General features: G+C 40.9%; 2 long non-coding RNA genes across 2 annotated transcripts; both read left to right on the forward strand.

The window, feature by feature from the left end:
* Positions 1–26,394: 26,394 nt before the first annotated feature.
* LOC149179794 (uncharacterized) lies at positions 26,395–27,555 on the forward strand. The gene is made up of 3 exons (XR_016257408.1): positions 26,395–26,769; positions 26,861–26,926; positions 27,051–27,555. It is a non-coding gene; the product is annotated as an uncharacterized LOC149179794 (long non-coding RNA).
* Positions 27,556–34,607: 7,052 nt separating this feature from the next.
* LOC149179795 (uncharacterized) lies at positions 34,608–35,358 on the forward strand. The gene is made up of 2 exons (XR_016257409.1): positions 34,608–34,733; positions 34,858–35,358. It is a non-coding gene; the product is annotated as an uncharacterized LOC149179795 (long non-coding RNA).
* The last annotated feature ends 36,731 nt before the right edge of the window (positions 35,359–72,089 follow it).

The following is a 72,089-nucleotide window of genomic DNA, read 5'->3' on the forward strand; positions in this document are numbered from 1 at the left end:
TCGTTACTCCACTCAATATTGTGGGCTAATACCATGGTATTGACCCCTGGTATTCTTTGCTCTTGAATTTCCTTGATTTTCCAACATATACGTGCTTTTCTTCTTGTGAAAGTGTGTGTATACGTATACACTCTTTTTGTTCTATGAACCAGTGTGTATACGTTGTTTTGACTAAGTGGACTAGTGTACACATCTTAAACTACTTTACACCATCCTTTTCCTTCAACTTCTTTATTCTGATCAGTAGACCTTAGTTCCATCTACCTGTTCTTCTGTACCAATGCCCTGTTACATCTGAATAGACTTATTACACTGTGAGTTTCCTTTCATCAAAACTGAACTGACTTGTGAGTGAGTTGCCATCAAGGACAACACTTGTATCATAATGCCAACACCATATACTTGTTCTACTACAAGTGAGTTTCCATCAAGGACAACACATGCATCATAATGCCAACATCAGTATGTACTCATCATATCTACATCAAAGAGGGATGCAAGCCTATGCACCAACCCTAGAGGAGGATGAACCCAACTCTTAAGGACATTGTGAAAGAGGAATTACAAAATCTACTTGATGTAGGGTTCATGATACCCCATCTTAGATAGTGAGTGGGTTCCCCCTCTCATTTTAGTCCCCAATAAAAATGGGAAGTTGAGGATCTATGTTGAGTACTGAGATCTTAACAAGGCTACAAAGAAGGAGCACTTCCCTTCGCCCTTCATTCATCAAGTCCTAGATGGCCTTGTAGGGAAGGATTCTTCTCCTTCCTAGATAGATTTAGTGGGTACAACCAAATATAGATCAGCCCCGAGGAGCAAGATAGGATCACATTCACATGTCCTTGGGGTACATTTTCCTATAGGGTCCTTCCATTCAGTCTATGCAATGCCCCTGCTACCTTCTAGAGGGAAGTTCTAAGTATATTTGCTAACCTTGTTCATGACAGTGTTGAGATATACACGGATGACTTCACTCCTTGGCCATTCCATATTCAAGGAAGGGATAAAGGTTGACCCAACAAAATTTGCATCAATCAAAGGGTCCCTATCCCTCAAAAGCAAAAAGATGTCAAGAGTTTACTTGGATTGGCTGGGTATTATAGAAGGTTCATTAAATACTTCAATAAATTATATTCACACTTGTTTGGACTATTGGCTAAAGATTCAGACTTCTGTTGGACAAACAACTATCAAGAGGCATTTGAAGTGCTAAAAGCAAAGATGACCACTTTACTCATCCTTAGAGGTCCCAACTAGGAATTACCTTTCCATATACACACAAATGCATCAGATAAAGTTAAAGGGGAAGCCTTAGGAAAAGTGGAAGACAAATTTACTTATGATATCTATTTCATCAAGAAGAACCTTTCTAAAGTTGAGCTAAATTATACAGTCACTGAAAAGGAACTACTGGCTATGGTGCACTCTTTGAACATGTTTAGGAATTACATCACTGGTTATCAAACATTTTTCCACAATGATCATGCAACCATTATGTATTTATTGAATAAACATGATGCCAATGCTAGGATAATTAGATGGTTTTTATTATTGCAACAATTTGATTTGACTATTATTGACAAACTAGGGAAAGAGAATGTGGTTGAAAATTCCTTGTCAAGACTTACCTTGCTTACATAAAATGAATAAATGGTGGATGATCAACTCCCATATGAACACATATTTTCCATCTCGGTGCTCTCTCCTTGGTTTGTTGATATATCCAACTACTTGGTTGCTGGAAGGTTCCCTCCTAATCTATCCTCCAAGGAGAAAACAAAGATTATTAGGAAGAGTGTCCCATTCACTTGGATTGGGGGAAATATTTTTAAATTGGGTCCAGATCAGATCTTGAGTAGATGTGTGATGAGAGAGGAGGTTTTAAAATCCTGTCATCATGCCATGAAGGACCTTGTGGAGGCCACTTTGATGCTAAGAGAACAACCTTCAAATTTCTACAAGCAGGTTACTACTGGGCCACTCTACATCAATATGCAGGAAGGTACACCACCAGGTGTAATCAGTGCCAAAGGATGGGTAAGCCCACACCTAAGGATGAAATTCCCTTACAACCTCAAGTGACTCTATAGCCATTTGAGAAATGGGACATGGACTTGATTGGGCCTATTGATCCCCCATCATGATAGAAGAAGTATATCATTATGTGCACTGATTATCTAACTAAATGAGATGAAACAAAGGTAGTTAAGGAAACATCTGAGTAGAAGGTGGTTGATTTTATGAGGGAGAACATATTCTACAAGTTTGGTTTTCCAAGAGAGTTGGTTACTAGTCAAGGGACACAATTCACCTCAAATATGATCAAAGATGTCATGAAGTAGTACCACGTTAAGCACAAGACATCCATTTCCTATCACCCTCAAGAAAATGGGAAAATGGAGGTCACAAACAGAACATTGGAGAACATTCTAAACGAGGTTTTTAGTAGTAGAAGAAAGGATTTGGTAGATAGATTTGTAGAATCCACTTGGGCCTACAACACCCCTTGGAAGACTACCACTAGATTTCCTCAATTTGAACTAGTCTATGGGAAGAATGCCTTGTTCTCCATTCAATTTGAATACAATAACTTAAGGATGGAAGCCCAGTTAGACTTGGACCACACTGCAACACAATAAGAGAGGCTACTCCAACTTAATGGTTTAGATGAATTCAGGCTGCAATCTCTCCTACACATTGAGGTAATCTAGCTACAAAGGAATATTTTTGCATGACAAACACATTAGGTATAGGAATTTTCAAGAAGGCGATTGGGCCTCGATGTATGATTATAGATTCAAGGATTTGAAAAGGAAAATTAATGATAAGATGGTTGGGTCCCTATCTAGTGGAAATATGTCATGAGAATGGTTATGTCCAAATCAAAACAATTGATGAAGAACATATTCCCTTGCTTGTTAATGGTTACAGGTTGAAAACCTCTCCAGAGGAGTTTTCATGTCTCAAAAAAAAGAGAAATAAAAAACAATAAGACCCTTGGAGGAGTCCTTACATTAATTCTAATAACATTTCTCTTTTTCATGACTCCAAACAGTCAAAGAAACAATGGTTATAGAACAGGGTTTACAGTCCATTTCTCTAGTTTTCCTAGCCATACATTTTCATCATCATTCATCCACCTCCCTACCTCTCTCCATCATATAGCAAGAAATTGAACCATATTTTGCCTCATTCTTGCAATGCTACAGGAGCAACTTGAAATGCTAAAGGAGGAAGATCCACTTGGAAAAAGGGGAAGAAAGGTCATATTTTTCCTTGGGAAACATTAGGAGAGGTCCAACCAAATTCCTTAACCCCTCATCCACTCCATTTAGCCAATTTCATCCTCAAGATTCCACTTCTGCCCACATATATAAAAAAAGCACATAAAACAAGACTTTGCCTTCACCTTTTTATTTTCCAAAAACATTCGACACCTTCTGAAGATTTTGTTCCTGTCCCTAGACCCACCATGATTTTTCGAAGTCCCGGAATGTAATATGAGGTTTTGAGGAGGAAGTGAGTAACTGCTACAAGAAGGAGATCAATCCTATAGAAACTTGCACAAATCCAACAATACCATGGAACAATTTTTTTTGGCAGCTCCAGAATGAATATTTGGCCACCATGAGGCATGAAGAGGCCATTCCTAAGGTCTAGAGAAGTCACACCATCTCTGAGGAGTAGTTGTAAGGTCATCTATCCACTCCGGAAGTAGTAGATCAAACACTAGAAAGAGGCCTGCATGGAAGAAAGATTCCATTAGTCGACTACATCATTATGTTGTGAAGACCTATGCATAAACAAACAAAGGAAGTTAGCACCTCTAGAGGACATTTGATCGATGATAACCTCAGTAGCAACATGCATGCATCTCTAGCAATTCAACATCACATGTAGGCTCAGTTATGAAACCCTTCACCTCTTCCCTATGCACATAATGGTAAAATATGTGTTTAATGACTGAGAATGGAGTTTTTATGGGCTTGAGGTGGCCACTAAACTTGGCCACCTTCGATTAGTAAACTGTAGTCCACTCATCCACCCATGAAACATGGAAAATTCAAATTGGGGGGCTGATAATTATGACAAGTGGAGACAACAGTTAAAAGAGGAAATTCGTGCAAGAGCCAAGTCACCAAAGTACTCCAAGCCATTACCACAAAAAGGAAATAAAAGTACAAGGCTCGATCCACTTGCACAATTTCACATTCCCACAAAATAGTTGGAGAGACCCACCAAGGTACCAAAGGACAAGATAGATGCTACCAGAGTCTACCTAGGGTGCCACTGAATTTCTACAGGCTGAGTTTTGAAGGTGCTATAGGAGGCGCGACATGACTAGATATCACTACTACAGGAGGACCTGAAGTGCTACAAGAGCACAAAAGAGAAGCTACAAGGATGAATTAAGGGGAGAAAAGGAGCCAAAACCACCAAAAAATTTCCTCAAACCCCCATGAACATGAGAGAGTCATCCTGAAAAGGGTAAGTGGCCTCCTCCCTCTATAATTTTTAGACTATTGCATGAAGAATTTTCTTACTATGGGTACCCTGTAGCAAACCGTTGTGCAAGTACTTTTCCCTTGAAGATTTATCTCATAAGAAGGTAAGAAATGAGAAGAGGAAATTTTTTACCATAGTCAAAGGTATCATCCTTCTCCTCATCTGACACAAAAAGAAAAAAACATTATCCACTAGCTCTGCACCCAAGACTGCTCAGAGACAAATATTTAAAATTCCACTCAGATAACTTAGAGAAGGAGTAGTAGGAGCAATGGGAGGAGGTTTCAATTGAGGAGAACCCACAGAAAATAAAATAATTCATCTTCATCCTCATGTTTTGGACATTTTTTGAGACATCAATGGATGGGATTCTTTGAGTAATTAAAGGGGTCTGATGGTGAGGTAACCCATGAATCTTCCATGGCCCTCAATTCTGAGGGATAAAATGGTGTGACCACTATTGTTAGAGGACTTGAAATCCATTTGAACACAGAACTCATAAGAAGAGTAACCACCGTATCCTTATGAGTTATATGGGGCAAGGAAGATAAGGCAGTAGGTGTTACAGCCAATAAAAAATTCTTTCTCCATAAAGAGAAGCCTATGGAAGAAAAAAATGGAGCAAGAAGAGAGAGCCTCCCTTACCCTTGGGATGAAGTGGCCTATAATATCCTCAAGTACATATCCTATGAGGGGAGGTTGAGCATTTTGTATGCCTATCAATTTATGCTACTCTATGAGCTTAGGTTCGAGACATAGTTCTTTGTGCTCTTCTTCATTCTTAGAATACACTAAAATATCATCTATAAACACTAGTACAAATTTATCAAGGTACTTATGAAGTAACTTGTTAATTAAACAAATAAATATTGTCGGTGCATTAGTAAGACCAAAGGGTAACACTACAAACTCATAGTGACCATATCTGTTTCTAAAAGTTTTCTTATGAATATATTCATCTTTTATTTGCAACTCGTGATAGTCGGTCCTTAGATCAATCTTTGAAAATATAGTTGCTCCCCTCACCTGATCAAACAGATCATTAATATGGGAAACGAGTATTTATTTTTTATGGTTATATTATTCAATTGGCGATATTTGATGCACATTCTAAATGTGCCATCTTTTCTCTTGACAAATAGTATGCCCCCCCCCATGGTGAGACACTAGGTCTAATCTAACCCATATCTAGTAGTTCATGTAACTTCATTTTTAGTTATAATAGCTTCAATATACTCATTCAATAAGGAGATATAGACACTGGGGTGGCACCTGGTACTAGATCGATGGAGAAATCTATGTCTTTGTGGGGAGGTAAACCTAGGATTTCCTCTAGAAAAACATCTTGAAATTCACTAATGATTGGCAGTGTCTCTAAATTTTCCTTTTATGTTTGTTGTTTATTTGTTTCCACCTACACCATGTATAACTGACATCCTTTTCTTGCACTCCTTTTCAGTTGTAAAGCTAATATTTTTCTGATTGATATTAATTTTGGTATCCCTTTAATTAACTTGGTTTTCCCATCTTGACTCACACAACTTACTGTTTTCTCCAAACAGTTTATAATTGCTCCATGTTTCTCCAACTAGTCCATGCCTATTAACACATCATAGGACCCTAAAGGAATATATTTAAATTTACTTCTGTGGAATATCCATTTAAGTTAATAGGAAACTGTCTTACTTGACTGGTTACCTTTCTTTTTGTGCCAGTTTCTAACTGCACCAACCATGCAATCTTGAAATTTTCATATTTTAATTCACATTTTTCCACAATTTTGGGACTAATGTAACTTAAAATAGTCCCTAGATCAATTAAAACATAAACATATTGGTTTAAAATGGTACCTTCAATCTCAATCATGGTATATTGATGCTCAACCTATCTATTGTCTAATGCAACGCTGATCCTAGGAATGTTTTTGGCAATGTTATTCACAGTTGTTAATTTGTGGAAAAATTGAATATTTTGAATGGATCGTGAATTATGTGGGCAGTCCCTCAATAGGTGTGGTTCACCACACCCCCAACACTTCAACAGTTCTCACTCCTTGACCCCACTGATATTTTTGTTGTTCAACTCCATGGGTTTTGACCCAGTGACTGTGCTGGTTAATTTAATTTTCCCTTGCTGAATTTCTTCCGCTCATGGTTCTTCCAAAAATTCTTAAGATAAGAAGGTTTTTATATTTTTGTACTCATCACAATGTTGTTTCTGTTTCTACTTTGCGAATATTTTAAGCATTCACCTCTTTTCTTGAACTGTTGGTAACACAATCTTGCTTTTTTCACTGCCTCATCCATTGTCTTAGGATTGTCAAACATGATTCTTTCTTTATAAGGAGATGGTAAGTAGTTCAAAAATCAATGTACCTTGGATTTCTCCTCTTTAATATAAGTGACATATTGTAGTAAATTGGCAAATTTTTCGACAAACTCATCCATTGTTAACTACCCCAGCCTTAACTCATGAAATTCCTTAGCTCGATCATCATAGTATCTTTCATTCAAATATCGAGATTTAAAATGTTTATGGAATTCCTCCCAGGAAAACGATTTTCCCTCCATGGTATGCACACTTTTGGCCTCTTCCCACTAGAGAGAAGATCTGCCTTGCAACTGATAAACGACCAATTTGGCCTTTAGATTACTAACATGAAATTACTTGGTCATGTTTAGGAACCAAGCCTCTGTATCCTCCTCCTTTTCCCCATCAAAAGTAGGAGGTTTAATTTTTTGGAACTCCCCTTGTAGCTCCATCCTCCTCTTTCTCTTCTGTGATTTTGGGTAAGTTCTATCGAAATCACCTCCTCTTTCAAAATTTTCTGACTCCATCTTAACATTTTTTCTTTTTGGTACCTCAAGTTCAATTACTCTGTGGCTATACTTTTCCATCAATTCTCTTATCATTCTTTCCTTCTCTTCAATAGATTTTAGCAGGCATTTATTACTACTCCTGAGATGAGCCAAATTGTGTTGCATATTTATCATAACATCCATAAATTGAGAGGTTGGTGGGGTACTTCCATTCTCCAACTCAATGTATAATTCTTCACCAACTGTAATGGTTGAAGGGGAATTCTCCGCCATTCTATTGTGGCCTGTTGCACACAAGTAACTTATAAACAATACAAATTGTTATCAACATCTCATTTTTACACTTCTACATATATTTCATTTTTAATATGATGGTTTATTTCAAGCCCAATGTTGAAGCTGAGGCTCTGATACCATTTTTCATAGACCTGGGTTCAAGCCTCCAAATTTGTTTTTTTCTTTCTTTTTTGAAAAGGTTCTTGGTTGAAAAAAACATCATTCTGAAAGGAGGTAAACTCATCAATTTCAGTTCTCCAGTAATATTTCCAAAAAAAATCTCTATAGTCTTGGTAGTAGGCTCAATAGGTTGAGACTGAAGGAAATCCTAAAGTTAATCATTTGTTGTACAATGAAGTGTTTGCAAGTTGACAAAATGTTTTTGCACAAAAAGAAACAGATCTTGGTGTACTCATTTGGTAACATGTGACGTCTCTTCAATTTATTGAATATGAGCATCCAAAGCATCAACTTTCACGAGAAGGTCCTTCTATTGTTCCGGGTGAGGAGTTTTCATGGCTTGATCAAATTGTTTCTTAACATTCTCTCTGAGAAGGTAAATTGGTTGTGTTTTTCTTAACAAGAACACCCATCCAATTAGAGACATGGAGAAAAATAGTCTGGGAGGCATCCATGAATTCCTTAAATGCGTATTTCATTGAGGATGTTGCAACAATTTCTTGGGAAATTTGTTCTTGGTATTGAAGAGAAGTATCTGGAAATGCTTGATGAAGGGAAGTAATAGTACCCTACAACTCTTGATTCCTCGTAGCTAATTTGAGATAGGTCAATTCAACATATTCACAAAATTTGGCAGGGGAGCATGCAGCCAAGTCTTCTAGTGGATCTGAAACATATTGAACAATTGAGGGTCACATCTTTTGAAATTTTGAGCCCAATTCTGAAATATGCTTCTCCAAATTTCTTTTATCTTCACGTAGTTGATCTTGCTCAGTTGTAACTAATGGGAGTTGTTGTTGTTGGTTTTGAAAAGTAGTGAAGAGCTCAATATACCAAGAGTCTGCTAGGGTGAGGTAGCCTTCCAATTGAGTGGAAAAGGCCCTGATAAATTGAAATAAATGGGAAGTTGACCACGTTTGGAGGTTATCAATAGAAAAAATATCAAATGGTGGGAATGTCACTTGTAGAGGTTGCCCACTGCCAATCGACTTCTCCGATTGGCCCCGAGGTGAGGATTATCATTCATGTGTCTATTCCTTTTGAATTTTTGTGCAGATCATATCAAGAACATGATCTGGTAGTAAGGGAACAATATTTTGTCATTGAGAAACCAATGAAAATACCCCACAACACCTGGTGGGGTCATTTTCAAGAGTGGCTACTTGCTCGACAGAAAACACAGAAGTGGATTCTTGTGGAGGAGTACTAGACAAGGGAATTGGTGGTGGGGTGATTTCTTCCATCTGAGCATGCAGAGGGGTATGAGTTTGAGGAAAAAAAATGGGATTCATCAAGTTGGATTGAATTTTCATGTAACAACCCTAGTTAAAAACTCATGCAAAATACATAAGGTCACACATGATGGGACACGTATACCAAGATGAATGGTGGGGGGAAACATCCTAATGGGTGTTGATTTAGTTTATTATGGCTTAGGAAATTGGAAAAGGTAATGACTATGGCTTTGGAAAGGAAAAATGGAATTTTTGGCACATTTTATTTATGAAAATAAAGGAAATTAGGAGAAAAGGGAGGTGAAAGGTCACAAGTTGCATGTGAGGAGGAAAATGAACGAAAATAATGGAAAATGAAGAAAATAGAGGCCTCAGTAATAAAAAGGTTTCTGAGGATCAGTTGGCAAGCTCTTGTCTCACGGTTTTGACAGGTTTTGGTAGAGCACTTTTCAATTCTCTCTCTCTCATACTCTTGGATACTTAGAGTTTTCTTGGAGCACTCTTGGAGGGTGTGGCATACTTGGTTTTTTGGAGCAATAATGAAAGGAAGAGTAGGAAAGTGCAAGAGGGCATCAAGATCAACATCTACAACAATTTTGCTTGCAGGTACCGAGTTGCATGTATGTTTCCTTCACTAGTGTTGACATGCATGGCATATACATGTGGCTTGTTGGTTGTGATCTGTCATTGACATGGAGGATGACTGAGATTGATAATGGATTGCCTATCCTTGCCATTTCCTATATAGCCATGGTGACTGTGGATTTATTTTCATTGTTGTATTTTTGGTTGGTTCGCTTGGGTTGAGTTACTAGTCCCGTAGCCTTGGTTGGACAAACACTCTGGAGCCCTTGGAGGGTTGAGTTACTAGTCCTAGAGCCTTGGTTGGACAAACGCTTTGGAGCCTGGTAAAAGTTGTGTGTTGAGTTACTAGTCCTGGAGCCTTGGTTAGACAAACACTCTGGAGCCCTGGAAGGCTTAGATAGGGACCAATATTATGATGGTTTTGTGATGTCCGACCATGAGGTAGAATCACACTTTGATGGTTTGAGGTGGATGAGTTTTGATTGATGTGTTTTACGAGATCCCACATTCATGCTTGAAATATGGCACGAGGGTGAATGGATGAAGAAAGGTTTGGCTAAGCCATTCTACGGTTGGGTGGAACATGGAAGTCCCATCTCGGGTTTGGATTTTTCGCCATTAATGAAAGGTTATTTATCCTTGTATTTCTCTGATCATTTTGATGGATTATATGTGGTCTATAAGGTTGTACTTTCATGAGTATTTCCGCTACTATTATGTTGGTTATGTATATGTTTTATGACAACAACTATGTATGGCTCTCATCATGTTTTTACTTGTATATGAATGAACAATGTATCTATGGTCTAATGGATAGAATCGAAGTTAATATGTTGAGGCATCAATGCTTCATGGTGAATCTTAGATAAGTATGAGACCCCTATTCTCAAATTTGTTATTTACACTCGTAGTTTACATATTCGTGAAATGTTTGACAAAATGTCTATCATGGCTAGTAGGGATCCAATCAAGGTCTCATTCAAGTGATTTCTTTTTCATTGTTATTTCCTTGTTATTTTACTATTCTCAAGGTATCATGAAGTTCTAGGCAATGACCTGGGCTCTGGGCCTGAAAATATGGCTTAATTCCTAGGGATACTAGCACATAATTGAAAATAAGAGTCTCTAAATGTTGGCATGGTTACCAGGGGTCCTGAAGCTGATGTTGAATGTTTGTATGGTGTGATGCCATCGGTTCCAATTCCTTAACATGAATTAGGAGGTTGAATCATATCATAGATGCCTCTTGTCGCTTGTTTACCCGGCTAGCTGGTTGCTTGGGTAGATGTGGGAGGAGGGTGTTACAGAGTCATATCAAAGCATGGTTCACTCCTCAGACTGGATGAGCTATATGTTGGTCATCATGCATGTCAGTTTCTTGTGTGTCTCTTACACTTGCATTCCATGTGCTTGTTGCATTTGCATAATGTTGATCATGATTGTAGTGATGTCTCCATGTGAAGGTTGCAGGCATTGTCATGGAGTATGTCTTCATGTGTGTATGGTCGATTGTGTATTGATATGCATGTCAGTGTTCACATATTCTCAAGTGCACGTGATGTGATGGTTTTTTTCATGCATGAGATCATGGTTTCTGTAGTCGATATGGTCATGCATTGATGACTGGACTCTAGCTAGAACGATGTGTATATGGTTTGGTGCTCATGTGTTATATGTCTATATGCAGCTGTCATGCATGTATGGTATTGGTTATAGTTATGCATGAATAATAAGTCAAACATGCCTTGTGAAGTCATGGTATGCAATTTAGGTCTTCATGGTGCTATTGGTTGTTATGATGCTAATGTGTTGGCTGAGATAGAGCAAGAGACGTAGATCATCATAATGAGGTTACAACATTGGACTTTGTGGTAAGAGAAGATTGTCATACATGTATTGTATGTTTGGCATGTAAGTAAGTAAGTTAAGGATTGTTATGTGGATTAGGTTTATGTACATGTATTTTTATGTTATGGTTACATTCATAATGGATGCTAGTTGATTAGTGTAGTTATATGCACATGTGTCAAATATTCAAGAATGATAGTAAAATGTGGTTATATGCATTGCTATTGATGTTTTATGATAGTTAGATTGATGATTAGGTTATATTTTTTGATAAGTATGTTATAGGTTAACTTGTTGTTGCTATATGCTAGTAACTTGATAATTAGGGTTATTACATTAATAGCTTGATGTTATATATATTGTGTTAACCTGAATTGGCCTATGCAGATGGTTATGGTTACAATATTCAGGTATGAATCGACTTATTGTGACATTGTGTTGTACTAGTCTAGACTGATTGTACATATGTGATTGTTATGCATGAACGACAAATGTTTATAAGCTTATGATGTGAACATGCTAGTTAGTGACTATTATGGATATCATGATCTTATTTATGTTTGGGTTGATATGTTGTGAAGTTATATCATGCTAACTAGATTGATTGTGCAGACAAGATATCCTCCCCTGTGACACATTAAGGTATGAGCTTGATTATGTCATCTACTTTGTGCTTGACTGTTTGATTATGTCATCTATTTGGTGTTTGAGTGTTTGGTGTCTATTATTTCATTTAGTTGATTTATCTAACATGGTATGTTTGCGAGTTGTTTGAATGTTATATTAATTGCATGATATGAGTATGTGTTGCATGAAGAAATGATCTTGTTTTAAGATGGTTGTACTAATACGTATGTGTTGAGTTAGTTGATATGTACATGAGTGTAGTGGGTGATAGTTGTAGCACTATGTCTAGTGACTATGAGTTGAATTTTAGATTAGGACATGATTGCTAGTCCTGGTAAAGATTTATTCCAAATTGATAGATATGATTGTCTTGATATTTGGAGCAAGTGGTTGACATGTTTGAGCAGTTGCATGAAACAAGCTTGGTATTAATATGACAAGGTAATAGTTGATATGTTTCTATAACTAATAGTTGGGTGATGTGGCAGTACATAATAAGCCTCGATTGCAACAAGGTAAAAAGGGTAAAATAAAGGAATTGGAAAAGAATTTCTTTGGAAACCCTAATTCCAAATGAATGAGTTCCTTGCATACAGGAAGCCTTCTTAACCTTGATTTTGTCTAACATTATGTGGATATGTGCTATAGTCATTAACATGTACTTGATAGGTATATTAGCTAGCCTCTAGTTACGGGTGGATTTGTCAAGGGAATTGGAGTCCTTTGAGAGATGGCGTGAATGTGTTCAGTTGCAAGAAAAGTTCTTGGCACAACAAGGTAAGGTAACTGGTGTATTTTTATATTGATTTATTCATTGAAAATTATGTGTTTATGGCAGTATGAGGCAGGAGATTGCATGCCAAAGAAAATTCCATGAAATCTTGAAGAAGGCTCGGGTTGAGCTTTCCTTGGAAGCACTAGGAACCATGGGGATTAAGTCATGGTGTTTGTTGTCAGTATTGCGCTTTTGGTCTTTCGTGATTTGTTGTGCTTGATTGGAGGATTTGTTTATGTCTAGCATATGGTCATACCACTTTGTTTGCAGAATCATGTTGTTATTGGTTTTCATGGTTTCCTTCTTGTTTGTTTCTTGTGCTTGCATTTTAAGTTTTGAGTCTTGGGAATTGGTTGAGAAAGAAGAAATTTAACTGAGTTCGGGGAGAGCTACGTGGTACCCGAAATGTAATGTAAGATTTAGATGAAGCTTGGTGCATGCGTAAGTGCAATGAAAGGTAAGACTATGACATTCGGTAGGACTAGTTGGGTCCATTGTGATAAATGGACAGTGGCAGTATAGACATGAGAAGGGTAACAAAAAAAGGTAAAGTAAATGGACCTGAGGTGTCAGATGGTTTGACCAAGTTGGGAACGGTGGTTCTCAATGTTATGCATGCTGTGCACAAATAAGGAAGTTCTCTTAACCTAGACCTTATGTTATCTCATAATTATGTTATGATCATGATTATGTTGATGTTTATATATGTATACATGTATATATGTATGTCATTGTTTGATAGAATGATGATTGTTTTATGCTAATGATTATATATGTATGTATTTATGTATATATGTCACTATTTGATAGGGTTTTTAGGGATCGTTCATGTGGAGGAATGATTTCTTATGCAGGTGAATGACATGAAGAGATTTCTGGTTCATGAGGAATCAACTGGGAAGAGTAGCGTGACACACCTACGAGGTAAGTATCATGTGGTTATGAGTTGATATTATGTGATTATATTATGTTTAGGATATGGATAGGTTATACCAAGGGATGCATCAGTAGAGTGAAAGTTGTGTGGCCTGTGGCATGCTAGGATAAGAAAGGATGGAAGAGAGACACTAGAAGCAAGGTTACCTAGTAGAGACATTGTGGTTTGGATGTGTGGTACTATTGTAGCGGCTACAACCACCCTTCAAATTTTTTCCTTAGCTTTGTTTTGGAGCCTCCCTACCAACCATCCTCAGCAGCATGTCTTGCACTATCAAGTACATGAGCTTCATTGATTTTTCAGCAGCTTTCCAGCCTGTGCATGATAGCTTGCTTCACTCCCCTCATAGGATGCCACTTTGGACTTGGGCTAGCTACTGGATGAGTAGATCCCTCAAGAAATTGCACAATTCTGGAGGGGAACCAGCCTTCCCTCAAAGAAGTGTGCAAATCTAACTGACATCCTGTTGGGCCCAGAAACTGTGCAATCCTGTTAAACAGTCTTCCCAGTGAAAATTATGCAATTTGGACTAGCAGTGTAGCTCAGCCCAGAAATTACGCAATTTTGGGCAGTAGTCAGTTGCTCATCCTTGAAATTTCACAATCCCTCTGGACACCCAACCCAGCTTCCTCCCAAAAATTGTGCAAAAATCCTTCTCAGTCAAGCAGGCTGTTGCATGTGCCTTCAAGTTGACCAGTCCCCTACAGGATAGAGAAAACTTAATTTGCATGCATGGGATGTTTTTTCCCGAAATAGCAAAAAGATACATGCAAAAAGCATCCCTAGATTTTAGGGAGCTATTTTTAGCAACTGAAGGTTACATGCAAAGATCATTTTAGAAACTTTTCTCCAAGTGTCACTTTTTCCTATATTTGTGGCATGCATGTCATGAGCCTCAAACTTATTTATTCAATGCGTCAAAGCTCATTCTTCACATTGATCTTGAAGCTCTGACATCCCACAGTACATCCAGGAGCCTTTGACACATTCAACTCAGCTATTTCCAGGTAAGTCTGCTTTACTTGTCGTACATTTCTGTTGCTTTTTATGTTTTGGCTTGTGTGAATGTTGTCTGCTTGATTTCTGTGAACGCTTGCTATCATTTGCAAGCATGTTAGCTTGTACAAGCACCGTTTCATTTTTCGTTTGCATCTCACTACTTCGCATGCATGACACTGTTTTGCATGAATGGTTGCCGATTCGGCAACTCATTTCACACACATGAATGTTGTTCCATTTTCTGAATCTTGCATTCGTTGTTTGCATGCACGATCATTCACTCTTGATTAGATGCAACATCGCCTTGCATTCACATATTCATATGCTTTCAGTTGCCCGTCGGCAAGTATGGGCAACCTTGGCCCGGACTTTGCCTCACTCGGACAACATTGCGTAATTTTGAGAGGGAAGGCTTTGCCTTCCTCCCAGAAAATGTGAAAATATGGCTAGTCAGTGCCCTCTAGTCTTTCCTTGCACAATTCTGAGAGGAAATGACTGCTGGCCCAGAAAATTGTGTAATGCAGCCCTTGGGCTTGCATCCCTTGCCACTTGAAATTGCACATTGCACAATCTCAACACCCAGCAGGCTAGTCTGGATTGTGCATTACACAATTCCAATAGTCAAACAACCTCCCAACAGTCTGAACTGCCTCTTTCACAGTTTCGACAGCCAGTCTCCCGAACTCGAAGTGAAAATTGCACAATCCTTTCCAGTAGTGCCCCAGGTATGTTGCATGTCAGTCCTCAAGTTTTCTTTGGTTTTAACTGACATATTTCTTGCCATGCATGTCACGATGTCTCTAAATATAATAGGTGTCCGTTCATCTCTCAGCAGTTCAGGATCAATGGCCTCCAAGAGAGAAGGGTCAAAGGACACCAACGGAAGAGCAACAATTGAGCGAGTGTCTATGAGTTTGCCGATATATGAAGACACCAAGCTCATCATAGAAAAAGACATCAAGCTAAAATGGCAAGAGGTCAATGATGCATTCTTATGCACATTTGGGGAAAATCTTGAAGACCACCAAGTCTATGTGAAAATTCACAAGTCTGGCTTGTACCAGATTACATGCAAATACCCCGCATTCCCATGCGCGAACATGATACATTGGATCATCTCGCACACTGATCCTGAGACAATGACATTGAGCAGTGTTAGTAGGATGGAGATTTCTACCTTCAGGGCACATGATTATCAACAGATGTACCACTTTCCAAAGCCAGTGATCACCATGGAGACACCCTTCAACATACCCAACAGCAATACCAACTCCAGGGATATCTTGAAGAACTGGGTGAAGGAGCTAGCCAAATTCAGGATGACACCCAACCATATTTACAAGACGAAGATATTACAGAAGGCGTATCAGTACTTGGTCATCTTTACATGTCACTTGTATGCCCAAGAGAGAATGGAGACCTTCTCGCAGAGTTGGGTGATCGCGTTGGACCAACTGGCCAGTGAAGGCAAAGTATGCAACTGGTCCAACATGTTGGCTCATAGGCTGAAGGAACAGGTAACAGGAGCTCGACAATTGCCTAAAGGTTAGCATGTAGAAATCTACATGTCTGCTTACATCTTGGATGGAATCCGTGCCTGTCAGGAGTTCTCGGGCTTGCAATGGGCATGGAAATCAGTGGAAACCTCCGTCAATACTTATTGTAAACTGTTTTCCCAATGTAGCTTCTGAGGGGTCATCACACATCTGTCAGATCATTTTATCACCCTGGTGTACAAGATGATATTTGAGTAGGATCCACCTTGCATGTCGAAGGAAGCAATGGAGGCATTGATCGATATAGCCGATTGGTATGCCTCACCATCTGGCACCTTCATACGGATGTACAGCACGGAGAAGCCTCCGCATGTTTTGCCGAAGTTTTCCACAGACAAGCTCGTCATGCAAGATGTATCATACCACATATCAGGAGGACTATCAGCCAGGCTGCACTGGAAGAGGAAGGCACCTTAGCCCACTCTTCCATTGCGGATCAGGTTGTACGAGATACAGAACCTCAAACATGAAGATGCCGAGGCAGAAGAGTGCAAGAAATATCCTTTCGACACCTGAAGCTACAATCCGTATGACACATATTGTTTGGTGAAGGATCACTGCACGAGAGTACGATTTCTATGGATCCACAGGGTGTGTCATTGGGAGGAGGAAGGCCCATGGAGATATTGTCACAGCTTCTCCAGGACCAATGAACCAATCAACATCATTGTGGAATGGTTAGCAAAGCAGTAGGAAGCAACATCCAGGAGAGAACCAGCAGCAACAACAACAGAGGTAAACATACCGGTGCGTGACAAAGGCAAGAGAAAGATTGTTGACACTGTGGAGGCAAAACAAAGCTGCAAGTTTAGAGTAGACCCAGTTGTGCAGAAAGAAGCTTTGGTAATTGAGGCAATAATGTGACAGAAAGAACACGTAAAGGCAGAGAGAAAAACAAAGGATGGAGGATATAGTGAAGGAGTTGCATGAGTTGAAGGAGAAACTCTGGAAGGAATAGGAGCTGCGTAGACAGGAGAGCGAAGCACAACAAAGATAGATACAACAAGGGGCGCAACATGTACAGACACATGAAACTTCACCCGTACAGATAGTTGACTCATCCGAACAGCGAGCACCAAATAGGCAGGGTGAGCAATCGCAGGGGAAGGACTTTGCTCAAGAGATTGATCAAGCACTTGAGCAGATGGACATAGAGATAGAGCAACCAGGGTTAGAGCAAGACATTGACCTCATGCCTTACCACCAAGAGGTCGACCCACCAGCTTCACCAGATCTGGAAGTAGAGCAAGTCCCAAGTGACCAAGGAGACACTGAGATCCTTGGAGACAATCCAGAAGAAGAGATGCACAACATATCATTCGACGAGTCATAGCATAGAGTTGTGCAATTGCATAGAGTGTCTACTCCAGATGACCACACATCTCTTGCACAGTTTAAGGAATGAGTGATCGTGTCTGACGTGCACAAGCATCCAACAACATTGGCCGATGCTACCAGAGCATATGCCGAAGCCACTAGCTTGAGTGTTTACTTCTTGATAACAGAGAACGAGTGAATGGATAAGGAGTTACATACGGCCAAGCAAGTGGGATAATTAGTTCAAGCATCCGCCTGAGCTAAGTTGAAGAAGGAGATACTAGATGAAGTATCGTCCCTTGAGATAGTCATGCAAGCGTTGTATTCCAAGTTTGGTACCATGCATAAGGAAGTTGTCCATCTTAACGGTTAGCAACAACGATGTGCTAGGAGAACACATATATTGTCAAACTTGTATACTGTTGTTGACTACATGCAAACATGGACAATGAGATATAAGGGATCCCCATTACACTTGCCCAAGATGATGAATCCCAGAGCAGTCGAGCTAAAGGCACGTATCCAAAGACAGATCTAGAACTATGAAGAGCTCCCGCAGCTCATCACTAGTTTGCAGGCTTCCCATGCATGGGTATTCAGAAGCATGGATGTTGTTGTGTGTGCACATGCGATTCCATCTATCGGGACACTCATCGAAGTAAAGACAAAGGCACAAGTCCGACTGAAGCTTGACTCGTACTTTGACGAGTTGATGTGCATAACCATGAGCATAGACTTGGTGATTAGTGCAGACACCATGCATCAACATGTTGTTGGTCCGGCCGCACTCAAAACAATGATGCATGTATTATAAGACGAGTTGGACAGAGGAACTAGAGCAGTGTACCCGGATGCAACAAAGGCAAGAGTTCATTTCCAGAAGGATGTCACCACAGAGTACACAGACACCATCGTGGACTACTGAGCTTGGCATCAGTGCGCTATTGTCAACCATCGTGAGGATGTCGAAGAGCTGGTCTTCCCATAGTTGTTGAGTCATATTGATGTCTTGCATGCCCTACATAAGCCTATTTTGTCTTACATGGGTACATGTGCAGATTGTATGTAACGTCTTATCAAGTGGAAGTTCAAGTGTCAATAGCTGAATGTAACAGTCATAGAGTAGTTGAAGAGTCATGAGGGGAGATGAACAATCACAAAGGAGAATGTCAAGGTTACCCAACCCTTTTCTATATATAGTCCCTCATAACTCATTGTATAGGCTTTTGGTCAGCCAAGCTTCCAATGGGAATATCTTAGAGAAAGCTTGGAGAGTATTGTAATGAGCCTTGTCTTCTCCATGGTACAAAGCTAGTACATCTCTTTGGAGGAGTAGGTGGCAGTGAACAGGGTCATACCTTCTATCCATTTTATATCCTTAATTGCTTCTTTGAAATGAACAGGGTCATCAACATGACAATATAAAGCAAACAAAGAGTTCATACCTTCATTTGCTGCCTCTTGTTCATAAATGTCACTTAAATTTCTGAACTTCTTACCTCTTTCATTTGGTGTACAAGTGCTTGACGAAGCACTTGAATTTCCTCCTTGTGGTGTGCTTGGAGAAGCACTTTCATTTCTCCTCAAGGGTGTCTCTTGCTGCCCTTGTGTTGGTGCTGCTGTTTGGGGATGTATTTCAGCCATGTCCTTATCATCTTCATCATGAGACAAAGAGTTTTTAACATTCACTGTTTTCTCTATGCTTCCATCCTAAGCTTCCTCCTCAATGAACTGAACATCTCTTCTCACAATAATCTTCTTGGTGGATGGGTTATACAACCTATAAGCTTTGGATTCCTCACTGTATCCAATGAAAATACATTTCTCCCCTTTGCTATCCAACTTCTTCCTTAGTTGATCTGGAATGTGTGCATAAGCCACACATCCAAAAACTTTCATGTGGGTGACTCATTGCTTTGTCCCACTCCATGCTTCTTCCGGCACTCTGTTCATGACTGCTTTTGTAGGGCATCTATTCAAAATGTATGCTACACAGTGTACAGCTTCAACCCAATAATCATTTGGCAAATGCTTTGCCTTTAACATACTCCTCGCCATATCCATGATTGTCTTATTCTTCCTTTCGGCAACTCCATTTTGTTGCGGAGTGTACCTAGTGGTAAACTGCTTATGAATTCCATTTTCTCTACAAAAACGTAGAAATTCCTTGGAGATATACTCACCTCCTCTATCAGTTCTTAGAACTTTGATATGCAGCCCACTTTGGTTTTCTACAAGTGCTTTGAAATTGCAAAATCTTTCTCTTTTGTTCGTCAAGAAATAAACCCAAGTTTTTCTAGTAAAATCATCAATATATGTTAGTATATAGTGGCTACTTGCAAGTGATGGAGTTTGCATCGGTCCACATAAATCTGAGTGGACAATCTCTAAGGGTGCTTTTGCCCTTATGCTTTTCCCAAATGGAAAACTTTCTGTGTTGTTTTCCCAAGATACAACCTTCATAAAGGCTGTCTGGTTTCTCTATCAATGGTAATCCTCTTACCATTCCTTTTCTATTCAACAAGTTAAGACCTCCAAAATTGAGATGTCCAAATCTCAAGTGCCACAACCAATTTTCATCTTTGGTTCGCTTTGGAAAGCCTCTTGTGTCACTACTGCTATTTCTTCTCCATTTTTTAAATCTGCTTTCATTCTGAGAGGGAACATCCTGTTCCTTGTCATCTTCACTTCAGCAATACATTGTTTGTTGGGTGTTTTATCCATGATGGTGCATACATCATTCACAAAGAAAACATTATACCCCTTTTCAATAAGCTGTCCAATACTTATGAGATTACATTTCATTCCAGGAAAATAATAAACATCTGATATGGTTGTCTTTTCACCTTTCTTTGTTAAGACATTTACTTCTCCTTTTCCCATAACAGAAACTTTATTATCAGTCCCTAGTGTGACTTGTGACTTCACACTCTGATCTAACATAGAAAACAGGGCTATGTTTCCTATCATATGGTTACTACAACCGGAGTCTAGAAACCATACATCTTCACTCTTTGCTTCAGTCATATTATAGGCTAAAAACAAATTATCTTGACTAATATTTTCTCTAGTGAAATTTGCACTAGTTCTATTACTCATATCATGTTGCTTCTTCCTACATTCATTTGCATAATGCCTATATTTTTTACAATAGTGACATTGGACATTGGATTTATCATACCTTTGTCCTTAAGCATGATGTTGTCCACTTTGTTGGTTGCTGCCTTGGATTTGGTTCTGATTTGGATTGCTGCCTCTTCCTTGAGCATTTGCTGGATTGTTTCTTCCACCTCTGTTTTGGCTTCTGTCTCTTCCTCTCTTGTTTCCTCTACCTTGACCTCTTCCTCTTCCAAAGAACATCTGGGTCTTAAAGGTATATTCTAGAGATGAGTTTTCATTTCTACTCAATCTTTGCTCATGTGTTATCAGTGATGCATGTAGTTCATCAACTGAGAAGTTTGTGGTGGTGACAATCACATCGAACCTTGAGGGTAAGTTCCTCAATAGTTTCTCCACAATCCTCCTTTCTTCAAGAATCTCTCCATGAGACCTTATCTGTGTGACCAGACCAATCACATGTGTGAAGAATGAGTCAATATTATTTGACTCCTTCATGCAGAGAATCTCAAAATCTCTCCTTAGCAACTGTAGTTTTGCTGTCTTCACTTTCTCCATGCCTTGATAGGCTATCTTGAGAGTTTTTCATGTTTCTTTGGATCTCTTGGCTACTACTATCTTTGGAAACACACTCTCATGCACTGCTTGATACAAGAAGTAGAGGGCTTTAGAATCCTTCTTTTTATTGTTCTTCAACAGATCTTTCTCTGCCTGAGTTAAATTATTAAACTCATTTTCATGTGCTGGTTCTTCAAAACCATCCTCAACAAATTCCCATAAGTCTTGGGAAACAAGCAAAGCTCTCATAGTTATTGCCCAATAGTCATAGTTTTTCCAATAAATTGTGGGAGCTGAGTATTACAGATATCCATGCTAGTGCTGGCTCCAGCCATTCTTGCACTCTTAACTATGCTTCAAAATACTTTACTGTGTATTTAAAATAACTGACTGTCCTCAACAGTAACACAGAAAACTAACTTGAGAAATACCTTGGATTCTCTCTTCACTGAGTCTTCACTTTGCTGGAGAAGCTGCTGCAGCAAGAAATCTTTCCTTCAGCTTCTTTGACACCTTCAAAAAGCCTGGACAAGCTCTGATACCATGTTGGAAATTTCTGATAATTCCAAACAAAAATGAATAGAGAATAGTGCTATGTTTTTAACACAGGAAACACAGTTTTTCACACATCAAAAAAAACTTTGTATTCATTATCAATACTGATCGTTACAAAAAAAACAGACTTCCTCTAACAGAGGGATTACACCAAGAACGCTTCAGATGCCTTAATTTCTTCACTCTGTCTTTGCACTGCTGTGCATTACAAAAAAAACTATGTCTCTTCCTGAAAAATAACACTACTGTGTTTGCTTGCAAATTTACAATGTTGTGTGTAAAAAAAATTTCTTACATCTCTTACTTTTGCGTTGCAGCCTATTTCATTACATTCCAACAACAAAAAAAACATATATAATATCACATGTTACTCGTGCCGTAAAAAAAACTCCCGTGAATAAAAAAAACAATAAAAGTAAAATATCTCCACCTACATTTACCAACCGTAATTACTTCACATTAATTTTTTTTGGAATGAGGGTATTTCACATTAATTAATTTCCAGAACTAGGGTACTTCACATTAATTAATTTCTAATTTCTGGAACTAGAGTTCAATCTGCCCCCACATTAATCGGACCACTATTTGCAATATGGCACGGCCAAACCATAGGAGCTTTACGCCCCGGGGAAAGTAGTTTTGGAAAACTGCTCAGACTCGTGTACGCTGATGGATGTAAATACCACTATTCAGTAAAAGACGGTGCGGGGAAAGTAGTTTTGGAAAACTGCTCAGACTCGTGTACGCTGATGGATGTAAATACCACTATTCAGTAAAAGACGGTGCGGGGCAACGGACGGTTTTCGAAAAAAAAAAGAGAAAAAGAAAAAGAAAAAAAAAAAAGAAGAAAAGAGAAAATGAAAAAACGCTGCAGTGGCAGTTGGGCACTCCGCATGTGTAAACTCATCCAAGAATAACAACATTTATCATACAAGAACTCTCTAAAATCTATTGCCAATTTTCATTGATGGATAATAGTGAATGTGAAATTTCTTACTACGTTATTCAACCCACAATATGGTTATCACTGTTACTTCACTTAAAATCTCGAAAGTAAAAGCACGGTTAATCACCTGTACATTGTGCAGATAAGAGTTTTCTGACCTCTCAATGGCAGTCACATCCCAATCGTTTCAGCTTGCTTTCCTGTTGCACTCCTTACAGGTGGGGGCTCATATCTATAAAAAAAACTTAACCATTCCCCTCATCATAACCGTAAACAAAAATCTTGTCATGCCACGCTATACAAAACGAAATCCTTTCAAGGGATTTAGGAAGAGAAACCAGTGCCCTCCAAACGTTTTCATCGGAAAAGTATTCCATCACTTCCTGCTACTTCTCAAACGAATGCAACCGCTCGAAAGAAGAAACAACCAGATGTGCCCATGAGACTTTCCAATCTCCCAATATCCCCCATCTTCTCTAGTGTTGTCCATGCCCCTATTTCTATCCACCACTATCCCCATATTCTCGAGTGTTGTCTATGCCCCTATTTCTGGATCATAAACTTGTGCACTCTACCCAATTAGATCACTGTTAATAACGAAAAATTTGCCATACAGCTTTACTAGAGGCGCGGAAGGAGCATCCCGTACGTCCCAAAATTTTCCTGAGCTTGCTGCTACGGGCACATCAACACTCCATGATTGGTCTAGTGCCAGTGCTTGGCCACCACCGACTGGAATCCCTGCGGCCCATACTGTGTATGTACTATGAACACTAGTTCTTGATGACAAACGTGGCTCCCGTAGTTTCTGTACTTACCAAAGCAAACAAATATTTCTTTGTGATATGTTAATATAGACTAATCATTCATTTAAGTACATAAAATACAGTCGAGGAATTACCACCTTACCTTGAAGATAAAAATTAAATACTAATGCTAGTGTCGCTGTAACATAAACCGAAGCTGCTAATATTCTTTCCCCCATTGCAACAAACACAACTGGAGGTAGGAGCGATTACCCTTAACCGTCTTGACTGGACCGTCCGATAGAAACCCTAACTTTGGACAATGGAGATCGAAACAGATGTAACGTTTTGCCTTAATGACAAGACGTGTGATAGTAAGAACCCTAGAGAGTTATGGAAATAAATAACGAGCCTGCTGTAAGGCATTTAATGTACCCTATAGCAGCCATTTAAACATGGTATGCATCAGGAGGTCTCATCTGAGATGTGACGAGCGGAGGGACAACCACCAATGAGAATCGGCGCCTGCTTGATCTCTAAACGACGGCGGCTTACTGCGTACTTCTGAAACTCAATACTCTCCCGCCATCCGAGCGCCCATGGTACACTCATTTGAATTCATTTGAATTTGGAAACCCTGCCATTCATATTCTAACCTGGTTTGAAATTTGAAAAATGAATCCGGGTCATTCATATTGTAAGCTGATTTGAAATTCGAAATTGTCCCCGTAATGAAGGCCCAGGCCCTCCGCTGCAGCTACATTCATACATGTCCAGCAAGAAAACGATGGAGATCAATTCGGAGAATGCCATCAAGGAGGAACTGAGAAAAAGAGTCGAGGCTAACAAAAATGACAAATAGATCAAGGATCTGGTGATGCTCTTGTGTGAAGTCACTCTGGTTACCTCTGCTTTGCCAGAATTCACAATATGCTCAAACTTGGCCTAAGCATCGAGGGCTACTGCTGATCAACTCCATGAGATAGCCCCTGTAATGGTCTCAAATGATATTGTAATCGCCCCTGTAATTTTGCAACTTAAGCTCATTAGTTAACATGGTCGAAATAATTGCAACTTAAGCTCATTAGTTAACATGCTCAAATGCTCAAAATAATTGAAGGAATGGTTATTTTGGTTCACTTTCGTCTGAATCCTATGATTGAAATTACCTTTCGGTCCGCAAAATTTTATGAGGGTTTTTTTTTTTAATTGTTAATTTTAAATACATGGAGATGGATGTTGTGATAAATGTTTAATATTCATTGTTGTATTTCGAATTTGGTTAATGAAAAAAATCTACTCTTGTTATTTTTTTACAGATATTTTACATATAAATCTTATTTTAGAATGTGTACTGGTAGAAGAATATTTTGTTGAAAATATTCATTGTTGTATTTTGAATTTGGTTAATGAAAAAAACTACTCTCTTGCTATTTTTTTAAAGATATTTTACATATAAATCTTATTTTAGAATGTGTATTGGTAGAAGAATATTTTGTTCCAAATGTATTTTCAAAATGAATACCCAAAACGAGAGAAAAATAATCACAACATCACGAAAAAACCAATCTCATACTCATTAACTTTTTCTTTCTCTTTCTTTCTCTTCTTTTGTGATTAGTCCGATGGTCATAATGAATATTTTTTTTGTTAGATACACACATTGTAGCCAGCAGTGAGAGGATACCATTTTCAGTCACCGAAGAGAAATACATGTAACTGGAAGCATTGTCATTATTAAATTGGCACAAACTATGAAAATTTTAGCTGCAGAATTTTTGTATGAGGTAAGAAAATTAGAGTATTAGATGAAAGGAATTCACAATTAATTTTTTAATAGCATGATCACAACAAAAAGGTCCTCAAAAACTATTTATAGCTGCAGAATTTTTGTATGAGGTAAGAAAATTAGAGTATTAGATGAAAGGAATTCACAATTAATTTTTTAATAGCATGATCACAACAAAAAGGTCCTCAAAACTATTTATATGGAAGGAATTCACAATTAATTTTTTAATAGCACGATCACAACAAAAAAAATTTAGCTGCAGAATTTTTGTACGAGGTAAAAAAATTAGAGTATTAGAGGGAAGGAATTCACAATTATTTTTTTAATAGCATGATCACAACAAAAGGGTCCTCAAAACTATTTATATCGAAGGAATTCACAATGATCACAACAAAAAGGTTCTCAAAACTATTTATTCTTGTTTGCAGTTTTAGGACAAAAAAAAATATTCAGTAAAGAGAGGTTAAATAATTTTTTTTTGGGGATAAAGAGTTAAATTTGTTAAATAATTTATTTTTATCAAAAATAAATATTTATCTTTTTGATATTATTTTTAATAAAAACAATTTACTTTAAACAAAATAAATATAATTAAATTCCAGCCAAAAAAAACATATATTAAAAAGGAAATTTTATATATTTTAGATTTTCAAAAAACAATTGTATTGCTACTTATTTTACATTATAATTAAATTGTTACTTATCCTACATTATAATTAAATTGCTACTTATTCTACATTATAATTAAATTGCTACTTACTCTACATTATATATATATATATATATATGGGGAAAAATTATATATTTCAGATTTTCAAAAAACAATTTTATTGTTGCTTATTGTCAGACCTCCACATTTTTTTTGTTACATTTACCATTTGTAACTTTATGCTAATAGTACTCCGATCCTGCTATAGTTATAAACCGCGTGGCCTATATTAAAGAGTTGTATTGTTTGGTATTTTATTTTGTTTGTTCAAATGGTGACCCACGCCAGTTAACACACGACATAAAAATAAACTGGCATTCTTTGATTTTTCCTGCCTGGTCACGTGGTTGCCTTATCCGCATAGCCCAGCGTATTAACTTCTATCCGGTGCCGCGCTGTACGTGGCCGACAGACTGGTCATTTCTTCATTTGTATGGTATTTCCTGCTGTCTCGACGATGGAGATTTCTTTCCATACATCCAACGGTGAAGAGACAAGGTGAGTTCACGGGCTGCCCAGCTATACTGTCAAGGGTTTCGTATTTGGTCATTTGTGTTAGTTGCTCTATCGTTTGGAGGTTTCATCCGGGCACGCCGGTGCTCCTGCATTCTACTTTCCAGCTTACAGTTCTTGCACAGAAGCTGGCGTAGGGGACAACTACATCCCCAGGTAAACAATACACCAAGGTAAAATTCTTTTCCAATAGATTTTTGCGCATTTCCAGGTTTCATCTCTTAACAAACCCTTGCTAACCTAAGGTTGACTCTGTATTCGCAGGAAACAGAACCTAGGGATAGCTGTTAGCCCCGAGACAGAGCTTTGCTATTATGGCGACCCTAGCCGGTAAGTGCTTCAGGATAGTAAATCTGGGTTTTATGATCTTTTACATTGTGAGTTCATGCAGTTGCCGCGAGCTCGTTCAGCTCAGATTTAATTTATGCCTTTGCTTTATGTTATGATTTTATAGGCAAGGACGCCTTCCTCCATTCGGCATCCAAGTCATGGCTAGGGAGTAGCCCCTTTTTGCCAACACGAAGGATTCTAGGTATGGAAACCCTCCATTCGCAGCTTTTCTTGCTGAGGGGTTATAAAAATTCTATTTGGAAATGCCTGGGGCCTATTCCTCCTATTTAATAAATTAGGAAATTGGAAGATGTTATGCCCTTCCAAGCTCCAGTTATAATGTAACAATTTGTCCAGTTATACTGTAATAATTTGTCCAGTTATATTGTAATAATTTGGTGTACATTTTCTATTGATAATGGGACCGGCTACAGTTCTGTCTGTCCCTGCATATACAAGTTTTATTTTCCACGCAACTGTTTTATTTAGCTCTACAGGGTTTTAAATTTTAAGGCAAGATATCAATTGTAATCTTAATCCGAAGTTTTGACCTGACAGGGGGGGTTCCGTTCCGCGGCCACCCTATACAGGATTGTTAACTTTTATTAATAATAATCTTTTCTGCTCCATGGCTACCCTGTACGGGATTGCTAACTCTTATTAATAATAATCTTACAGTTTTCGCACAACTTTTATCATATTCTACTTTCTTTTTATGAAATGAGTGTGTACACAGTTTGTAAGGATTATTTGTTCTCAGCATAATTGTTTATATGTGATTTGTTTTTCTCTCCTCCAGCACGGACCTGAACCAAACCCTTCGCCCAGATTTCATAGCCTTTCCTCCACTCTCCCAAAACCACGGGGTTGAACTCGGTTCTTCCTTTATTGGTCTCGGTTAAGGGCGGTCTCAGCTTCAAAACAGCTATTAACAGGTCCCCATGAACACGATTCAGGCCCGGGTACCGTGAGGGTTTCAACCTCGCTTTTCTTGAACAGAGGTGTTCCAATTACTAATTTGTTTCTATGAGTCTCGGCTTGGGGTTATTCCATTTCATACTGATTTATATAAATATAACAACATTCATGATTCCGCCCCAATCCTGATACTACCGGAATAAATTGCCACGACTTCGTGACCTATTCTCGGGTTTGTCCAGGTTCTCTTCTGTTTTAAGTGGCCCTTGTCTTATTTGCAAAATTGCTCTAAAATCTCTATACAGTTGCCTTTTGACCTGAGGCAATAACTGGTCTAGAACTCTGGGTTCTGTGGTTTCTGCTGATCATTCAAACTAAATTCCTTTATAGCAACTAATTGTTTACCTCTACTACGTTTGTTCTATAGCCAACCCTCTCGGATTGACAACCTTCAAATCTGAGGTTTGATTCGGTTTCATTAAGAGGATTACGCTGTCGGTCATGAGTTTATTTATTACAATCCTCTGTTATCATTATTAATTTTCTTTTTTTTCTTTCTTTTGAGTAACAAAGAATTTCTCTTTACTCTGCTATATTACCTTCATAACCTATACAGATATTCATCTCCTATAGAAATTAAATACTCTCTCTCTCTCTCTCTCTCTCTCTCTCTCTCGTATTAAAGGCAGAACTTCATACCTGTAATGTGCTTCGAAGATACTCGGCTGCCTCTTGCTCCCTTGATATGATCAACCTGCTTTACTGTAGCTAGTCCTCCACCCGACCATGAGACCGTCGTTCGAGACCCGTCTCCCCCCTAGCTTACTCAAGACTTCTGTCTTTTCTAATTGCAGTGCTCTGCGCCCTTACCATCTGGTCCTCACCAGATGTGGTAAGCTGCCCTTTCCGTTATCCACTGTCTGTCCTTCCAGCACAACCTCTTTTTCCCCCTTTTTCCCTTTCCTGGAACCCATTCCACAGTTAGGGAGGGAAAAACGGTTAGGGTCTTTGCAACCATTTCTTGTCTTTTTTTTAAAACAATATGTGAACAACTCAGAATACAGATCATCCCTATTGCTGGGAAATTATTCCGCCATTCCATTTCCGCAATGAAAATAAAATAATATTAATAAATTAATTCAGACAATCATATAATAACCATCATCCTTCCATAATGTCCTTCTTTTTAACTGAAGTAAATAAAAAGTATTTACAATAATTTGGGGATATGACATCTAACCCCCCCTAAGATTAGACATCGTCCCGATGTCCTTCAGTTCCAAACAACCCTAGATAAGTCTGTTTCATGAATTCCTCATCCTCCCAGGTGGCTTCATCAGGCCCAAAATGTCGCCACTGTACCTTAACTTGGGTAATATCCCGCTTCCGTAGCGTGACTTCTCTCCGCTCGAGGATGCTCAGTGGTTCGACCCGGATTTCTCCTTCCGGTTCTACCTGTAACATGAAACACCCTAAGTCAATTTTTTTTTAACAAAAACATATAGATGTATCTTTAGGAGACAACTCTCACCTGTACCTCCTGCCAATTAATTACATGTTTAGGGTCATAAACATATTTTTTCAATACGGAGACATGAAAGACATTATGGACTCGTATGTGGCTAGGTAGGGCAAGCTGGTACGCCACGGGTCTGATTCTTGCTAAGATTTGAAAGGGCCCACAGTATCTAGGTGCCAACTTAGAGCATCCGCTCCACTGTAGTGTGCTTTTCCTTGCTCGAATTCTCACATACACGTGATTGCCGACCTGATACTCCTTGAACCTCCTTTTCCGGTCAGCGAAGTTCTTTTGCCTTTCTTGAGCTGCCCTCAAATTAGAGCGTACCTTTTTCACCAGTCCCTCCATTTCCTCAAGCATTTCGGGGCCTAATCTTAATCTGTCTTCTGGTCCACTCCAGCTTGAGGGGGTGCGGCATTTTCGCCCATACAATGCTTCAAAAGGGCTCATCTGCAAGGATGTGTGGTAGCCATTATTGTATGCGAACTCAGCCAAATGAAGATAATATTCCCACTTGTTTGGCTGCTGCATCACAAAGGCCCTCAACATATCTTCCACCACTTGATTTACCCATTCAGTTTGTCCATCGGTTTGAGGGTGGTAAGCTGTACTGAAGTTCAGCTGAGTTCCTAATTCTTCAAACAGTGTCCTCCAGAAAACCGATGTAAATTTTACATCCCGATCTGAAATTATGGTCTTGGGTAACCCATGCAGCTTAAAGATATTTTGCATAAACACATGAGCGATCTGCACAACTCTGTATGTAGATTGCACTGGTATAAAGTGTGCCGCCTTGCTTAGTTTGTCCACCACAACCATGATGGAGTCATTGTTCTTCTTTGTTTTTGGCAAGCCTGTGATAAAATCCATAGTGATGGTTTCCCACTTCCATTCCGGAATGGGTATTGGTTGAAGTAACCCCGCAGGATGTTGATGCTCTGCTTTAATCTGTTGACATTCCAAACATCGGGCCAAGTATCCAGCCACATCTTTCTTCATCCCTGGCCAATAATATCCCTTCCGGAGTGCGGTGACCATCTTTTGATACCCTGGGTGTCCGGTATAATGACTTCTATGATGCTCATCCAATATCAGGTTCCTAATGCTGTTTTGATTGGGTACGTACAACCTACCTTTATAGTATATCTTGCCATCAGCATCTAAGGCATAGTCCGGCTGTTTTTCTTTGCTGTTTGGTAGCTGTACCTGCTGTTTTATTTGCTGATAAACAACATCTTGTTCGGCTGCCTTTTGAATCATCTCCCCGAAGGGGCTTTTTGCCTCACTGCAAGAAATCTCATACAAGCATTGCAGCTTCCGACTCAATGCGTCAGCCACCCGATTCTCCTTCCCCTTTAAATGTCTGATTTCGAAATCGAAACTGCTCAGAAAGTCTACCCACCGTGCTTGTCTTGCATTTAACGTGGGCTGATTAAAGTAATTGGTCAGGCTGTGGTGGTCTGTTAATAACAAAAAAAATTTCCCCATGAGGTAATGGCGCCACATTTTTAGGGCATGAATCACCGCAGCCAGCTCTAGATCGTAAGCAGAATATTTCTGCTCATGCTCTTTTAACTTCCTTGATTCATACGCTATCACCCTTCCTTCCTGCATCAGCACACCTCCTACCCCTTCCTTACTTGCATCCGTACACACCACATACTCCTTACTGGGGTCAGCTATACTTAGAATAGGTGCCGTGGTGAGTAGGTGTTTAAGTTGCTCAAAACTCCTTTGACATTCAGGAGTCCACCTGAAAGCTTTCCCTTTTTTCTGCAGAGATGTGATTGGATAAGCTACTCTTGAAAAACCCTCCACAAACCGTCGATAATAACCTGCTAGCCCCATAAAAGATCGAATATCTACCACATCTTTGGGTACTGGCCACTCCATGATGGTCCTAATCTTTTCAGGATCCACGGAAATTCCATCTCTAGTGAGGATGTGGCCCAGATATTGTATCTGCTCCTTAAAGAATTCACACTTGCTAAACTTGGCATATAATTGGTGTTCTCGGAGGGTTTGCAATACTATCCTGAGGTGCTCCTGATGCTCCTCTTTAGTCCGAGAATAGATCAATATATCGTCAATAAAGATCAGCACAAACTTGTCTAAATACCGATGAAACACACTATTCATCAAACACATAAAGGTGGCGGGAGCGTTGGTCAACCCGAAGGGTAACACCACAAACTCATAATGACCATACCGTGTTCTAAACGCTGTCTTAGCTATATCTTCTTCTTTAATTCGGATTTGGTGATACCCAGATCGCAGATCAATCTTTGAGAAGACTGTTGCTCCCTTCACCTGGTCAAACAGCTCATCGATTCGGGGCAGAGGGTACTTGTTCTTGATTGTCAATTTGTTTAACTGGCGATAATCCATACACATGCGGAGAGTCCCGTCCTTTTTCTTCACAAACAATACGGAGCTCCCCAAGGGGATACACTGGGGCGAATGTATTTTTTGTCCAACAGCTCTTGCAATTGCATCTTCAGCTCTGTTAATTCGGGTACACTCATTCTGTAAGGTGCTCAAGAAACTGGGGCTGCCCTTGGTATCAATTCTATGGTAAAATCTATGTCCCTTTTGGGTGGCAATCCTGGTATATCTTCTGGAAATACATCGGCAAATTCCTGTACCACAGGGATATTTTCTAGTGCAGCTGTTTTGTCTTTCGAGTTGGCGTACCCAACTTGGATGGCATAAATTTGGCATCCCTTCCTGATGCATTTTTCCAGTTGCGATGCAGTTATGGGCCGAATCTGCACTGGCCGCTTAATTCCCTGTACTTCCTGTGCTATTCCCAACTCATCCTTGTAGTTGATGGTCTTGGTCTTACAATTAATTATGGACTAGTGTTTCTCTAGCCAGTCCATACCAATCAGTATATCGTACGAACCAAGAGGGAGTACATTCAAATCTGCTGTCACGGGTTGTCCTGCTATTTCTATTGGGCAGCTTTTAACCTTAGATATTACCTGCCTTTTTGCCCCTGTTGCCAACTGAACTAGCCAAGGGGTTTTAAACTTAATGGGTTGTAACTTACAATGTTCCACAACTCTAGGACTAATGTAACTTAACGTAGCACCAGGATCAACCAAAACAGTTACAACAAGGTCAAGGAGTTTACCTTTGAATTCTACCATGGTTGGCTGGTACTTTGCCTGGCGACCTTCCAAAGCAGTATTAATATTTGGCAGAGCTCGCCCTACATCGCCAACTGTAGAGGCTTCGTATACCTGAGAGACCTGTTCAACTCCTTTTCCCTGGGGGCAGTTTTTCACATAATGGGGCCCGCCACAACCCCAGCATTGCACGGGAGGCCTTGTTGTCCCTTCATTGTTCAATTTTCCGGTTTGGTCATTGGTTCTGGACTCACTGGGGGGCTATGATCGGAATGAATTTTTTTGCGAGTTCCTGTTGATCTGCCCCTTAACGAATCCTTTACTGCCTCCTCCGCGATTACCTTTGATATTTCCAACTGGTTTGCTGCCCTTCTTCTCGGCCCACCTCTTACCCAGGACATCTCCTTTCTGCTTGCTCTGCTGATAGCAAATTCGGGCCTTGCGGATGGCCTCGTCCATCATCTTTGGGCTGTCAAATTCTATTCTTTCCCTCATGCTCATCGGTAGACTGCTAACAAACCTCTGTACCTTAGCTTTTTCTTCGCGTATATAGGGCACGTAACGGAGTAGGGAGGTAAAGCGAGTGATAAATTCATCCATAGTCTGCTGCCCCAATCACAGATCATGGAATTCTCTTGCCTTTTCATCATAGAAGCGCTCGGTCAGGTATCTTTCTTTAAAATATCTCTGAAATTTATCCCAAGTAATATTCTGCTCGCTTACACCCTTTACCATTTTTACCTCCTCCCACCACAGGGTGGCCTTTCCCTGTAATTGGAAAATGGCCAACCGTGCCTTGAGGTTGTGGTCATAGTCATAAAGCTGGAAATATTTATTCATATTGATTAACCAGGCCTCCACTGCTTCTTCTTGTTCGCCATCAAAGTGCGGCGACTTGATTTTACGGAATTCTCCCTGCAGCTCTATCCACTGCCTCTTAGACGTTTGCTATTCTGAAGCATTATCCGAACGTTCTTCCTCCCTTCCCTTTGATTCTTCGGGCTCTGCATGAGGATTCTGTTTGCCTAACATTCTTTGCTCCTCAGCACTGGGATTCAGTGGCTGTTGGTATTGCCTGTCAGATAAACTTTTGAGAATTCTCTCCTGTTCCATTGTTAATCTCGCATTATCGTCGCGTAACCGGGCCATTTCATTTTTCAGTTCTTGTATAGTTTCCAAAATCGCCATGTTGGTATTGCGGGTTTCCTCACCCAGCTGAACCCATAACTCGGGATTGTTTCCAGAACCTGCTGCCGGCTCCTGACCCGCCCCGAACCTGTGGGACACACTATCTGTTCTTCTCATGGTGTCAGTCTTCTGCTGTTTCCTGTACTTACCACAAACAGTAACAGTGCCAGAATTATCACATTATCTGTTGCTTATACACATATTAAGAATGAAATCAGTTGTAAATACAATGGGTTAACAGTCTATTTATTTATTTTTCTTGAATGGTCTGATTGATTCCATCTGTCCCCAGAGGTCACAGCTTTGTTACTTAGCTCTGATACCACTTGTCAGACCTCCACACCGGATTTTTTTTTTTTTTGTTACATTTACCATTTTGTAACTTTATGCTAATAATACTCCGATCCTGCTACAATTATAAACCACGTGGCCTAGATTAAAGATTTGTATTGTTTGGTATTTTATTTTGTTTGTTCAAATGGTGACCCACGCCAGTTAACACACGGCATAAAAATAAAGTGGCATTCTTTGATTTTTCCTGCCTGGTCACGTGGTTGCCTTATCCGCATAGCCCAGTGTATTAACTTCTGCCCGGTGCCGTGCTGTACGTGGCCGACAGACTGGTCATTTCTTCATTTGTATGGTATTTCCCGCTGTCTCGACGGTTGAGATTTCTTTCCATACATCCAATGGTGAAGAGACAAGGTGAGTTCGTAGGCTGCCCAGCTATACTGTTGAGGGTTTCGTATTTGGTCATTTGTGTTAGTTGTTCTATCGTTTGGAGGTTTCATTCCTGGCATGCCGGTGCTCCTGCATTCTACTTTCTAGCTTACAGTTCTTGCACAGAAGCTGGCATAGGGGACAACTACATCCCCAAGTAAACAATACACCAAGATAAAATTCTTTTCCAATAGATTTTTGCGCATTTCCCGGTTTCATCTCTTAACAAACCCTTGCTAACCTAAGGTTGACTCTGTTTTCGCAGGAAACAGAACCTAGGGACAGCTGTTAGCCCCGAGACAGAGCTTTGCTATTATGGCAACCCTAGCCGGTAAGTGCTTCAGGATAGTAAATCTGGGTTTTATGATCTTTTACATTGTGAGTTCATGTAGTTGCCGCGAGCTCGTTCAGCTCAGATTTAATTTATGCCTTTGCTTTATGTTACGATTTTATAGGAAAGGACACCTTCCTCCATTCGGCATCCAAGTCGTGGCTAGGGAGTAGCCCCTTTTTGCCAACACGAAGGATTCCAGGTATGGAAACCCTCCATTCGCAGCTTTTCTTGCTGCTACAGGGGTTATAAAAATTCTATTTGGAAATGCCTGGGGCCTATTCCTCCTATTTAATAAATTAGGAAATTGGAAGATGTTCTGCCCTTGCAAGCTCCAGTTATACTGTAAAAATTTGTCCAGTTATACTGTAATAATTTGGTGTACATTTTCTGTTGATAATGGGACCGGCTACAGTTCTGTTCGTCCCTGCGTATACAAGTTTTATTTTCCACGCAACTATGTTTTATTTAGCTCTACAGGATTTTAAATTTTAAGGTAGGATATCAATTGTAATCTAAATTTGAAGTTTTGACCTGACAAGGGGGGTTCCGTTGCGTAGCCACCCTGTACAGGATTGTTAACTTTTATTAATAATAATCTTTTCCGCTCCGCGGCTACCCTGTACAGGATCGCTAACTCTTATTAATAATAATCTTACAGTTTTCACACAGCTTTTATCATATTCTACTTTCTTTTTATGAAATGAGTGTGTACACAGTTTGTAAGGATTATTTGTTCTCGGCATAAGGTTGTTTATATGTGATTTGTTTTTCTCTCCTCCAGCATGGACCTGAACCAAACCCTTCGCCCAGATTTCATAGCCTTTCCTCCACTCTCCCGAAACCACGGGGTTGAACTCGGTTCTTCCTTTATTGGTCTCGGTTTAGGGCGGTCTCAACTTCAAAACAACTATTAACAGGTCCCCATGAACACGATTCAGGCCCGGGTACCACGAGGGTTTCAACCTCGCTTTTCTTGAACAAAGGTGTTCCAATTACTAATTTGTTTCTATGTGTCTCAACTTGGGGTTATTCCATTTCATACTGATTTATATAAATATAACAACATTCATGATTCCACCCCAATCTTGATACTACCAGAATAAACTGCCACGACTTCATGACCTGTTCTCGGGTTTGTCCAGGTTCTCTTCTCTTTTAATTGGCCCTTGTCTTGTTTGCAAAATTGCTCTAAAATCTCTATACTGTTGTCTGTTGACCTGAGGGAATAACTGGTCTAGAACTCTGGGTTCTGTGGTTTCTGCTGATCATTCAAACTAAATTCCTTTACAACAACTAATTGTTTACCTCTACTACATTTGTTCTATAGCCAACCCTCCCAGATTTACAACCTTCAAATCTGAGGCTTGATCCGGTTTCATTAAGAGGATTACGCTGCCGGTCATGAGTATATTTATTACAGTCCTCCGTTATCATTATTAAGTTTCTTTTTTTTCTTTCTTTTGAGTAACAAAGAATTTCTCTTTACTCTGCTATATTACCTTCATAACCTATACAGATATTCATCTCCTACAGAAATTAAATACTCTCTCTCTCTCTCTCGTATTAAAGGCAGAACTTCATACCTGTATTGTGCTTCGAAGATACTCGCCCGCCTCTTGCTCCTTTGATATGATCAACCTGCTTTACTGTAGCTAGTCCTCCATCCGACCATGAGACCGTCGTTCGAGACCTGTCTCCCCCCTAGCTTACTCAAGACTTTTCTCTTTTCTCATTGCAGCGCTCTGCGCCCTTACCATTTGGTCCTCACCAGACGTGGTAAGCTGCCCTTTCCGTTATCCACTGTTTGTCCTTCCAGCACAGCCTCTTTTTCCCCCTTTTTCCCTTTCCTGGAACCCATTCCACAGTTAGGGAGGGAAAAACGGTTAGGGTCTTTGCAACCGTTTCTTGTATTTTTTTTAAAACAATATGTGAACAACTCATAATACAGATCATCCCTATTGCTGGGAAATTATTCCGCCATTCCATTTCCACAATGAAGATAAAATAATATTAATAAATTAATTCAGACAATCATATAATAACCATCATCCTTCCATAATGTCCTTCTTTTAACTGCAGTAAATAAAAAGTATTTACAATAATTTGGGGATATGACACTTATTTTACATTTTCAGTATGAGAGAGATATGTAATTCCTTCCATGTTCCCTTTAAATTGACAAATGTTCATTTAATATAAGAGTAAGCTATTTTCTAAATGTAAAACAGTTTCAGTTATAAAAAAAATAAAAAATGAATATACATATTTGGTTAATTTTGATTGAGAGCATTATAAACATCAATAATCCCATTTTGATGTTGGAATTACAACCAAGTATGAAAGAGATCAAACAATATTTCACCCTCACTTCTAAATAAAACATTTCAATGTCCATCATAATAAAATATTTTATTACTCAAACAAAAAAATTGAAAATATAAAAGTTTTGTTAATAATTAATAAAAGTAATAAGAAGACCTCTACTTCATTCAATTTTTAACATAAAATTAACCTGTCATTTAAAAATATGAATAATAATAAAATTCAATATTGCTCATTTTTCATTCTAGAACTAAATAAAACATTTCAATGTCCGTCATAACAAAATATTTTATTACTCAAACAAAAAAATTGAAAATACAACAATTTAGTTAATACTTAATAAAAGTAATAAAAATACATCTAGGTCATTGAATTTTTAACATAAAATAAAGTGTCATTTAAAAATATGAATAATAAAATTCAATATTGGTCATTTCTCGTTCTACAACTCAGTAAATATTTGTTGGGATTGCAAATTAAATATGTTGAAATGATATATGTAATGCTTCTAATTAGATGTGTAAGGCTTAGTTATGTACGAAGAAATGGTCATTTTAGGTTTCATAAAGATTAGATTTGTAATGCTTATTTTTTTAATGTAAGTGTTAAATTAAAAGATTAACCATAAATAAATTAGTTGTTAATACAATTCAATCTTCAATTTAACTTTTAGTTTTTCTATACCATTTATAGATTGTAAAACATGCAGTTTGACATTATAGGTATAAAGGGAATCCATGGCACTAAGGTAGTTATTCTTGAATGTCTATTGTCAAGATACCCATCATTTGATTTTACGGAATATACTATTGTCAAGATACTCATCCTTTGATTTTAGAGAATATATTAATAGCATCCTTATTAGTGAAGACACTTCTTAAATGTGATATTAAATGATTAAGGTTTAGGATATGAATTTTCACTATGCAAGGGGATTGATTATGCACATCTTTTTGACAGGAAATTTAGTGGGGATGCGACCGAGGTTCTAGGGTTCAATAAAGAGAGTGATAGAGGGTAACAGGTAACCATGGAGGCACAGGGAGGAGGGATCTCCACTCCCTCCTACAGTAATGTGGTTTCAAACAGAGGAAGAGCAGGGAATAAGAACAAGCCTCCACAATCCTTGGAGGTCAAGACAAAAAACACTGAAACTCAGAAGGCAGAAGGCAGCAAAACCCATGCAAAACAAGGGACCCACGAGGAAGACCGACAGGAGGAGAAAGCGGAAGACAGAGGTCAGGGAACAGAGAATAGAACCAAGATGGGGCCCTGTAAACCCAAGACCATAACTAAACTGCAGGTTATATTGAATGATCCAGCTCTGCAAGAGCACAGGGATCACATGGCAAACTATGCCATTATATGCAAGTTTACGGGAATCTGGTCGTCAAAGAAAGCATTGTACACTTGGATAAAATACAACTGGAAACCAAAGGGGGAGTTAAATATACATCTTGGATCCAAAGGTTTTTTTATAGTGGTGTTCACGAACATGGAGGACAGAGACAGGATTTTTGAAGGAGGACCATACTTCTTTGCAACTGCTGGTCTCTATATGCGGCCTTGGACGATGAACTTTGTGCCAGAATGAGAAACCTTCACTTTGGTACCGGTATGGATCAGACTCTACTCCTTACCTTTAGATTACTGGATGCTAGAGTCTTTAAAAGCTATAGGCAATAAATTAGGTCATTTCTTAAAGATTTCAGAGGCAACTCTACGAGGAAAATATACCTCCTATGCTCGTATATGTGTGGAGATGGACCTATCAAGAGCCCTTCCAGATGAGGTCATTCTAGAAGTCTATGACGATGAATGGGTTCAAACAGTTGACTATGAGCATATCCCGTTCAGATGTCACAAATGTCATGAGCATGGGCACCTATCTAGAGATTGTCCTCTTAATAGAAGGGAGGAATACCTAAACACCAGCAAAGGGAAAGATCAGACAGGTTTCACCAAAGTAGGAGGAAAAGGAAAAGGAGGGGGAAGGAAGGCACAAAAGAACCCTATTGAGAAGGATAACAAAACAAGAAGTTGCAACAGTTTTGTGATCTTTGGAGAAAAGGAAGTAGATGGAGGTGATCAAAAGAGTACAGAGAATCAGGCAACAAGGGGGAAAGGAAAAGAGACCAGCATGGAGTTCACATAGGAACAAAATGACCACATGATGGACCCTTTGAGTACCATGGAAATAGAAAAAGACCATGAAATGACTCAAAGTGAAAGTGGCACAGAGGACCAAGACTTACAGGAGATCCTGGAAAGGGAGAACCTAGAGCTGGAAAGGTTTCTCGAGCAAGGAGGAAACCTAGGAATAAACTCCATACCAGGAGGATGTTGACAAGGTACACCAAATATTCCTTAACAAGTCACATCAAACAGCTGTAGGAGTCAAAAGAGGACATGATAACTAGGAAAATAAAGGGACTTCCTCAATAGGATTAATAACAGGAAAATTAATAAAAAAACCCAGGCAAGAAGAGGGGAAGGAAAAGATAGAAAGAAATATTGTTGCAGTGTGGCAAACTCATGATTGACTCAGGAAGGATGAAAGACCTTTCCAGTTACTCCTTAAAAACCCCACCTCAATTAAAATCACAACCTATAACATTAGAGGACTAGGGAGTAGAAGAAAACAGAGGAATCTAGGTAATAGGATCAGAAAGGACAAATTTGAAATAGTGTTCATTCAGGAAACAAAATGCTCTGTTGAGAGGATTAGAGAAAAACATAGAAAATGGTTAAATAGATATGAATACCTTGAGGTTAAGGCAAATAAATATGCTAGTGGAATTCTCACTCTATGGGATCCACAGAAATTTGGTGTGATTGATATGGAGGCGTCCAAACACCACCTTTCTTTGATTATCCAACCGGTGGGTGACAGGCAATGTTACATGATCACCAATTTCTATGGTCCTCAGCCAATGAAGGACAAACTTCGACTCCTCACAACACTGGAGGACATGAATAAGAGATACCCAACTCTACCCTGGATTCTAAGAGGCGATTTTAACATGATAAAATCACTCATGGAGAATAAATGAGGAACTAGAAAACTTGGTAGGGATTCAGTTGCCTTCTAGAACTTCCTCACCAATATGAAACTGGTAGAAATGGAAACTAGCAATTGAATCTTCACTTGGAATAACAAAAGGGGTGGATCTACCCAAGTAGCCTCAAAACTAGACAGATTTCTTATCTCAGAGGAACTTCTTCTCATGGGAAGTAGCCTGACTACGCTCATCCTACCTTTTGGAGGTTCAGATCACTAGCCCATTCAATTGGAAGCTTCTCTATTTGGTAAACCAAGGAACAACCCCTTTAGGTTTGAAAACTCTTGGCTCACACATTCAGATTTCCTCACAAACATTGAAAAGTGGTGGAAGGAAGAGCTACATCTTCAAGGTACAAAGATGTTCCTTCTACACTGCAGGATCAAACACATTAAAGACATAATCAAAGAGTGGAATAAAAAGGAATTTGGCAATATCTTCAAAGATAAAGGAGAAGTGGAAAAGAAACTAAAGGAAATAAACCAAATTCTTATCACAGAAGGCTATACAAATGAAAGGAAAGAGATTGTAGAGTCACTTTAGCATGAATGGGAAAACAGTTGTCTACAAGAGGAAATATTCTAGAGATGGAAATCTAGAGTACAATGGATTAAGGAAGGGGAGAGAAACACCAAATTCTTTCACAGATCCACCATAGCTCACAGAAACAATAACAGAATTGTGAAACTTTCTGATCAACATGGAATAGAAAGAAACACTCATGAAGAGATGGAAGAGGTCCTAGTCCAACATTTTCAGAGAATTGCTGAGGAAACCACGGTAGATAGATATCCGTTTACGAAAATATTTACTCAGTACATTCCTAAATTGGTATCTAGGGAAGATAATTACAATATCAACAGACCAGTAATAGAGGAAGAGATTGAGGAAGTCATTACAGAGATGCACAATGGGAAAGCACCAAGCCCGGATGGCTTCAATGTGGACTTTTTCAAAACATGTTGGAGGATAGTAAAACAGAATATTCTTGAGGTAGTGGAAGACTCTCGAAGATTTAAAACAGTCTTGAAGGCACTCAATGAATCTTTCATAGCCTTAATCCCCGAACAGGAAAAGGCCACCTCTCCAGATAGATATAGCATTATGCAATGTGGTGTACAAAATAATATCCATCAAGCCACTCCTCCCTACCCTAGTGTCAGAGGAGCAAACGGGCTATGTGGAAGGAAGACAAATTCTTAATAACATAATTCAAGCACATGAAGTGGTTCATTCACTCATTACCAATAAACAAGCAGGGATGATAATTCAGCTGGACATAGCAAAGGCCTATGACAAACTTAGCTAGTCGTACATAAGAGCAGTACTCAAAGCCTATGGATTTGATTACAATTGGATTAAGTGGGTCATGGTGCTAGTTACCACTGCCAGCTGTTCAATTCTTCTCAATGGCTCTCCCTCCAAAACCTTCAAGCCTACTAGAGGTCTCAGGCAAGGTGATCCTCTTTCTCCTTTCCTTTTCATTCTAATGATGGAAGGGTTAGGGAGAGCAATCAGAGCTGCTAAGGAGGAAGGGAGAATTCAAGGTCTAAGATTCACTCAAGGTGGGGACTCGGTGACACATCAACAATTCGTGGGTGATACTATTTTTCAAGGCACACCCACAGTCGAGGAAGCCAAAGAATTTAAGCAGATTTTGAGTGAGTTCGCTATGGCAGTGGGCATAGAAGTAAGTCTTACTAAATCAAATATTTTCTTTTTCAACATGGATATTTCCATTCAAAGAAATCTTTCTAGAATTTTGGGCTTTCAAAGAGAGTCATTTCCCTGCAAGTACCTGGGAGTTCTCCTCACTGACAAACCGTTACACAAGGAAATTTGGGAGCCTATTCTAAATAAGCTAAAAGAAAAGATTATCAAATGGACAAATAGAGCCCTAAATCTAGCAAGGAGGTTGATTCTAACCAAGGCTATCCTCCAAACCATTCCTATCTATATGCTATCAGCCATTCCAACACCAACTCGTGTAATTACTGAAATAAGAAACACTCAGAGAGACTTTCTCTGGGGGAAAGGTGAAGAAAATAAAAATGGGCTCTAGTGGCATGGGATAGGGTATGCAAACCAAAATCCCATGGTGGCTTGAGTCTTCATGACCCAGGAGTTCTTAACAGAGTTCTAGGAGCCAAAGTCTGGTGGAGATGGCTAAAGGAAATACAAGCCCCCTGGACAAAACTATGGAAGCAAAAATATGCAAGGGATTGGCAAGAGAAGAACCTCATAAGAATGACAGGACAAGTAAAAGGTTGACCAATTTGGAATAGGGCTTGGGAGAACAGGGCCCTTGTCCAAAAATATAGTTTCTGGGAGATCAGAAACATAAATCTGGCCTGGTTCTGGGAGGATAATTGGCAACAGGAGAACAATCTCCTCAGTGAAGAATTAGTAGACATTCACACATATACCATCAACAGAGGATTAAGGAGGGTAAGTGACTATTGGGATCAATCAAGGAACAATGGGAAATGGTGAATATGGAAACTTCTAGATTACAGTGAAATGGGCATGATGAATACTCAAGCTATAGCCCTTAATGATATTTTGGAAAAGAGGCAAATCTTAACCTCAACCTTGGACGATCAATTAAGATGGGGAAGAATAAGGCAGGTCTCTTCACCCTTAAGGAGGCCAAAAGGATAGACACAGGGCTTAACTTTCTAAACACTAATAAGATGTGGAAAGAACTTTGGGATAATCCTCATTGGATGAAAGTCAAATTGTTCAAGTGGCCGGTTCAACAGGGAAAGATTCTGACATGGGACAACCTAAGAAAAAGAGGCTTTGTTGGCCCCTCAAGATGTCACCTGTGTGGACAATAGGAAGAAACCACTAATCATCTCCTGAATAGATGCTCATTCACTACAACACTATGGAACTGGGTTGGAGATGTCTTCGAGCAGACAGACAGACATGTAAATGACATCATTGCTACACTGAAAAACTGGTGGAATTTTTTTTCGGATAATGAGATAATAAACTCTGCCTGGGCGTTGACCCCAGGGTTCTTAATCTGGAATGTTTGGAAGGAGCACAATAACAGGATTTTCAAGGATAAGGCGAGCCTGGTGAGCAGCATCCTAAAGCTAATCCTTAAGCAACTCAAAGAGACTATTCACATCCTGGGAGGTGTCACTACCAGAAAACTCATAGGACAAAGAGAGGCCAGAATCTTGGAGAAGTTAGAGCTTAAGGTTCATCTCCCATGGTGTTCTATGTAGATCAACAAGAATACCTCAGCAGAAAAGGCTTTCTGGCAACCCCCTTCACAAGGTTTTTTAAAATTTAACATAGATGGAGCCTCAAAAGGAAATCCAGGAGAAGCAGGTTATGGAGGGGTCATGAGGGATGAGGAAGGAAACATACAGGTCATCTTCCATAGTTATCTAGGAAAAGTAACCAACAATATGGCTAAGCTCATGGCGATGGAATTATGCTTGGAAATACTGCTCAAGTACAACATACATAATGTCATCATTGAGGCTAACTCGGAATTAGTCATTAATTCGGTGAAGAGGATAAATGTTGGCATAGCACTAGAGAAAATCTCAGGACACTGGCAGCTTTTGCAAGTCTACCAAAGAATCCAATCACACCTAAGAGTTCTAAGAACTCTTAGGTTGGTGCATGTCCGCAGGGAAGCCAACAAAGTAGCAGACTGGCTGGCCAATGAGGGGGTTCGAAACAAGCATATCGACTTGTGCTACTGGTGGGAGGAGGTAACGGATGACAGGATGAAGGAGGAATGCTCATCTCAGGCCCTCATCAACAGACAGCAGTATCAAAACAAATCAAGAGATAGAATTTTACTTCATGTCAATGAAGAATAAGATCACATCAGATAGTTTATCAGAGGATATGCATTGTCGGTTATCTAAGGATGCTTCTGGAAGTAGGAACAAAGGCAGAAATCGAGACAGGAGATATCTACTCAAAGGGAGAAGCGATGAGAGAATGTGCTACCAAGACGAACGCCACAGAGCGCCAACACCAATCCTAAGGCATTCCATGCAGGAGGCCACCCTTCTGGATATGTCTTCCTCGTGCAATGCGTTGGAGGTCAAAGGAAAAGAAAACCAGGGTCAAAAATTGCTCGAGATATACCACCTGCATCAAGCGCCCTCTGACCCGGGAGGGGTTTTCATAGAGAACAAGCAATGCCATTTAGCAAGTGACGCGTGGTGGTGGATGAAAAGTGATTACCACCTTCATCGCTGGGTAATCCACGAGCGGATGTGTGGTCCGATTTGGATTGTGGCCATCAAATCTGGAGGGGGAAGATCAACGGCCACCTTTTGGCGTGCAAGTTGGTGGGCCCGAAAGGATAAAACTACTAATGGTTTACCACCTTCATCGGGCGCCATCCAAACCAAAGATGGTTTTTATGAAAAGCCAGTGATTCCACTCAAGAAGCAACACGTGGCGGAGGATGGGAAAAGCAAACCACCTTCATCGCACAGTATTCAACGGGCTTTTAAGCCACGCGATATGGACACCAGTCGTTGGATCAGAAGGAAAAGATCAACGGTCAGCGTTGATCGAGCAGCTTAAGGGTTTTTCTGCGGGCTTCACCTCTGCGCGTGATGATTTTTGACCATCGGATAGGAAGGAGACAGATCAATGATGGGTTTTGGGGAGCGGACTTTGGATCCACTTGCCTGCTTTCGGTTCCAGGGCAGTCTAGGCATTGTTTCTGTTTGACTAATGGAGGGTTTTATGGGTACTTTGGGTAATTTCCCTCTCCCTTTGTGGGAGTTTGCGCCTCTGTGCGTCTGTTGTAACCTGTGTAAATCATTTTTTTCCTAAGTTAATAGAAGGACCGTCTCTTGCTTTAGCAAAAAAAAAAAAGACACTTCTTAAATGTATATGGTCAATATAACCATCCTAATTGTAGAAAATATAACCTTGTTTTGAGCAAAGATAATATGTGTCATTTATGGGAGTAGATTATGTTGTTATATTACACTTCAATGGAATATTTATTCCCTAGGAGAGTCCCTTTCTAGTGGATCTCTTTTAGGGAAGTGCACTTCAACTTGTTCTAAACACAATTGCAATACTCATGGGCATCATGAAGATTCAAAAACAAATTTCAAATGGTCTCTTTTCGTCACAAGAAAGATATGCATCCTCTATGAAACTTGTGGATAGTAAATGTTAATCTATTAAAATACATTCACATTAAATTTAGGGTTTTAATATCATACAAAGAAAATTTTATTATCCATTTTGTTCTAGGGTCAATAAGGTCTCATTGCTTTTCCTAAAATGAGACAGGGGATATAGGGGATTGATATAAGAATTTGGGACTATAACTATAAACATGTTTATCATATCTCCATAACCCATCTCTCAAGGTTCACTCAGACTTTGTGTATTAAACTTGAAAATGTCCTCTTCTATATTTACCTTTGGAACTCATATTTTTATTTAAACAAAAATTTACAACTAAAATCAACTTTATAAGAACCAATAGGATTCAAGATGATGATGTCAACCATGGGGGATGATTCACCATTTTTGGAGTAAAAAAGTTAAAAGATTAAAAAAAAAAAACTACTTTTTGAACTTGTATTTTCAACTTATCTCTCTATGGTTTTACTCAAATTTCGAGTGGGATCACTAGTTGGATGAAAAATTTAATTGCTCATCCAATGAGTACCCATGTTTCATACTTTTTATGGACTTTGTTACATGAAAAAATAGAAATACATGAAAAACATGATTGCAATTATGTTTTTTCATGTATTTCTCATTTTTTGTGTAGGAGTGTCCATCAAAAGTATGCAACATGGGTGCTCCTTGGATGAGGAATTAATTTTTGCATCCAACGAGTCCTGCTCAAAATTTTAGAAAAAAAATGGGGAGATAAATTGAAAATACAAGTTGAAAAAGTCGTTTTTTCTTTTTTCCCTATAAAATTTGATGATGTAATTTAATCTTATTTTATTATTTTCACTATTATTTTATAATATTCCTTAGGAGGCCCATTTTAGACCTCAAAATTTCTCCAATGATACAACTTTTAGAGTTAATGAAACCCCTCATGGTGTTGAAGGAGGTGCTCCAAGAAGAGAAAGAACCAAGGGAAGAGGCCTGATCAAATGTTACAATTGTGATCAAGAATGCCATGTCGAGAGAGACTGCATGATGCCAAGGATACCTTGGCGTTCACATTGCAGGGTAAATATAGACACTATCGAGGGCTATCTAGAACTTATTTCTCAGTGGGAGGAGCACAATCAGGTGAAAGGGGAAAACCTCATCAATGTAGAACCCCGAGAACTAGATCCACCTACGCAGCCAAATATTAGTATTATGACATGAGGAGGGAAAAGAATTGAAGCTGATTTAGGAACACCTAAGAAACCTATGATTATAAATCTTGTATCCCCTAAAAAAATTTATGATTCTAATATGTAGAAAGAATATTATAAGGATGTAGTTGAACTTTTCAAGAAATATGTAACACCCTCCTCCCACATTTACCCAAGTTAACCAGTCCACTGGGGTAAACATGTGACAAGAGGATACTATGATCTGATTCAACTCCCCGTGTACAATTAAGGAAGTGGAACTGATGAAGCACAACCAATTTGACCTCCTACACATGTTACAAAACCTTTAGCAGCCAACCAACCCTTCCAGATGACCAACCCCTGGGATAACTTGACATTTTACTGACCTAGAGCCTAAGTCACTCCCATGAAATGGGCATGCATGCAACTAGGACCCTCTAGTCACTCCCACAACAAGGGCACACTAGTGATTGGGGACCTTTTCAACTAGTTCTGAGCCCACGACCCCAGATTTTGTACCACTTTTTTAGGGACATGATTCAGGCCACTACCCAGAACTTCTTGAAACTTCCAGAAATGAAAAATAACATCGAAACAATGATACTAATGCAAATACTTGAAAAAAGACTTGAATGGACCCCTACTAGTCATGACAGGAATTTCGTCAAACATGTCACAAATATGCATTCAACACATTATAACAAAATATATGAACATAGGGGTCTCATAGTTATATGAGAATCACTAAGAAGCATTGAAGTTTTATCACATTAGCTGCATTATCATATATTAGGTCATATATTCATTGTTCATTCATTTACAAGTGAAAACATGATGAAATCCATACGTCATCATTGTCATAAAACATACTCATAACCAACATTTAAACAACATGAATAATAAGGATACAACAGCCATAAAATCCACATAAACCAGTACATTTACCCATGAAATACCAAGGAGAAGGAACTCTTATTAATGAATGCATAAGTCAGCTAGGTATGTGGCTTCCATGAACCACCCGACCATAGATTGGTTGAACCAAATATTTCTTTCAGCCAATCACCCCTGTGCCATATTCGAAGCATGAATGTGGGACTCATAACCAAAAATCAACCAGGGCTTCCCGAGGTTAAACCACCTCACCCTCATCAATAAAACCAAGCTTTAACGAAATCCCCACTGAATCACTAGGCCCTAAACAAGCATGTATACCACCATATTTCTGCACCTACACCATGAGGAATTTTCATGTCTCCTATTCTCTAGTCTTTACAGTACATCCTACCATACAATGATCAGATCCCTAGGCCTAATCGAACTCCACCCTCCAAGATTTACCGTATATCCTTCCATTCATAGGCCAAGGATTCCTAGGCCTGATCAAGGGATCCCACCTCTAGGCTTTACCATATATCCTACCGTTCACTGGTCGAGGATTCCTAGGCCCACTGAGGTAACACAAAATACGGCTTTACCACAACCCAGAGTCTAGTTTAGGGGCTACTAGGCCAAGGCTTTACTGTAGTCCATATTCTGATTCAGGGATCACTAGGCCATGTGTTCTTTCTTTCAGAGACCACCTCACTGAGTTTCAAATCCATCTGACAATCTAGATCAACCAAAAACATGAGAACCCATCACACCATGGCTATCCAGAAATGGCAAGGCAAGCTTGAAGAACATTTTCACACCTGGCAAAGCCCATGCTAATGACAGCAAGAGAACCAATATCACACATGCATAACAATTCATGCCAAAATGAGTAAGGAAATCATACATGCAACTCGATACCTACAAATAATCTCATTGTAGCCGCTTGATCCTACTCTTCCTTTCTTGATCTTTACTTCCTCTTGCCTTCTTTTCTTTTTTTGATCCAATGCTGAAGTGCTCCAAGAAGAATCTAAGTGTACAAGAGTGTGACAGAGGGAATATAGAGAGAGCTCCAAAACTTAACAGACAAAAGGTACCAACTCATCCTCAGAAGTTGTTTTATTAATGATGCCTCTATTTTCTTCAATTTTTTACTATTTTCCTTCATTTTCCTCCTCACACGCAACCTATAACCTTTCACCTTCATTTTCTCCTCATTTTAATTATTTTCATAAATAAAATGTCAATTAATGCCTCATGCCTTTCCAAATCCTTTTATGTTTCCTTTACCAATTTTTTTAGCCATAATAAACCAATTGAACACCCACACTACAATGTTTTGCCCAAAATTCAGCTTGGAATAAGCATTCCATAACCGTGGTTATTATTTTTCCTTTATTAACTTTATTACATGGAATTTTTAATGGGGTTGTTACAGAACCCTCCCCTTTGGGGGAACATCATCCTCAATGTTCAATGACACCTGCAACCAACAAGACTGTTGAAAAAAAAACATACTATCCATGGAGCTTTCTAACTTAGCTCGATGTAGTATTTACAATGATCAACTTGTTGAGAAGAAAACCAACATGATGCATAATAACATGACAATCATAATGACATGACACCCATACCACTGATGGGAGCTTTATAACACAGCTCATGACGGTATTTACATCCATATACATATGTATATATACCAAAACACCACACTAAAACATATACCAAAAACATTCACTCAACCAGTGAATAGAGAAGGATACATAGCCCGCATCTGATCTGCCATCTCCTATGTAGCTTCATCGGGCCCAAAGTGCTTCCTCCACTAATTGCTCATTTCTGGAGCAAGATCATCTTTCTTTGCAATATACACTGACATTCTAGCTAGAGTTCTTTATCTGGCTCCACGTGTAATACAAACCGTTCAATCACATGATCAACATCTTTAACATACTTCTTAAGCAATAACACATGGAAAACATCATGTACTTTCAATATTGAAGGTAGTGTAATTCGATAGGCTACTGGTCTAATCCTTTCAAGAATCTTGAAAGGTCCACAAAATCGAGGTGCCAACTTGGCACATGATCTGGTCCTCAAGGAGCTCTCCTTTGGCTTGATGCACAAATGCACCTGTTCCCCAACTTGAAACTCCTTAAACAACCTGTTTTGATCTGCATAACTTTTCTACATGTCCTCTGATGCCTTTAGATTCTTCTTGATTTCCTGCATTCCCTGTTCCATCTCTGCCAACATATCTAGTCCTATCAACACCATGTTCACTGGATCACTCCAACTGACGGGAGTATTACAACTCTGCCCATAGGGTTCCTCAAATGCACTCATCCTCAGAGGTTCCTGATACCCCTATTGTAAGCAAACTCAGCCAATGGAAGGTACTCCTCCCATCTTCTCTTCTGATGCATCACATACATCCTCAACATGTCCTCCAATACCTTGTTGACCCTCTCTGTCTGTCCATCTTCCTATGGATGATAAGTTGTACTGAAGGCCAACTCTATCCCCAATCCTGCAAACAATACCTTCCAAAGCATGGAAGTGAACTTATCATCCTTGTCTGCCAAAATTTCCTTTAGAACACCATGCAATCTGACCACATCTTTGATGAAGACCTATGTTACATCACTAGCTAAATAAGTATACTTCACTAGAATGAAGTGCACTACCTTTTTCAACCTGTCCACCACAACCATGATGGAATCATGTTGTCTAGATGTCCTTGGAAACCCTCTGATGAAATCCATCGAAATGACCTCCAACTTCCACTCTAGAATTAGAATCAGTTGTAGTAGCCCACCTGGATGCTTACACTCTGCCTTCACCTACTAACAGTGCAAGCATCTAGGCACAAATTCTACCACATCCTTCTTCAGATTTGAGCAATAATAAAAGTTCTTCATTGTTGTCAATGTCTTATGGTATCCTGGGCGACCTGAAAATGGTTCTACATGAAACTCTCTCAAGATAGTATTCTTAATCTCACTATTGTCTGGCACATATATCTTATCCCTAAATCTGATCAAACCATTTGTTGTAAGATGATAGTCTACATCCTAACCACCTATACCCTATTGTAATCTGTGCATAAGCTCCATGTACCTATCATCCTACTGACCTACCTGTAATATCCGATCATGTAAGTTTATCCCATAAAAACTCATAGTTTTTATATGATTCCCCTGTATTTGCCTACTAAGAGAATCTACAACCTTGTTATATCTACCTTTGATGTACCTTATCTCAAAGTTGAACTCACTAATTCTGTCCAACCATCTAGCTTTCCTTGCATTCAAGTTCGAGTGATCAAACAAGTATCACAACCTACTGTGATCATTCATCAATACAAAACTCCTACCAAGAAGATAGTGTCTCCACATATTCAATGCATGGATGATCGTTGCCAACTCAAAATCATGTGTTAGATAATTCTTCTCACACTCACTCAGTTTCTGTGACTCATAGCATACTACCTGTTTTTCCTGCATAAGGACTCCACCAAGTCCTCTCTTGCAAGCATCCATGCACACCACAAATTCTTTGTATGGATCTACAATCTTTAACACTGGAACATTTGTCAACAACTGCTTCAACTACTCAAAACATGTTGGACATTCCTTTGTCCATTCAAATTTCTTACCTTCCCTCTGCAACGATGTAATAGGATATGCAATGCGAGAGAAGTTCATGATAAACCTCCTATAATACCCTGCTAGACACATAAATGATCTTACCTCATCCACATTTTGAGGATTTTCCCACTCCATGATAGCCCTTATCTTCTCTAGATCCACTACTATGCCTTCCTTGGAGACCAAATAACATTGTAAACTTTGAAACAGGAACTCTGGCCAAAAAACCTCGAAAAAACATCAAAAACGGTGCTAAAACTGAAAAGTGTGTATATTGGAACGATGGTTTTTTTTTTAGGGTCAATTTTGAACATGTTTTAAAAATGGCAGTGAAAACAAAATTTTCGTGCAAAAAACACCCTGAAAACGAAAAGTATTGATACTGGAACAACGGGTTTTTTTTTAAGGGTCAATTTTCAACATTTTTAAAAAATGTTAGTAAAACTGAATTTTTATTTGCAAAAAAATAGTTGTTTATGAGGAAAAAAACAACTAATGTTTTTCGTAGAATAACATTTTTCTTTCCTAAGTATAAATTCAACATGTTTTAGTAATGACCATAAAGATAAAATAATGAGATCTAAAATACATTAAAATTCTATTACCCCGGAATCACCCCGCCACCCTCGCAGTCTGTTGGGCCACCGGGGTGGGGCAGAGGGCTACGGACAACCCTACACCCCACTGCCCCACCCTGGAGGCCCAACGGCACGCAGGGGTGCCCAAGTGATTCTCGGAATCACCCCGCCACCCATGTGGGCTGTTGGGCCACCGAGGTGGGGTGGTGGCTATCTGTAGCCCTCTGCCCCACCCAGGCAGCCCAACGGCCCATGGGGGTGGTGGGATGATTCCCGTAATCATCCCGCCACCGCCATAGGGTATTGGGCTACCGGTGTCACGCCCCTACCCTGGCGATACTCTTCCAACCGCACGATCGGGGGTGCGGCACCACCAACCACTTTCTTTTTAACAATACTTGCTATTGTGGACTATGCCTACTTTCTATACTTAGTTTATTCTTCAACTTTACCAAGTACAATCTTTTATTAACACAGCGAAAACATTCAAAACATCTTCATACATACATTATCATCATTAAATAACAAGTGCACAATGGATATAACTCAGGAGGAGAAACTCCCTGCAAATAAGAGTCTGCCCAATAATAATGATAATCTTCGGTTTTTACAATTTTACAATAAACCTACAAAATTTACACTCAGCCTACACCGGCATGTAGCCTCGACCAATCTGTCATTCAGAATCGACACTTCGTCATTTAGACCACCCGTGCCTGTCCTTCACCATTTCACCGGTTTACCCAACTCATCGTTCACCTCCACATGCGCCCATCGTTTCGTCATGCCGACTCACCCAAACGACCCACCATTCAACTCATCGCACCCGCCAACCATGTCGCCCACTTGGTTGCCCAACTCACCTTCGTTTACTCCTACCCGGCGCTCCATTCAGTCTGACTCGCCCTCCGGTCGAGTCACACCAACCACGCTCTTTCACCATGATGACCGCTTGTCGCACGTTCAACCGATCAACCATCCACCAAACGACTCATTGTTTCGATCGCCCAAATGCCTTGAACGATATGTTATTCAACCCATCGTTCGACCGCTCACCCGAATGCGCCCTCATTCATCTCACCAGCCAAAACAATGTTCCATTCAGCCTGCCACCCGAACACCCAACCATTCCGTCATTCAGCTTGTCGCCCTGCACTCCTGAATGATATGTTGTTCAGCCCATCCACCAGAGCCTTCGCATGAAAACTCGTTCAGCTCACCAATCGAACTCCTGAACGATATGTTGATCAGCTCGTCGATCGACACCCTCGCACACCCTCGCACAAAATCTCGGTTAACCTATTCGTCGATGCCCTCACACGAAATCTCATTCAACTGACTTCTTTCACCCAGTTCTGCAGCTAAGGTGCTTCGGCCCTTAGCTTCGCCTGCACCTTCGCCTTACGTTTTAGACCTCCAACTTCTAGCTCACACTTCTTGCTTATAAAATGCTTGAAGATTGATTGGTTGCATTTCTCCAACTTCACCCACATACTTATATGGCAACTTGCCTAAAATGGGGGCGTCAACCTAGCCCAGCTGACCCACCATTTGGTACCTTTGCTACTTTTCTCATGTTGGCCCATGGTGAGGGCACCCACTCCCGGGACCGCCCCACCATATAAACTCTACGTAGCATATCTGACACTTAGCCATTTTTGCATGACATCACGTTTTCCTTCGTTTGGTCCAGCTCATCACACTGTGCGGGCGCGCCCAACTCGTCGATTCCTCCAGATCGTGGCCCGCTCGCCCATCGTCCGCCCTTTGCCAAATGAACTGAAACTCGGGGATGTTACATCCTCCCACACCTCAAGTCATTGTCGTCCTCGAAAATTCTCCATCCTAGCAACCACCTGTCGCCAAGATAACAATCCACACAACTATGTATATGGGTAATCTAGCTGTCCACTATTCAACAATGTTTCACACCATGTATGTGCCACTGCTATACAAGGAATCATGTGCTCGTACCCCTCATGTCAGGGATTAGTTGGGTAGCTAATCCAACCATGCATCGCCTCCACAAGAAATCATGCCCCTACATCATTATGATTGTCCACTACATGCTACCTGTTAATTTGTGTCATATCATCCCTAGATGCTTGCTCAAAATGTTGGAGACTCATTGCCATGAGCATCTAACAATGAGCCTCATCTCCATGATAGTCTAAGCAGATGAGGAGGGAGCAGAGCCTGAAGGCTCTCCCTCACTGATCAACTCAATCCACCTATCCAGATCCTCCACTTCCATTCTTTGCAAGTATGCCTCCCGATCCTCCATTTGAACATTTGGCCTCACATACTCTTCGTCATCATCATCCTCCACTGCCTCCAGCCTCCTAGATAGATCCAAGATGTTATCCAACAATGTCCTGATAACCTGTGATTGTTCCATAAGCTTTGCCTCTGCAATAGACAACCGCTCATAGACCTCTTCATCTCGTTTCCCATTCTCCATATTCATCATTGTAAGTTTACATATGGGCTTAGTCACTCCTATGGTTGGAACACCGATAGGTACATCCTCTCGTCCATCGTAAATGTATAGTTTCTTCAAATGGGGAACAACCATCACTTCGAATTGTTTCATAAACTCCATGCCTAGTACAACCTCATAGTCATCTATTCACACTATAGTGAAGTCGACTCTCCCAACCCATTCACCAAGTGTCACATCCACCTTTTCAGCTACACTGATCACAGAATCTGGAGGAGAATTCACTGCCTTCATTTGTGCTTGCATCGGTACAAACTTCAGTCCAATCCTTCTCACAGTATCCTTGCTCATAAAGTTGTGATTTGCCCCACTATCCACCATAGTGGGTACATCAGCACTCCCAACCTTCATTTTGACATACTACAATTTGTTTCTTTCTGGGTCTCTTCGTGAGATTGCTTCCGTAGCCACTACGGCTCCCAAAATATGTAACCCCTACAAAAGTCTCTTCTTTCTTCTTCGTATTGTCTTGTGCCAAGGCAACAACCTTTGGTCTTGAAGGACAATCCTTCACCACATGTGGTCCCTCACAAATCCAACACTTCAATAGTTTCTTCGTCTTTGCCTTGCCATTCGATCTCGAAGTCTCCTCTTTCACAGTTTTCTCTTTTGGTTTGTCATACTTTTTCTTCTTCTCATTGAACCCCTCATCATAGTGTTTCACTAAACAATCTATAGCAGCAAATTCCTCCTCAAGTGTCTTAATATTTTTCCTCTTCACTTCATTCCGTGCCCACGGTTTCAGCCTAATGATAAAGTTGAACACCTTGCCCCTTTCCGCCATGTCTGGAAGTTCCAAAACTGCACTTGAGAACTCTCGCTGATATGCCTGCAGACTTCCCGTTTTCTTTATATATTTTATCTTCATCCTTGCATCCCACGTTTCATCTTGTGGAATGAAATGGGCCTACAAAGCCTTTTTCATGTCATCCCACGAAGTTATGTCTTCAGCATTTCGATTGGAAATGTGATCCATCCTTCTTCACCACCACCTCTTAGCATCCTTCGTCAAGAATTGAGCAGCTACTTTCACTTTGGACTCTTCATTGTTCATCCCCAAGCGCTCCAAGTATTGCTCCATATCCCATAGAAAGTTACCAAGATTCTTCGCACTCCTCATCCTGTCATAAGAATCTGGCTCTTTGACTTTGACATGAGCCACACCTCCACCTGAGTTGTGTCCCACAGCCCTCTTCAAAACCATGATCTCATTCAGAGCATCGTCAAGAGCTTGCCACAATTTCAAGATTTCAGCCAAACCTTGATCTCTTGCTTCACCAATCTTCTTGACTTCTTCTTCCATTCGTGCATACTGCTATTCAGTATGCTCCTATCAAATCTTGAGGTCTTCTAGCTCCCCTTTTGCTTGTATGTTCTTGGCATTCATCGAAGCCATATCAGAAGGACATTCCTCTATACGATTCAATACCATGTCAAAGAAAGCTTCACCAACATCCTTGCTAGATTCACCTGTTACAACCCAAGGTTCCTCTGCCATTCCTACTATTTTCCTTCTTTGTGATCTTGTATAGACCATCCACCAAAGTCACCTGCAAAACTTGAACCACCTGCCAAGTCTTCAATCTTCTTTGTCTCGTATCAATAGCTTTGATACCAACTGTCATGCCCCTACGTTGGCGGTACTCTTCCAACCGCACGATCGGGGGTGCAGCACCACCAACCAATTTCTTTTTAACAATACTTGCGATTATGGACTACGCCTACTTTCTATAAGTAGTTTATTTTTCAACTTTACCAAGTATAATATTTCATTAACATAGCGGAAACATTTATAACATCTTCATACATACATTATCATTATTAAATCACAAGTTCAAAACAGATATAACTCGAGAGGGGCAACTCCCTGCAAATAAGAGTCTGCCCGATAAAAATGATAATCTTTAGTTTTTACAATTTTACAATCAACCTCCAAAATTTACACTCGGCCTACACCATCGCGCAGCCTCGACCAATCTATTGTTTAGAATCAGTACTTCGTCGTTCAGACCGCCTGTGCCTCTCCTTCACCATTTCACTAGTTTACCCAGCTCGTCGTGCCAACTCACTCAAACGACTCACTATTCAGCTCGTCGCACCTGCCAACCGTGTCGCCTGCCTGGTAGCCCAACTCGCCTTCGTTTACTCCTACCCAGTGCTCCGTTCAGCAACCGTGCCTATTCACCGTGCTGACTGCCCATCACACATTCAACCCATCCACCAAATGGCCAACCATTCAATCGTCCACTAAATGACTCATCTTTTTGACCGCTCGAACGCCTTGAACAATATGTCGTTCAACCCGTCATTTGACTGCTCACCCAAATGCACCCTCGTTCGGCTCACCTGCCCGAATGATGTTCTGTTCAGCTTGCAACTCGAACGCCCAACCGTTCTGTCGTCCAGCTTGGCCACCTGAACGCTGTTTCATTCAGCTCGTCACCCTGCACCCTTGAACGATATGTCCTTCAGCCCGTCCACTGGCATCTTCACACAAAAAATCATTCAAATCACTAACCGAACTCATGAACAATCTGCCATTCAGCCCGTTGCCCGAACTCCTGAACGATATGTCGTTCAGCTCGTCAACTGATTCCCTCGCACGAAATCCCATTCCGCCTGTCTTCCGATGCCCTCACACGCCCTCGCATGAAATCTCTGTTAGCCGACTGCTTTCACCTGGTTGTACAGCTAAGTTGCTTCGGCCCTTAGCTTTGCCTGCACCTTCGCCTTACGTTTCAGACCTCCAACTTCTAGCTTGCACTTCTTGCTTGTAGAATGCTTGAAGATTGCTTGGTTGCATTTCTCCAACTTCGCCCACGTACTTATATGGCAGCTTTCCCAACATGGGGGCATCGGCCTAGCCTAGTCGACCCACCTCTTGGTGCCTTTGCTACTTTTCTCACGTCAGCCCATGGTGAGGGTGCCCACCCCTGGGATTGCCCCACCATATAATTTCTCCGTTGCATATCCGACACTTAGCCATTTTCGCATGACATCGCGGTTTCCTTTGTTTGGTCCGACTTGTCACACAGTGCGGGTGCACCCAACTCGCCAGTTCCTCCATCTCGTCTCCTGCTCACCCATCGTGTGCCATTTTCCAAATGAACTGCAACTTAGGGACGTTATAGCCAGGGTGGGGCAAAGACTGTGGGGGTGTCGTTGGGCCACCGAGGTGGGGTGGAGGCTGTCCGCAGTCCTCCACTCCACCCCGGTGGCCCAACAGCCTGCGGGGGTGGTGGGGTGATTCCCGGAATTTCCTCACCACCCCTGCGGGCCGTTAGGTCGCCACAGACAACCCCACCGCAGTGGCCCAATGGCCCGCGGGGGTGGCGAGGTGATCCCCGGAATCGCCCCGCCACCCCCACGGGCCATTAGGCTACCAAGGTGGTGCAGAGGCTATTTGCAACCCTCTGCCCAACCCTGGCTGTCACGCCCCTACCCTGGCAATAATCTTCCAACAGCACGATCGAGGGTGCGGCACCACCAACCACTTTCTTTTTAACAATACTTGCGATTGTGTACTACGCCTACTTTCTATACTTAGTTTATTTTTCAACTTTACCAAGTAAAATATTTTATTAACACAGCGAAAAAATTCAAAACATCTTCATACATACATTATCATCATTAAATCACAAGTGCACAACAGATATAACTTGGGAGGGGAAACTCCCTGCAAATAAGAGTCTGCCCAATAATAATGATAATCTTCGGTTTTTACAATTTTACAATCAACCTACAAAATTTACACTTGGCCTACACCAACATGTAGCCTCGACCAATCTATCATTCAGAATCGACACTTCATCATTTAGACCACTCATTCTTGTCCTTCACCCAGCTCATTGTTTACCTCTGCATGCGCCCACCATTCCACTGTGTTGACATGCCTGAACGACCCACCGTTCAGCTCAACACACCCGCCAACCGTTGGCCTGCCTGGTTGTTCAACTCACTTTGTTTACTCCTGCCCAGCACTCCATTCAGCCCGACTCGCCCTCTGGTCGATTCACACCAACCATGCCTATTCACCATGCCGATCGCCCGTCGTATGTTCAACCGATCACCAAACACCCCACTATTCAACCATCCACTAAACGACTCATTGTTCAACCGACCACCCGAACGCCTTGAATGATATTTTTTTCAACCCACCATTCAACCGAACACCCAAACACTCCTTCGTTCAGCTCGCCTACCCAAACGATATTCCGTTCAGCTCATCGCCCGAACGCTCCTTCGTTCAGCTCGTTTTCCCGAACGCTCCTTCGCTTAGCTCGCTGTCTAATATTTGCCTTTGACTACTCGATAATATTTGCCTTTGCAACAGATAATCACTTATAGACCTCTTCATCTCGTTTCCCATTCTACATATTCATCGTTGTTAGTTTACATTCGGGCTTAGTCACTCCTACGGTTGGAACCCCGATAGGTACATCCTCTCATCCGTCATAAATGTATAGTTTCTTCAAATGGGGAACAACCATTGCTTTGAATTGTTTCATAAACTCCATGCCCAGTACAACCTCATAGTCATCTATCCACACTATAGTGAAGTCGACTCTCCTAGTCCATTCACCAAGTGTCACATCCACCTTTTTAGCTACACCGATCACAGAATCCGGAGGAGAATTCACTGCCTTCATTTGTGCTTGCACCGGTACAAACTTCAGTCCAATTCTTCTCGCAATATCCTCATTCATAAAGTTGTGAGTTGCCCTACTATCCACCATAGTGAGTACATTAGCACTCCCAACCTTCATTTCGACATACTCCAATTTGTTTCTTTCCGGGTCTCTTCGTGAGACCACTTCCGTAGCCACTGCAGCTCCCAAAATCTGCATAACCCCTACAAAAGTCTCTTCTTTCTTCTTCATATTGACTTATGCCAAGGCAGCCACCTTTGGTCTTGAAGGAAAATTCTTCACCACATGTGGTCCCTCAGAAATCTAACACTTCAATGGTTTCTTCGTCTGTGCCCTGTCATTCGATCTCGAAGTCTCCTCTTTCGTATTTTTCTCTTTCAGTTTGTCATACTTTTTCTTCTTCTCATCAGAACCCTCATCATAGTGTTCCACCAAACAATCCAAAGCAACAAATGCCTCCTCAAGTGTCTTTATATTTTGCCTCTTCACTCCATTCCACCCCTAGGTTTCAGTCCAATGATAAAGTTGAACACCTTGTCCCTCTCTGCCATGTTTGGAAGTTCTAAAACTGCACTTGAGAACTCTCGTTGATATGCCTGCAGACTTCCCGTTTGCTTTATATATTTTATCTTCATCCTTGCATCCAACATTTCATCTTGTGGACTGAAATGGGTCACAAAACCTTCTTCATGTCATCCCATGAAGTTATGTCTTCAGCATTTCCATTTGCAATCTGATCCATCCTTCTTCACCACCACATCTTAGCATCCTTCGTAAAGAATTGAGAAACTACCTTCACTTTGGACTCTTCGTTGTTCATCCCCAAGCACTCCAAGTATTGCTCCATATCCCATAGAAAGTTACCCAGAGTTTTAGCACTCCTCGTCCTGTCATAAGAATCCGGCTCTTAGACTTTCACATGAGCCACACCTCCACCTGTGTTGTGCCCAACAACCCTCTTCAAAACTGCGAGCTCATTCATAGCATCGTCAAGAGCTTGCCGCAATTTCAAGATTTCAGCCAAACCTTGATCTCTTGGTTCACTGCTCTTCTTGACTTCTTCTTCTGTTCGTGCATACTACCATTCAGTATACTCGTATCGAACCTTGAGGTCTTCCAACTCCCCTTTCACTTCTACATTCTTGGCTTTCATCAAAGCCATATCGGAAGCAAATTCCTCTATACGATTCAATATTGTGTCAAAGAAAGCTTCTCCAACATCCCTGCTAGATTCACCTATTACCACCTAAGGTTCCTCTGCCATTCCTGCCATTTTCCTTCTTTGTGATCTTGTATAGACCATCCACCCAAGTCACCTACAAAACTTGAACCACCTGCCAAGTATTCAGTCTTTCCTTCAATTCTGAATCACCAAAGCCTGTAAAACACGGACCTCTAATACCACTTGTCATGAATTGACAGTGGGATCAGCTTCTTCTGCAAATCCGATTCCACTGAATCAGGGATCTGATACCACTTGTCACACTCCTACCCTGGTGGTAATCTTCCAACCACACTATCGAGGGTGTGGCACCACCAATCACTTTCTTTTTAACAATACTTGTTATTGTGGATTATGCCTACTTAGTTTATTTTTCAACTTTACAAAGTACAATATTTTATTAACATAGCGGAAACATTCATAATATCTTCATACATACATTATAATCATTAAATCACAAGTGCACAGCGGATATAACTCGGGAGGGGAAACTCCCTGCAAATAAGAATCTGCCTGATAATAATGATAATCTTCAGTTTTTACAATTTTACAGGCAACCTGCAAAATTTACACTCAGCCTACACCACCGTGTAGCCTCAACCAATCTATCATTCAGAATCGGCACTTCGTCATTCAGACTGTCCAAGCCTCTCCTTCACCCAGATTGTCGTTTACCTCTGCACGCACCCACTATTCCGTCACACCGACTAGCCCGAATGACCCACCATTCAGCTCGTCACACCAACCAACCGTGTCACCTGCCTGGTCATTCAACTCACTTCGTTTACTCCTACTTGGTGCTCCGTTCAGCCCAACTCGCCCTCCAGCCGAGTCACACCAACCATGCCCATTCACCGTGCCAACCGCCTGTCGCACGTTCAACTGATCACCAAACACCCCACCGTTCAACCGTCCACCAAACGACTCACTGTTCAACCGATCGCCCGAATGCCTTGAGTGATATTTCATTCAACCTGTCGTTCAATTGACCACCTGAATGCTCCTTCATTTAGCTCGCCGCCTGAATGATATTTTGTTAAGCTTGCCACCCGAATGCTCCTTCATTCAACTCGTCCGCCCAAACGCTCCTTCGTTTAGATCACCGCTCGAACGCTTCTTCGTTCAGCTCGTTCACCTGAACGCTCCTTCATTCAGCTCACCCGCTCGAACGATCTGTCATTCAGCTCGTATACCCAAACAATATTTCGTTTAGCCTGTCACCTGAACTCCCAAACGATATTTCGTTCAGCCTATCCACCGAACACCCTCGAACGAAATTCCATTTAGCCTGCAGCTCGACTATTTTACTTGATTCTGCGGCTAAGCTACTTTGGCCTCTAGCTCTGCCTGCAACTTTTCCCTTTGTTTCATATCTCCAACTCCTAGCTCGCACTTCTTACTTGTAGAATGCTTGTAGATTGCCTTATGCTTTTCTCCAACTCGCCCATGCTATATATATAACAGCTCCCCAACATTGGGGTGTCAGCCTAGGCTAGGATGATCCATCGTTTGGTGCCTTGCCATTTTTTCTCACATTAGTCATGGTGAGGGCACCCACCCCCGAGACTGCCCCACCATATAAACTCTCGGTCGCATATCCAACACTTAGTCATTTTCAAATGACTTCGTGTTACCCCTCATTCCGTCCAACTTGTCGCACCGTCCGGGCGTGCCCAACTCACCGGCTACTCTAGCTTGTTGCCTTCTCACTCGTCATGCGCCCTTCGCCAAATGAACTACAACTTAGGGGCATTACAGCTGGGGTGGGGTGGAGGGCTGCAAATAGCCTCTACCCCACCCTGGAAGCCCAACGGCCTGCGAGGGTGGTGGGACAATTTCGGAAATCACCTCACCACCCCTGTGGGCTGTTGGGCCACCGAGGTGGGGCGGAGGGCTGCGAACAACCTCCGCACCACCCCAGCGGCCCAACAGCCTACAGGGGTGGTGAGATGATTCCGAGAATCACCCCGCCACCCCCGTAGGTCGTTGGGTCACTGGGGTGGGGCGGAGGGCTGCGGATATCCTCTGCCCCACCCCAACTGTCACACCCTAAATTCTCTTTTCGTGAATTGCCCAACATGTGGCATCGGCCAAACACTTAACTTTTTCCTTCATTAACTTGTTTCCCGAACTACGCCTAACATTCATCTTATTTATCATGGTCAAAACATTAATCTGTGGAATACATTAATAAAACACATAACCAGCAAGAGACACAGTCAAATAATATGCAAGTAAGAATTATAATCAATCTTTTTTTTGTTACTAATGACCAGGAGAATAACTCGACTGACATTTTTACACTTATACAAAGTCGTTGTCATGCAGCTCAGCCGGTACACTAACCCGGCCACTGCATCATTTAGCATTGCACGATACCTAACTCAACATTTCACCTGAATGCCCTATCATTCACCGTATCGTTCAACGTGGGCACACTTGCCTACAGCTCGTGCAGCCCCACCGTTCACTGTTCAGTTGTCGCATGACTTGCCACACCTGCAGCTCGTCGTTTACCTCCACATGACTAATCACCCACATCTCACAGTTTCATGCTGCACGACTCAACCGCACCACAGCTCGTTGTTTCATTCGGCGGGCACCCAACACTGGGTTGCCACACCCAATTCTCCCGCACCCAACTCATCATCATTTGTCCGTTCACCTAGCAGTGCGACTTGCAGCTCACCTGCCAAGTCTGTCCATGCTCTGGCAATAGTCCACCCAACTCTGTGTTCGCGTTCGACTTTCACCGCTCGTCGTGCGGGCTCATCCCAACTTGCTGCTAAGGCAGCTCACACCCAAACCACAAAGCTACTTCTTAACTCGTGAGATGATGCACTCCGTTGGTTGATTTTTCCACCAATGCCTTCAACCGTTTATATGATGGCTCACCAAAGTGGGGGCTTCAGCCTATGGCCAAGCCGACCTGACTTCTAGCTTTTCACCACATTCAACTCATCAGCTTTGGCATGGAGCGCCCACCCGCGGGATCGCCCGCCCATATAAGTCCGCAGTGCTTTTGACACTTAGTCATTTTTCCAACAACTCATTGCATGTCAACTCACCCGCTCACCGAGCCAGCTTGTCGCCTTGTTCAGGCACATGCCCAACTCGTTGTTCTATCCGCCTAGCTCGTCGCCCACCCGTCGTGCGCCTGTCACCAATTCTCACCAAAGTTCAGTTAGACATGCCCAAAGGGCACACCCATTTCACCCAACCATGCCAAAGACTCATGGGTGTTACAATCTCCGCCACCTAAAGTCATTGTCGTCCTTGGCAATCTGACTATCCTTCGTAACTTCCTTTCGTACTTCGTTATGGTCTTCTTCCATCTCCACAGTGAGTCCTCCGTTTCCTAGCTATCCTCCTCCTGTGCATCCTTCCATCTAATGAGAAGTTTCCGTCTCATGTTACTCCCAAGCCTCGTCATTTGAAGATCCAAAATCTTCTCCAACACAAGGTTTGGCCTGTCAATAATCATGGCTGGCCCTCTCAGTGGCTCCACCCTGTCTGGATGTTTTGCATCAAGTTGACACTTCTTCAACTGACTGATATGGAAAACAAGATGCCTCATATGCATGTGGCGTGGGATCTCCAGCTCATAGTGTTAACGGGAAAAGTGTCTATTCAGAACGACCCTATCCCACTAAGGTGTGACAGTGACCTTAGAAACAAACAGAGAAAACTACTTTTGTATTCTTCTTTATGAACTATAAACAAAGAGGAATAGGATGAACCAACCTGTGTCTTGCGCTAGTCCTTTGATCCAATCTCTCTCTTCTTTGACAGCTTCCAGCTACCTGCTTCCTTACTTGCCCAGCTTCACCAAGTTCCTGTAAGATCACAGAAGAAGAAAACTACACAAAGACATGGGTTTATATTCATAAATAGCTTAGGATCATATTTAAGCTAAACATACAAATGTAACAAGCATCAATGATACACAAGCATGTAGGAGAAACTCAAATAGTTTTATTGATATAACAAGAAGATCCAGGAGGAGTTACAATTGATGATTCCTGATCCAGCATCAACCTCCCAGCAAAGAAGCCCCTCTTCACCTCCAACAAAGCATAAATCACCCAATACTCTGATATCTATCTCAAAACCAACAACAATTCTTTGCAATGTACAAAATTCCAGCCTCTGGATCTCTGGGATGAGGGATCCATATATAGATGTATGCAAGGAAGATGAGTCAGCTTATGATTTGACTAGTGTCTTCTCTCTGTCAGTTCTTGCTTCCACTTGGAGACTGAGAGCCTCTTACTCATCCTTGGTCGAATTCAGTGAGGCAAGTGTCATTGGAGAAGATTCTGGAAGCTTCCATTGTCTTTCCACCTCGCGGAATGGCACTGCCATTTGTCATTTCCCGCTCAGTGCACCCTGGTAGTTCATTTAGGTGCGTTGCAACGCACCTAGCTAGTGTATTTGGGTGCTATGCAACGCAGCTAGCCAGTGGAGCAGCTGAAATGATCCTGATTTGACTGATTCTGAGCATTTTCTCGTGGAGAACTTCTGGGAGAAGCTGTAATTTGTTGACCTTGTTCCTTTAGGAGTTAGGAAAACACTTTTAGGGACTTAGGAGCCCTTGGTTTATGGACATTTCATGCTTAGAGCTGTAAGGCACAAAAATGTCTATAACAGTTGCCCCCTAAAGTATGAGGCCGTTTATCGGGTGAAATGCTTTATTAGGAGGATCCGAAGTTCTTTCAATGCTGGGAGGAGACCTGTAATAAGATACAATACAATACATTGTCTTCATACTGTTTTCATGATCTAGCTGAGGCGGGCATTCCCATGCTCGACTTTATAAATTCATTTTCATGTACATAGGACAGACAATCGTCTGATGGTAGACTGATGATTCTGATAGAGCCATCATCCTTTTGGTAGGATGATTATCTGTGCTGCAATGTTGTACATTTCAATGTCTTTATTTTCCTGAATATATATCGCAGCCTAGATGGATGAAACTAGATCCGGGGTCTTCAATCTCGTCCGATCTTCACTCGAAGTACAAGTCGATCCATGTGAGAAATGTTTTGAAGTTGAACATGGAAAGACATCGCTTGATTACCAGTCAATGTTGTAAACTATTAACAAGCGCGAGAGGAATCACCGATAATGATGATGACCCTCAAGGTACTGCAGTACAATTCACGTGGTGTGAATGAAGGACTTGGCGTCGAACACCACGCAAAATCTTTCGGTCGAAGGTCATTGATGTATACCTATCGCCGGAGGTGAGAAACTTGCCATTGAGGCATGCAAGCTTCAAAGTACTGAATGGGGTGTTCCTAGATCAACTTCTTGGATAATGAGCTGATGTCGACAAGAAGCGATTCGTCAAAGGAGGGCCTTAATGAATCCCACATCAATGACACGGAATGGAACAAATGATTTTGATGGAGGTGAAAACAATCTGATGATATACGGTTCAGGATGGCGGTCATGAAAGAATGAAGTATAATGTATGTTAGTGGATGGGACACAGGTGACTTCTCTGGATGACTTCTCTTGAACATGTCAGCGACACTTATGTGATGGATTGGTAGCATTTACCCCAAATGTGGATGGTATGGCGTGACCATGGTGATGTGACCGGTGAATGAAACAACCCAACCCGACTCGGACACGGAGTGGAAGTGTCATGTTCAAGAGCGACTTGCTACCAATAAAGATTCTTTGAGTTTTCTTCCCAATTTTTCCCCAGTCATTGCTGACCAGTACCTCTTTATTTTTTTCAAGCTTGAGGAGGATAACATATGCTTGTTCTATAATTTGCCCTTCGGGCAAACCCATCGCTATGTTTTAACGAGCCTAGCGATAGTGAAACTCGTTCTCGTCTAAAGACAAGTTTGTCGCTATTAATCTTTTTAACGAGTTTAACGACAAAGATAACTCGGTCCTTTTCATTTTTAGAGATTCTGAAAAGGTACGTAAAGGTAACTCCAAAATTCCTTTTTCATCATCTAATCCCTTAAGTCTGAAAAAGTATAAAACAATACAGAAGGGATGAATTTTCGATAGTTTTAACGAGCTGAACAAAACAAGCGCTCGATCTTTTTGTGCAATAATCCCTCAGGTCCAAAAAGATTAAAATCTAGAGGAGGGATAGCACTTCCTGTCCCTTTAACGAGCTGGAAGGCCAAGGACTCGGCAATCTTTTCATATTTTACGAGTCAATTGAAAAGAGCTTAAAGAAGACTCGTCTTTTGAGGAGCGAGTGATAAAATGGGTAGCAGCTGATTCCAGGTAAGGTTTGGAATTCTCCAATCACGGCAATGTCACAAGGATGGCTAGTGAAATCACTCTTCGCAGTTGTTCCTCAAAATGGGTAAATAATCAAATGGAGGTGAATGATCGGCCAATGGAAAAGTAGAGGTGACGATGCAAACACGACCAAGGCTTTAATGGCTGAAATGTTACATTCATGGTGGTTATTTACCGGGGAATAGTTCATTTTTTAACGAGCTTAAACACGGGTGGAAACATTTGCTCATGTCTTATGTTTATTTTTTAACGAGCTTGAACTATGCGCTAAAACTGCTCGATTAATCCAGTCATATGATAAGAATGTCTCATATAAAAATGGCAATTTTTAGATTTTTGCCCCACGTCCTTTCTTTATGCAAGTTAGGTGACGACTAATCCTATGAGTTTAAAGGGTTAGAGGTCCTAAAAATTTAAAAAATAAATAGTCGCCCCTCTCTTGCACTCCAAAAGGTTTGCATGCCCCCAGGTATAAAATATGGTTTCAAGGTTACCCCTCAATTTGCAGACAAAACATTTGTTCTATCGGGAGAGGCCTACCTCTTACAGGTTACCAAAGATTGTCTTATTTACGGCGTAAACAAAACACTTCTTCGGCGATGTCTACCGAGATAAACAAAGGTGAGCGACGATGCCCACCAACTCACATAACTTTGACAAGAGAATCTTATTCTAGAATAACCCCTCTTCCAATCACGGACGGGGTACAGAATAGTCATATTCTCCCGCGGAAACCTACCCTATACCCGAAGTTTTCCTACCGAAGCAGACCAGGATGCATACCCCCTGGGTTTCAGTCATATCCCTCCGAATTACTCGCGCTCATCGGGAGGACGGACCGGGGATTGAGACATTTCTTGCATGAAAAGACCATTTAGGGATGGTATATGACTATTTGCTATGCGTGATCCGGGAAATGAAAGCTGGTCCACGAGCTTGACCACTCTTCCTTCGTGCGGAAAATACATTACTCTAAAGAGTGAGGAGACAATGGCTCCCATGCAATAAATATAGTCTCGTCCAAGGAGTAGATTGTAATCCAAGGGTCCTTGAACTACCATTACGTTCATGCGAACTGTCTTCCTTCTCAATGTTATGGGCACATCGGGAAGGATCCCTAAAGGTCGACTAGTTCCTTTATCAAAGCCTGTCAGATTTCTCATTTCAGGCAAAAGCGATGGCGAACCAAGTGCTTTCCAAGCAGTCGAGGAAAGGATACTCACAGAATCCCCCTCATCTATGATGGTACCAACCATAACCATTCTATATATTTGAACGATAATTTGGAATGGTATAATTGCTGGTAAACGGGGTCTGCCTAGTTGATTCCAGTCGAAGGAGACAACTAGGTTGCTTGGAGGTGGGACCGAATAGACGGCCAGGTACAACTCTGACGAACTTCCTTCCTGCGGTAAAGGAACAGGTAAATTGCCCCCATGTTCGTCGGAGTCTGTGTTTATGAAGAGAATTTGGACGGTGTCATCCTTGTTCTCTTCAGTGACTGTATCATCTGAAGATAAAACCTCTGAAGGCAAGATGGGGTCAACTGCCGCCTCAACCTTTTTACTTTCGTCTGGTATGGATTCAGATGGTTTGTCTTCAATGATAGGCGCTTCAGCCAACCACTTGAGCGGGCCAGCTGGATTCTCAACTAGCGATGGACTCGGCAAGAGTTTTTTATATCCAGGAGGAAGTCATAACGGTGAAACCGGACGATCATCCAAAACTCTTTTCGCTTCATCTAAGAAGGGACAACGGTGGACGGCGTGATTGCCTTTGCACAGTTTACAAGGAAATCTAGCTTTCCCTTTTTGTCTTGGGGCTTCACTTTCGCTAGTTGACGGTGTGCTTTCAACATGATCATCAGAGGTTGATGACACCGGATTGTGCAAACGAGGAGACCAATCCCTTAGTATCCGAGGGATGCAAGGACAATCTCTGTGAAAGTGGTCTCCTTTGCAAATGACACATGGCGATTTAGGCCTGGTCGGTGCAGTGTGTGGATTTTCGTTAGACGACACTCGTTTTCCCCCATTCGTCTTTGGCTCCTTCTTCTTCTTCTCTTTCTTCTTCTTTTCCTTCTTCTCCTTAGGAACTTGAATTTTGGCTTTGCCAGCCCCATCGAGCGAAGAGGAAGGAGGAGAGGAAGAATTAGAGGAAGTAGAAGGTTGGTGGGCAACTCTGGACTCACCTAATTGCTGATTCGATTGTTCAGGAATAGTGGTGTTCTGAACAACATTGGTTGAGAAGAGCCATACCAGCAAGCCAATTGTCAGTCCTGGAAGCGACAATGTGGCCATATGGGGTGCACCAACATCTCCCCAAGAGGAGAAGGGACTAGGATTTCCACCAAGGGGAATTCCTTGGTTGGTGGACTCCATTTTCTCAACCTAAGATCAACGTAGGAAAGGGGTAATGAATATTCCGTTTAAAATGAATTTTTAGATGCTTTGGCACAACTTGTTTTTTCAGTTTTTAAGAGTCGAGAAAAAACAAAAGATGACTCTAGTCTCCTTCGATTTTTAATGAGCCTGAAGTGACAAGTGCTAAGATGGACCTTTTCCGTTAAGGAGTCTGAAAAGGAACGAAAGGGACTGCTCTGGAGATCTAGGTAGAGGGAGTACCAAACCAATCGCAAAACTGCAGAATACTTTTTACGGTACGGCAGTCAATCTTCCCGAATGCTGTGTTCAGTGCATTGCGATCAGTAGGGCGACCGACACGGCTTCCTATGGATAAAAGGATTTAAGCCTATAGGGGTCTCCCAATATATACTCGACGGTACATGGGAGCACAAGTCCGCATTGGCACTTATTGTCTCAAAGTGGAGGAATCACCCAACCATCAGTGAGGACAACAGTTACCAGGCTTTACGACGCCGGAATACGTCTCTAGCCTAGACCTCTAAATGTTGTGCGTTAAGTTCCAAAGCGTTGTTAGATTCATTGAATTTATTTTAAGTTGATCTTTCTTATGAAGTTTTCCTTTTGGGTTCACCATGAGATGTAGATGTAATTCCTAAAATGCAATCTAAAGATGATAAGCAGACTTTTATCTCTTTTCAGCAATGAAAATCCTAGCTACAAGGGGAAAAGAAAGACACAATCTTTTCGCAAAGAGCAAAGAGCACACTGTAAATGCACTTTCCTAAATCAAGCCAAACAGACTGTCAATATGCAAATGCACATATGCATGTATTTGTTTTTCACTTTCTTAATATTGATGCCTAAAAAGAAAGTTGATGTACAAATCTGAATTTGCTTTCAAGTGACAAACACAAACAAGCTTCTTCTCGAAATCAAAAGGTAGAGATGATTACGACACTTTATGATTTTGAAATAAATACTCGTTTCGACACTAGAAAGTCACAAATTCAAACCAAAGGCAAAAGTAAAAGCATAATCGACTGTCAACAGTAAATAAACTTTCTCCTATGATCAAAATCGACACTTGCGACAGATCTAAATCAAAGGACGACAGTATGACTATTCTACTTTTGTAATGGAAAACAGTAAATGACGCAACAAACACACAAAAACATCTACAGTTCTTTTGTACAAAGGAGGCGGAATTACAGCAAAGAAAAGGGGTTTTTAAATAGACACATACACTGATCACAGGCTGCAAAAATCAGAGACAAAACTGAAAAAATGAAGCAAAGAACCTCAGCTGCACAAGGCTAGGCTGATCAGCGCACTTGTTACAAAGAGAAACTGCATTGCAGCGCAGGTAGCCCTCTCGGGAAGTGCGTTGAAATGCAGAACCTCTTCACAGAGCCTGCGCTGGGGCAGAAACGAGAATTCTATCCGGGTTCTGGGTCACGGTTTGCAGTTTAATCTATGGTTTTTGGCCGAGTAAAAGCAATCAGTAATGCACAATCAGAGGGTAGATTTAAGGAAGGTGTAAGAGCTATCACAAAGGGCAATCAGATCATTTGTGAATCAGCTGTTCAAATCATAAACAGATCTAGTGAATGGATTGAAGCAGCAGATGTCTACTTTGCATTTGTTAATGGCAAATGCAGTTCGATTTGCTACTTCCAAGTTTATGAAACAAACAACAAGAGAAACACAAACAAACTAACTAGACACGCTCCTCAGCGGAGTCGCCATTTTGTTAACGGGAAAAGTGTCTATTCAGAACGACCCTATCCCACTAAGGTGTGACAGTGACCTTAGAAACAAACAGAGAAAACTACTTTTGTATTCTTCTTTATGAACTATAAACAAAGAGGAATACGATGAACCAACCTGTGTCTTGCGCTAGTCCTTTGATCCATTCTCTCTCTTCTTTGACAGCTTCCAGCTACCTGCTTCCTTACTTGCCCAGCTTCACCAAGTTCCTGTAAGATCACAGAAGAAGAAAACTACACAAAGACATGGGTTTATATTCATAAATAGCTTAGGATCAGATTTAAGCTAAACATACAAATGTAACAAGCATCAATGGTACACAAGCATGTAGGAGAAACTCAAATAGTTTTATTGATATAACAAGAAGATCCAGGAGGAGTTATAACCGATGATTCCTGATCCAGCATCAACCTCCCAGCAAAGAAGCCCCTACACTAGCTAGGTGCGTTGCAACGCACCTAAATGCACTACCAGGGTGCGCTGAGCGGGAAATGACAAATGGCAGTGCCATTTCGCGAGGTGGAAAGACAATGGAAGCTTCCAGAATCTTCTCCAATGACACTTGCCTCACTGAATTCGACCAAGGATGAGTAAGAGGCTCTCAGTCTCCAAGTGGAAGCAAGAACTGACAGAGAGAAGACACTAGTCAAATCATAAGCTGACTCATCTTCCTTGCATACATCTATATATGGATCCCTCATCCTAGAGATCCAGAGGCTAGAATTTTGTACATTGCAAAGAATTGCTGTTGGTTTTGAGATAGATATCATAGTATTGGGTGCTATGCAACGCAGCTAGCCAGTGGAGCAGCTGAAATGATCCTGATTTTACTGATTCTGAGCATTTTTCTGGTGGAGAACTTCTGGGAGAAGCTGTAATTTGTTGACCTTGTTCCTTTAGGATTTAGGACAACACTTTTAGGGACTTAGGAGCCCTTGGTTTATGGACATTTCATGCTTAGAGCTGTAAGGCACAAAAATGTCTATAACACATAGGCAACCTCCCCCACTCACTTTCTTCACTCAAAATGGTCCTTCATACCTCCTCGTCAAAGATCTGGCAGTCCCCTGAGGTGGCGTAAACTGATCTTCGGTGATCCTAAGAAAAACCATATCTCCCATACTAAAGTGTGCATCCCACTTGTCCTTATCTGCCCATTTCTTCATCCTCCTTGTAGCTTCGTACAATCACAACCGTGCTAACTCCAAAGTCTCATCCCAAGCCTTCATGAAATTCTTCGCATGAGGACTCCTCAAGAAACCCCCTGTCACTATGGTTTGTGGAGCGACTGGCAACTGTCCATTTACCAACTCAAATGGAATATACCCTGTCGCAGAACTCTTCTTCATGTTGTAGCTAAACTGAGCTACATCTAAGAGCTCAGGCCAATTCCTCCAATCAGGTTTCACATAATGTCTCAAGTAGTTCTCTAACAATGCATTGATTCGTTCAGTCTACCCATCTATTTGTATATGGTAACTCAAACTCATCAACAATTCTGTCCCAACTAGCTTGAACAGTGTGGTGTGAAATCTACCTGTAAACCGTGGATCTCAGTCTGACATAATGCTCAATGGAATTTCCCAATACTTCACTATGTTCTTGAAGAACAGCTCCCTAGTCTTCTTGGCTCCACAAGGCATCTTTGTTGGAACAAAGATAGCATACTTGGAAAAACAATCGACCATGACCATGATCCCATTATACCCCTATACCTGTGGTAACTGAGTGATGAATTCCATCGAGACACTCACCCATGATCTCT

Source organism: Pinus tabuliformis, chromosome 3_2, assembly GCF_031772625.1.
Source record: "Pinus tabuliformis cultivar Carrire ecotype Pingquan chromosome 3_2, CPIR1, whole genome shotgun sequence".
In the NCBI taxonomy this organism is placed as follows: Eukaryota; Viridiplantae; Streptophyta; class Pinopsida; order Pinales; family Pinaceae; genus Pinus; species Pinus tabuliformis.